The sequence below is a fragment of the Nicotiana tabacum genome, chromosome 22 (genome assembly GCF_000715075.1).
Source record: "Nicotiana tabacum cultivar K326 chromosome 22, ASM71507v2, whole genome shotgun sequence".
Classification (NCBI taxonomy): domain Eukaryota; kingdom Viridiplantae; phylum Streptophyta; class Magnoliopsida; order Solanales; family Solanaceae; genus Nicotiana; species Nicotiana tabacum.
This window is the reverse complement of record NC_134101.1, coordinates 27,256,615-27,328,703: the sequence shown is the minus strand read 5'-3', so window position 1 is coordinate 27,328,703 and position 72,089 is coordinate 27,256,615. Positions and strand designations below refer to the sequence as shown.

Below are 72,089 nucleotides of genomic sequence, written 5' to 3'. Positions count from 1 at the left end.
AATGTGAATATATTGTGAGAGCGGTTTGCACGCTGCAACTGAATTGATGGACTTGATAATTGGTTATGACTGCTGAGTTGGCTTCAATTATTCTAAATGAGTTGCTTGATTTATTTCTATTATTGTTATTGTATCTAATATTGCGTACAGGTAATGTAAGTGACCCGCCTTAGCCTCGTCACTACTTCGTCGAGGTTAGACTCAGCACTTACCAGTACATGGGGTTGGTTGTACTGATACTACACTCTGCACTTCTTGTGCAGATTTTGGAGTTGGTCCCAGCGGCGTACCATAATTTTGCTCGGATTTCAGCTACTCGGAGGAGACTTGAGGTATAACTGCATGGCGTCCGCAGTTTTGAAGTCCCCGTCTATTGTACTTTAGCTGTGTGTTTATTTTCAAACAGCTTTATATTATTCAGACCTTTATTTGTATTTATTCTAGAAGCTCGTGCACTTATGACACCAATTCTGGGATGGTATTTTGACACGTTATTATTACGGATTATTTCAAAATTTCTTCCGCATTTGCTTCCTTGTTATTGATAAATTTAAAAATTGTTTTAAAAATGGATAATGTTATTCTAACGTTGGCTTGCCTAGCAAGTGAAATGTTAGGCGCCATCACGGTCCGGAGGTGGGAATTTCGAGTCGTGACAGTTGGTATCAGAGCACTAGGTTACATAGGTCTCACGAGTCACGAGCAAGCTTAGTAGAGTCTGAAGGATCGGTACGGAGACGTTTGTACTTATCTCTCAGAGGCTATGAAGTTTAGGAACAATATCACTTCTTTCTTATTCTGTCGTGCGATTTTATTCTATCATCGATGATTGAACCATTATATTCTTATTCTCTCGCAGATGGTGAGAACACGTGATACTTCTACCGATGGACAGGGACCAGAACCCCCGATGGCAACTATGGCCAGGGGTATAGGTCGAGGCCGAGGTCGTGCTAGAGGCCGAGGCAGAGGCCGAGGTAGAGCTCAGTCCAGAGCTCGAGCAGCTGCAGCTGTTGAAGAACCTCAGGTAGACCTTCAGGAGGAGGTCCCAGTTCAGAATGTACCAGTTGGACTAGTTCAGGTCCCGGAAGGATTCATAGCCATTCTAGTGCTTCAGGATGCTCTAGTCCGATTGGTAAGTCTTATGGAGGGTGTGGCCCAGAATGGTACATTTCTAGTGGCACCAGCCGTCTTACAGGCTGGGGGAGGAGCACAAACTTCCACTACTCCCGCCCCAGAGCATATGGCTCCCTAGAATCAGGCTCCAGCAGCCCCGCCAGTTGGGGTAGTTCAGCCAGTTGTTGCAGCACAGACCGGCGATAGGCCCGCCATGTCTTTTGAGGCCTTATTGAGCCTGGATAAGTTCACTAAGCTCTTTCCAGTTCACTTCAGTGGTACACCTTCTGAAGACCCACAGGATTATCTTGAACACTGCCATGAGGTGTTGCGGAACATGGGTATAGTTGAGACCAATAGGGTTGATTTTGCTGTATTTCAGATGACGGGTTCCGCCAAGAGGTGGTGGAGAGATTATACATTGACCCGACCAGTCGGATCACCTACACTTACCTGGGAGCAGTTCTCTCAGCTATTTCTGGAGAAGTTCCTCCCTATCACACTGGGAGAGGAATTCCGTAAGCAATTTGAGCGTCTACAGCAGGGCAGTATGACCGTTACTCAGTATGAGTCCCGTTTTGTGGATTTGGCTCGTCATGCTATCCTTTTACTACCTACGGAGAGAGAGAGAGGGTGAGGAGTTTTATTGAGGGAATCACTCACCCTATCAGACTTCAGATGACCAAGGAGACCGAAAGTGAGATTTCTTTTCAGGCGGCTGCTAATGTCGCAAGGAGGATTGAGATGGTTCTTACACAGGAAAGAGGGCATAGGTGTGATAAGAGGCCTCGTCAGTTCGGTGGTTACAGTGGTGCCTCGTCTGGAGGCAGGGGTAATTTTGGTAGGGGTCATCCTCCCAGACCGTTTCATTCAGCACTTCATGTATCTCCTGGTGCTTCATGGAGTCACGGTCCTATTATGCCTTACTCTGGGCAGCCAGTATTTAGTGCACATTCAGCTCATATCAGTGCACCACCACTCCAGAGTTACTACAGTGGTTATCCGGCCTATCTAGGTCAGCTTCAGCTTCAGCAGCCACGATATCAGGATGGGTGTTATGAGTGTGGGAACATTGGTCACATCAGGAGGTATTGCCCTAGATTGGCAAGTAACAGATCTCGGCAAGATTCTCGTGCCATTATACCAGCACCGGTTGCTTCACCGCCTGCTCAGCCAGCTAGAGGTAGGGGTCAGGCAGTTAGAGGTGGTGGTCATGCCATTAGAGGTGGAGGTCAGGCCATTAAAGTTGGAGGTCAGACCGTTAGAGGTGGAGGCCAGCCAGTTAGAGGCCGTCCCAGAGATACAGTTCAGAGTGGTAGGGCCCAGCCTCGATTTTATGCTTTTTCAGCTAGGCCTGAGGTCGAGTAATTTGATGCTGTGATCACAGGTATTATTCCAGTTTGCCATAGGGATGCTTCAGTTCTATTTGATCCAGGATCTACTTATTCCTATATGTCCTCCTATCTCGCTTCATATTTGGTTATGCCTTGTGATTCTCTGAGTGCTTCTGTGTATGTATCTACACCGGTGGGAGACTCTGTGGTAGTAGATCATGTCTACCGTTCGTGTGTGGTTACTATTGGTAATCTTGAAACTATTGTGGATCTTCTACTTCTTGATATGGTAAATTTTGATGTCATCTTGGGTATGGATTGGCTGTCTCCTTATCATGCTATATTAGATTGTCATGCCAAGATAGTGACCCTAGTTATGCCGGGGTTACCTCGATTAGAGTGGAAATGAACTCCTGGCCATTCTGCCAGCAGGGTTATTTCTTATATGAAAGCTCGGCGTATGGTAGAGAAAGGGTGTCTAGCCTATTTGGCTTATATTCACGATACCAGTGCAGATGTCCCTTCTATGGACTCAGTACCAGTTGTTCGTGAATTTTCGGAAGTATTTCTTGCAGATTTGCCGGGGATGCCACCCGACAGAGATATTGACTTCTGTATTGATTTGGCTCCGGGTACTCAGCCCATTTCTATTCCACCATACCGTATGGCCCCGCCAGAGTTGAAAGAATTGAAAGAGCAGTTACAAGACTTGCTTGATCAGGGATTCATTAGACCTAGTGTCTCGCCCTGGGGTGATCCAGTATTATTTGTAAAGAAGAAATATGGCTCGATGCGGATGTGTATAGATTATCGGTAGTTGAACAAGGCCACTATCAAAAACAAATATCCGTTGCCAAGAATTGATGACTTATTTGTTCAGCTTCAGGGTGCCAAGGTATTTTCGAAAATAGATTTGAGATCTGGTTACCATTAATTGAAGATTAGGGCATCTGATGTCCCTAAGACAGCTTTTTGGACTCGGTATGGGCATTACGAGTTCCTAGTGATGTCATTTGGGTTGACAAATGCTTCAGCAGCATTTATGGATTTGATTAATTGGGTGTTCAAGCCTTATTTGGATTCTTTTGTAGTTGTATTCATTGATGATATCTTGTTTTACTCCAGCAGTCGAGAGGAGCATGAGCAGCATCTCCGAAGTGTGTTTCACACCTTGAAGAATAATCAGTTATATGCCAAATTTTCAAAATGTGAGTTTTGGTTAGACTCAGTTGCCTTTTTGGGACATGTTGTATCGGCAGAAGGCATAAAGGTGGATCCTAAGAAGATTGAGGCTGTTCAGAATTGGCCTAGACCTACTTCGGTTACAAAGATCCAAAATTTTCTGGGTTTGGAAGGTTATTATTGTCGGTTCGTGGAACGATTTTCATCTATAGCAAGCACATTGACCAGACTAACCCAGAAGGGTGTTCCATTCAGATGGTCAGACGAGTGTGAGTTGAGCTTTCAGAAGCTCAAGACCGCTTTGACTACGACGCCAGTATTGGTATTACCCACAGGCTCAGGATCGTATACGGTATATTGTGACGCATCTCACATTGGGCTTGGTGCAGTATTAATACAAAATGGCAAGGTAATTGCATATGCGTCGCGACAGTTGAAAGTTCACGAGAAGAATTATCTTATTCATGACCTAGAATTGGCAGCCATTGTTCATGCGCTAAAGATTTGGAGGCATTACCTCTACGGTGTCTCGTGTGAGGTATTTACTGATCATCGTAGCCTCCAATACGTGTTCAAACAAAAGGATCTTAATTTGAGGCAAAGAAGATGGATGGAGTTGTTGAAAGACTATGATATCACCATTTTGTATCACCCCGGAAAGGTCAATGTGGTGGCCGATGCTTTGTGTAGAAAGGTTGTGAGTATGGGCAGTCTTGCGTATATTCCGATTGGTGAGAGGCCATTAGCTACAGGTGTTCAGACTTTGGCTAATCAGTTCGTGAGGTTAGATGTTTCAGAACCCAGTCGGGTTCTAGCTTGTACAGTCGCTCGGTCTTCTTTATATGAGCGCATCAGAGAGAGGCAGTATGATGATCCTCACTTACTTGTCCTTAATGACATGGTGCGGCACGGTGATGCCAAACAGGTTGCTGTGGGGGAAGATGGAGTTCTGCGAATGCAGGGCCGTATTTGTGTGCCTAATGTGGATGGGCTTCGTGAATTAATTCTCGAAGAGGCACACAGTTCCAGGTATTCTATTCATCCAGGTACCGCTAAAATGTATCAAGATTTGCGGCAACATTATTGGTGGATAAGAATGAAAAGGATATAGTTGCACATGTAGCTCGGTGTCTGAATTATCAGCAAGTTAAGTACAAGCATCAGAGACCGGGTGGTTTGCTTCAGAAGTTAGAAATTCCTGAGTGGAAGTGGGAGTGTATCACTATGGATTTTGTTGTTGGTCTCTCACGGACTCAGAGAAAATTTGACGCAGTTTGGGTCATTGTGGACAGGTTGACCAAGTCAGCCCATTTCATTCCAGTGGCAGTTACCTATTCTTCAGAGAGATTAGCTGAAATTTACATTCGTGAGATTGTCCGCCTTCACGGTGTGCCCGTGTCTATTATTTCAGATCGAGGTATACAGTTTACCTCATATTTCTGGAGGGCTGTACAGCGTGAGTTAGGCATGCGGGTGGAGTTGAGTACATCATTTCATCCACAGACAGACGGACAGTCAGAGCGCACTATTTAGATATTGGAAGATATGCTTCGCGCTTGTGTTATAGACTTTGGAGGTTCTTGGGATCATTTCTTGCCACTTGCGGAGTTTGCTTATAATAATAGCTACCAGTCGAGCATTCAGATGGCTCCATATAAGGCATTATATGGAAGGCGATGCCGATCGCCAGTTGGTTGGTTTGAACCGGGAGAGGCTCGGTTGTTGGGTACCGATTTGGTACAGGATGCCTTGGATAAGGTCAAGATTATTCAGGATCGACTTCGCACAGCTCAGTCTAGGCAAAAGAGTTATGCCGACCGTAAAGTTCGTGATATTGCATTCATGGTTGGAGAACGAATATTGCTTCGGGTTTCACCTATGAAAGGTGTAATGAGGTTCGGAAAGAAGGGCAAGTTGAGCCCTAGGTATATCGGACCCTTTGAAATTCTTGAAAGGGTGGGTGAAGTAGCCTACATGCTTGCATTACCACCTAGTTTATCAGCGGTTCATCCGGTGTTCCATGTGTCTATGCTCCGGAAACATGGTGATCCGTCCCATGTGTTTAGATTTCAACTCAGTCCAATTGGACAAAGATTTGACTTACGAGGAGGAGCCGGTGGCTATTCTAGCCCGGCAGGTCCGACAGTTGAGGTCAAAGAGTTATCCTGCAGTAAGGGTGCAATGGAGAGGTCAGCCGGTAGAGGCATCTACCTGGGAGTCCGAGTCAGGCATGCGGAGTAAATATTCACACCTTTTCTCCAGCTCATGTACTTTTTCTAACTCCGTTCGAGGACGAACGTTTATTTTAGAGGTGGAGAATGTGATGACCCAAAATGTCATCTTTAAATTTAATAAGTAATTCTGTATTTTAAGACCTCGAAAAGCACCATTTATCATTTCTCGACTTGCGTGCGCAGTCCGTTAATTTTTTCGGAAAGTTTTCATGTGAAAAAATGGATTAAAATGGAAAATAGAGCTTTAAAACTTAACTAAGTTGACTGTGGTCAATATTTTGAGCAAACAGATCCGTATCAGTATTTTAAAAATTTCGGTAGCTCCGTATCATGATTTAGGACTTAGGCGTATGCCCGAAATTTAATTTGGAGGTCCCTAGCTCAAGTTATGACCATTTAACGGAACTAGCAATTTAAAGGCTAAATATTCCAAGTTTGACAACGGGGTTGACTTTTTGATATCGGAGCCGGAATCTAATTCTGGAAATTTGAATAGCTCTGTTATGTCATTTATGACTTGTGTGCCAAATTTGAAGTCATTCCGGATTCATTTAATATGTTTTGGCATGAGATTTATAAATTAAAAGTTTAAAACTCAAAGTTCGAATCGGGGTGTGAATTGTTATTTCAGTATTGTTTGATGTGATTTTAGACCTCGAGTCAGTCCGTATTATGTTACGGGACTTGTTGGTATATTCAAGCGGGGTTTCAAGTACCCCGAGAGTGAAACGAATTGAAATCGGAACAAGAATTGGACTTAAGCAAAAATCTGAAATTTAGGTTCTGGTATAATCGCACCTGCGGAATTTTGACCGCAGGTGCGAGCTCGCAGAAGCGAGACATCCATCGCAGACGCAGCCTTCGCAGGTGCGGCCCTTGTGCGCAGAAGCGGACGTCGCAGGTGCGACATTTTGTCCGCAGATGCGGAACCTCGCCTGGCAGCCCCTTTTCGCAGATGCGAGATTTTTCTCACAGATGCGAGCTCGCATGTGTGAGCCCAGGTACCGCAGATGCGAAAATACTGGGCAGAATACATAAAATCGGGTCTTAGCCATTTTTACTCATTTTTGAGTTTTTAGTCTCGGATTTGGGCGATTTCAAGGGGGATTTTCACGACTTTGAACTGGGTAACTGTTCTTTATCATAAAGTGATTGTATTTCACAAATCCATGTCTATATTCATCATTTATTTCGGATTTAGATGGAAGAAATTGGAATTTTTGTAAAACTTTCCAAAAACAAAAATTTAAGATTTGAAGGTCCATTTAATATCGGAATTGGACAAATTTGGTATGGTCGGAATGGGTGTTCGGATTTCGTGAGTTTTTCCGGGATTTGAGATGTGGGTCCCACTGCCGAATATTTTAATGAATTTTGGATTTTTATCCGGAAAATTTATAAATTCATATGGAATTAATTCCTATGATTAGTATTGAATATATTGAATTGTTTGTGAACAGATTTGAAGCTTTAGGAGACAAATTTAAAAGGAAAAGTTGTGGTTGAATAATTGATTGGAATTTGCAATGCGAGGTAAGTGTCGGGGTTAACCTTGACTTGAGGGAATAGAACTCTTAAATTGTTTATTATGTGAATTGCATGTAAATGACGTATAGGCGAGGTGACGAGTGTCTATACGTCATCAAATTAAATGTTTGCCTGCTTATTTGAAAAATCATAAATTATTTTTAATCATAAATTAATTATTATAATAATTATTTCTCTCTTATTCTTTGTCAAATATTAATTCTTGAATTCCTGCATTAATTGTTACATGTTATTTGAATTATGTGCCTTAATTGTTATTTGACATTTAGCATATTAAATTTTAAACTTCCTATTTGCTCCCTGACTTCCATAATAATTTGCTATTTGTCATTGTTTGCTTCATAATTAAATCATAATTATTGTATGCTTGTTGTCTTATGATTTTATATTAATTGTTACGTTTAGAATTACTTCTATAAGAATTGATTGGTAAATGAATATGTTGGAGGAGCGGGTTGCACGCCGCAACAGGATTGATTATAATGAATATATTGGAGGATCGGGTTGCACGACGCAACAGACTTATTAAAAAGTCCATATTGGAGGATCGGGTTGCACGCCGCAACAGACTTATTAAAAGTCAATATTGGAGGATCGGGTTACACGCCGCAACAGACTTATTAAAACTCAATATTGGAGGATCGGGTTGCACGCCGCAACAGACTTATTAAAAGTCAATATTAGAGGATCGGGTTGCACACCGCAACAGACTTATTAAAAAGTTAATATTGGAGGATCGGGTTGCTTGTCGCAACAGACTTATTAAAAGTCAATATTGGAGGATTGGGTTGCACGCCGTAACAGACTTGATTGAATGTGAATATATTGTGAGAGCGGATTTCACGCTGCAACAGAATTAAATGTGAATATATTGTGAGAGCGGATTGCATGCTGCAACTGAATTGATGGAAATGATAATTTGTTATGACTGCTGAGTTGGCTTCAATTATTATAAATGAGTTACTTGATTTATTTCTATTATTGTTGTTGTATCTAATATTGCGTACATGTAATGTAAGTGACCTGCCTTAGCCTCGTCACTACTTCGTCGAGGTTAGGCTCAGCACTTACCAGTACATGGGGTCGGTTGTATTGATACTATACTATGCACTTCTTGCGCAGATTTTGGAGTTGGTCCCAGCGGCGTGCCATAGTTTTGCTAGGATTTCAACTACTCGGAGGAGACTTAAGGTATAACTGCTTGGCGTCCGCAGTTTTGAAGTCCCCATTTATTGTACTTTAGCTGTGTGTTTATTTCCAGACAACTTTATATTATTCAGACCTTTATTTGTATTTATTCTAGAAGGTCGTGCACTTGTGACACCAATTCTGGGATGGTATTTAGACATCGTTATTATTATGGATTATTTCAAAATTGCTTCCGCATTTGCTTCCTTGTTATTGATAAATTTAAAAATTGTTTTAAAAATGGATAATGTTATTCTAACGTTGGCTTGCCTAGCAAGTGAAATGTTAGACGCCATTACGGTCCGGTGGTGGAAATTTCGGGTCGTGATAGTCCCTTAAATGGCGGGCCACTTCCGAAGACATAACACCAGAGCCCCCCTTCGGCTTTCGAGATCTCTTGGCCGATTTCTTCTTTTCCGAGCTTGGGGAGCCCGATACGTCTTTTTTTCCCTTTCTTTTACCTGCCTCAGGGCAGGAACTTCTTCACCACCAGATGGAGGCCTCGTGACTACATCTTTCTCGAGTCCTACAAAGGGGGAAAAGGGAGATTTACCATACAAACTGATAAAGAGACAAATCGATAAAAAGATTTACCATCACTGCGGGCCTCCCATCGACCCTTTGATAATTCGACCCAAGCACGCTCAGAGTACGGTCTCTGCAACACCAGACCTTCGACCCATTGTTTAAGATCCGGGATCGGTTCCGGCATCCGAGCTACGGCTGTGATAAGAAAAGATAAATTGATCAACAAAATAAAAGGTAATCACAAAATCAAAATGGGCAAAAGGAAACGTTTACTCACGACTCATATTCCATTTCTCGGGAAATGGTAAGTCATCGGCATGGATCAGGTCAGAGGTTTTGATTCAAACAAAATGGCTCATCCAAACCGGATCCCGAGTCTCATCTATGCTCGAGATTGGAGCTTTGGTTGCTCGGCGAGTAAGCTTGATCAACCCTCCTCGATAAAGTTGGGGATTGTAGAGGCGCATAAGATGATCGAGGGTGAAGATACGCCCCTCGACTTTGCTCGAGAAAAATCGAAGAAGAATCACTATCCTCCAAAAGGAATGGTGGATCTGGCCGAAGGTCATATCGTACCTCTTACAGAAGGCAACGATGGCAGGGTCTAGAGGGCCCAATGCAAAAGGATAAGTGTAAACACTTAAGAACCCTTCGACGTGGATAGTAATTGATTTATCATGCAATGGGATTACTACGAGTTTATTATCCCTGTTGCATTCTTGTATGACTTTATCGAAAACTTTCTCGGTAATTGAACATTTGTACCTCGACATCGGCTCACACCGACCCGATATCGGAGAAGGCTTTTCAATTTTAAAATCACCTACAGTCGAGCACCCTACCGGAACGAATTCCTCAGGGCGGGGCTCTTCTACATCCTCACCACCAGCAGGTCGAGATGAAGAAGCGGTCTCTTTTTGCGAAACTGTTTTAGATGTTTTGGCCATTTAAAATTTTGTGAACAAAGAACAAGAGTATTTGGTGTTTTAAGAAAGAATTTGCAATAAAACTCACAGATTTACAGGCAGAAAACTCAAAAAAGACGTAAGGAAACTTAGAAAATTTGGAAGATTGAAGACGCAAAAGTGATGAGTGGTGGAAGGAAGTGTTATTTATAGATTGAAGCAATGAAGATTCAATATCAGCGGTGGCTGACCACCGTCTGACACACATTAAATGCCTTGGTAAAACTGAACCGATGAGACATTTATCACGTACGTCATGGTCGGGATCGATGCACACGTCAGCATATATCTGATCGAGCTGTTGGGAAATCATATCATTTCTCACCACATCCTTTTTTGAGAAACGATGAGACTATCTGTGTACGGTTAAAACCGATTAAGTCAGTCATACGGACTGGTCGAAGTGATAATACTTCGATCTAAGGGTATCTGCATGACGACGGGTCGAGGTCCAAAGTAAGGGCATCGAGCTTCGAGCTCTAAGACCGATTAACGACAAGCTCGGTATCATTATCTAGCTCATATCTAAATCGAACTACGAGGAAAATAGGAGATTATCGAAGATGCATAGACCGACCAACACTCACTCCGAATATCGAGACTCCAAGTCAGATTAGAGCTCAAACCAAGGCCGAGGGCTCGATCCAATACTGAGCTCGAGCCGGTATCGAGCTCACAGACAAGAGCCGTTACAACCGCACTAGTGGAGACAATCTTGGTAGGAATCCAGGAAAAGACAATTCATCATGGGTTCTCCACTATATATTTTTTATAAATAAAGTAGGATCACTCTAATATAAAGGGAGGGAGGGAAATCCTTGTAAGCATAAGGGGGACATATGGTAAAAAAGACAACTTCGGAGAGATTAACATTTTTGGGCTCATTTACTTTGCCTTGTTCATCAATATTTTCTTTTTTTTCTGCTTTATATTTTATTCCATCTGTCAAAGAATATATATATTTTTATTTCACTCTGCAATTTGTATCAAGTTATATCATGTATCCTTAGAACCATATACAAATTTAACTCTATCTAATTTTTTGGGTAAACACACATATACTTGTTATAACCCGCATAATAAACTCCTTTGACCGTTCATCATGTGTATGTGTATATGGCAAAATATGTATGAATACCACAAATTAGAAGTTTGTGAATGTGTGAAAAAACTCTTATTCAAGTCTTCCTTCATCTCACCTTTCTAAGCCTTACACCATTGTTGATCTACGAACTGTGCGGATTCCATGCTGAATTAGTAAAAATATAGAACACAACAACAAAAAGATCTATACATACGATATCTATTAGTCAAGAATATATTTTAAACATGCTAACACTTTTATTGTAAGTCATGTGGTTTCTATAAGTGATTTAGCCTTTTAGCGGTCGTTTGGTATGGTATATTAGAATAATATCGAATAGGGTAATGTTGGAACTTGGAATTAGTAAAATTGAGATTAGTTTTGTGCGAAGATTAGTTATGCTGGAATTATATATTTCTTATCGACTGTTCGGTTTAGTATATTAAAGGTTTTTAAATGACAGTTAGGTCTTTATACATACTTATCCGTGTATTAAAATTATGAAATTGATAATGTAATGGTTTGCTATATATAGAAATATTACTAAATATGGTGTACAATTAATACAAGTATTAATTATACATACGTAAAACACTACCAAGCTAGGGGTTATAAGAATAAGAGTAAAACACAAAAGCTTATATGTTAATTGAATCAAAGCAGCCTTTAAATACAAGAGTGAAAAATCAATTCCCTAAAATAACTCCTCTGGTAGAGGAGGACTAAACTACTTGCCGAACAAACTCCTTGAATAAGGAGATTTACTTAAGAAAATAAAGGACTAACAAAATTCTAACTACTAGCTAAAGAAGTGGTCAAAGCAGTAAACTAGTAGGCACTTAACTTGTGCTCTAATACCCCTCCCCCCCAAAGGCAGGCAGTGTGTAACAATGCGTGGCTTGAATAAGTGTATGTCAAAGGTTGGCTTTGGAAGCACTTTGGCAAGACTATCCGTGAGTTGATCTGCAATATGAATTTGAAGAATGTCAACTTGATTATGCTGGAATTGCTTGCGAACAAAGTAAAAGTCCACCGCAATGTGTATCATACGGCTATGGAATACTGGATTTTCGCACATATAAGTTGCACCAATATTTGTCACAGTAAATGGTTAGTGCTTGTGGAAGTGAGGCATGTAGTTCTTTAGAATATTCAATTTGTTTCAGCAAGTACACTTACAACCGCTCGATACTCTGCTTTGGTTAATGAGCGCGTAACTGTTCTTTGTTTCCTGGATGATCAACTCACAGGATTTTGGCCAAAAAACAATATGTAACCAGTAGTGGAGGCTCGATCACTCGCATCTCCAGCCTTATCCACATCAGAATACATGTGTAGCTTGAAATCATTATCTCTTTGAATGTGAAGACCAAACTGAATTGTTCCTTGGAGATACCTGAGTAATCGTTTGAGTGCTTTCCAGTGTACTTCAGATGGGGATGGCATAAATCGAGACCATTTATTCACAAAGAAACTTATGTCTCGACGAGTGAACGATAAGTAATGGAGTTTTTCAAGAATTCCCCTATAGCGAGTGACATTAGTTGGTTTCGTTCCATCATTTTGTTGAAGCACTTCACTAGAACTCATTGGAGTTTTTGCAAAATTGCAGTCTTTCATATTTTCTTTAGAGAGGATTTCACTGATGTAATTGGACTGTGATAAAGTAATTTCATCTGCAACACGAAACACCTAAACTCCGAGAAAAAAGTTAAGGTTTATGAGATCCTTAATGGAAAAACGCCCATCAAGACAAAAGATAGCTTGATTTACATATGAGTTGTGGCTCCCGGTGATGATGACATCATCGACATAAACCAGCACATACAAAATGTTGTTTAACACTTTGCAAATGAAAAGTGATGCATATGTTTCTGACTTTACAAATCCCCCATATAGGAGGAACGTCTTAAGTTCATTGTACTAGGCCCGAGGAGCTTGCTTGAGTCTTTATATGGTTTTCTTTAGACGACATATATGTGAGGGAAACTGCTCGTCTTCAAAATCTAGAGATTAGACCATGTAGAATTTTTCTTCTAGGTGACCCAACAAGAACGCGTTGTTGACATCAAGCTGATGTATGGGCCAATTTTATTGGACAACAATCGAAAGCACCAAGAGCATAGTAGTTGGTTTGACAACATGACTAAATGTGGCGTGAACGTCAATTCCAGATCATTGTGTAAATCCCTTTGCAACAAGACAAGCCTTGTAGTGATTGATTGTCCCATCATCTTTTCTCTTTAACCTGTATAACCACTTGTAAGAAATAATATTTTGGTGGGGTCATGTGGTACCAATTCCCATGTCTAATTATTCAATAATGCATCAAATTCACTTTCTATTGCTCTCTATCGCTATGATATTTATTAGATTTTTTAAAACTGATAGGGGTGATGATGGGGGATAAGTGAGCCATGAAGTCAAGGATGGTTTTCGGTCTTTGAATATTGTTTTGTGACTGGAACTGATTAGGGGGAAGGTTGTGGGGGTTGCGCAGCTGAGGCAGTGGTACAAGCAACAAATATTTGACTAGTAGATGTCATTTTAGTCATTTTGTGAGTGTATATAATTGGAAAAGATGGTGATTGAGGTTATGGAATGAAGGTGAATAGTTGTTGAGAATATATAGATGTTGAGAAAGGGAGTGGTGATAATGCACGTATTGATTGCAGAAGAGAGGAGATATTTGAATTTCTTGGGATAACTGTTGGGGATGGCAATGAGGGATAAGATTGGGTATCATTAAGATTAGAAGGAACACTAGAATTTGTAGGAGGAGAAGTAGAAGACGTGCCTCTAATTGCAGATTCTGTTGGAGCACGGGCAGAGGAGACGATGTCTATGTGAGCGTTGATTTTATCTGTATTTAGGATAAGTATTTGGTTGGTTAATTCACTGATTATGGGAGGAGAAAAAATAGGAGATTTTATTGGGTTAGTTTCAGCTAGGTTTTCCCATGCAATGGTTTTAAAATTTAAGGAAATATTTGAAAAATATATTCTGATAAGAAAAAGTATTTTCAAAAAAGAAAATCACCTCGAGATAAATATATTTTGAAAGATTTTGGATCAAAACATTGATGACAATAATGATTTAAAGAATAACCTAAATAAACACAAGGTGTTGACCGCAACGCTAATTTATTTTTTGAATATGGTTTGAGCGAGGGATAACAGAGATACCCAAAATGTTTTAAAAAATTATAATTTGGAACGTTACCAAACAATATTTGAAAATGTGATTTATTTTGTAAAAGTGAGGTTGGCAAGTAATTTATAAGATAAACCACATGTTGACAAGTAAAAGACCAAAGAGTCGGTGGAAATGAAGTTTTATGAAGTAAATTTCTTACCATTTCAATAATATTTTTGTGACGTCTTTCGGCAAGAGCGACTCTTTGGATGGTGTATCACAAAAGACTCTCAACCAGTCACTGAATATTTGTAAAATATTCGATTCATGGTTGACGAACTCTCTACTATTGGTGCCCCGGTCACAAGCTTTGATACCGTATAAGAACAAGAGTAAAGCACAAAAGCTCATATGTTTATTGAATCAAAAAAGCCTTTAAATACAAGAGTGAAAAATCAATTCTCTAAACTGTAATATGGTCAATATTTTGGCTAGTGGAGTCCATCTCACATAAGCATAAGCCTATTTGCAAGTAGACTTTGCTGGCATTACTCTTTGGAGCCAAAGTATTGCATTGTGTGGTGGATATTATTTGCAAAAGTTGTATCTTTTCTTTTACAGCTTGGAGGCCAAGACTTTTTTGCCTATAAAAGGAAAGGTCATTCGTTCATTTTCAACACACCAACAAGATTTGAGTCTTCATTTCTTGTTTCTTCCTCTCCTCCTTTATTTATTAAGAGTTGTTTGTAAGAGAGTTGAGTGTTGGGAAACACTTGCGTGATCCCCTTTCGTTGGAGTGATCTTGTGAAGGTTATTTTTTCGGGGAATATTTGGGATTAATTAGAGTATTTACTTTAATTCTCTACTCTTATTGGTATAGTGAATTTGCTCCTCTTCGCTTGTGGATGTAAGTCACTTTGACTGAACCACGTTAAATTTGTATCTTCTTTATATGCTTTAATTGCCATTGTTATCAACTTTCATTGTCTTTGTTATTGTCATTATAGCATTATTTGGCTAAATTCTGCACTACCTGGATTTCCCATTCTAAAAAGTTGGCATCAGAGCCGGATCTAACCAGATTAGTTTTAGTAGTTAATATGACTCTATCAAAGATTTATGTTGAGAAATTTGATCGAAGTGCAAACTTTGGGATGTGGCAATTAAATATGGAAGCTATCCTAATTTAGGACGGCTTAGATTTGGCACTGCAAGAAAAGGAAAAGAAGCCAGATTAAACTACGGACGATGAGTTTGCCGTCATTGACAAAAAGGCAAAAGAATGTATTATTTTAAATCTCTCAATGAGGTTTTGCGTGAAGTTGCTACAAAAAGCTCAGCCAAAGGCATATGGAAAAAGCTGAAAGCCATGTATATAAAAAGAACAGTAGAAAACAGGCTTTACCTAAAGCAAAAACTCTACACTTTTCGTATGGCTGAAGGTACCTCTATACTTACACATCTTGATACGATTCTCTTGTTATTGATTTAAGTAACATAGATGTTGAAATAAAAAATTAGGATCAAGTTGTGTTATTGCTTGTTTCCTTACCCAGTCGTTTTTAACATATAAGAGATACTATACTTTATGGAAAGGATAATATCTTTTATAAAGATATCAAAGCTATTTTGAAATTAAAATAACAAATAGATAGATATATTAGTGGAGAAACTAGTGGGAGCCAAGAGGAAAACTTATTTATAAGAGGTAGATCCAATAAGAAAAATTTAAGTAATAAGAGGCCTAAATCAAGGTCAAAATTCATATACAGAAATGTCATGTGCAAATAATTTCATAATAAAGGTCATATTATTTTGAATGCTTTAAGTTGAAAAATAAAGAAAAGCATATAGAAAAGAAAAATGAGCACAAAAATATTGACACTGTCGAAGTAAGTGTAGTTGTTGATGAGACTAAGGGAACTATTTTTTTAGCAACTAATAATAGTTTTAAATCTAACAATGAATCGATTTTAGATTCGGGTTGTTCTTATCATATGTGTCTCAAACGGGATTTATTTACCACATATGATCCATTGGAGGTGGGGTTGTCTTGATGGGCAATAATGCTGCCTTTTTTAAGTTATTGGAAAAGGTATTGTCCGAATTAAAATGCACGATGGTGTGGTGAGAACTATCACCAATGTTAGACACGTTCCTGACTTAAAGAAAAGTCTCATCTTTTTAGGCACTCTAGAATCTCTTGGGTGCAAGTACACATGTGAAGGCGGAGTTCTGGAAGTTTCTCATAATGCTCTTGTGATCATGAAAGTATGCAGATCTGGTACATTGTATTTTGATCTACTGTTACAGGTGTTGCTGCAGTTTCAACATCAGATAAATCTGATTCTGACATCACCAAATTGTGGCATATGTGATTAGGGCATATGAGTAAGAAAAGTCTTTCCATCCTTAACAAAAGAGGTCTCTTATGTGGCCAAAGTACCGGAAATATAGAGTTATGTAAACACTGTGTGTTTGGGATGAAGAAAAGAGTCAGCTTCAAATTTCCAGCAATTCATAGAACAAAAGGTACTTTGGATCACATTCATTTAGATCTTTGGGGTCCTTCATGTACCCCATCAAAAGGTGGTTCCAGGTATATGTTAACTTTCATCGATGATTATTCTAGGAAAGTTTGCGTTTATTTCTTGAAAAATAAAAGTGATGTTTTCTTAACTTTCAAACAATAGAAAGTTTTTATTGCGAAGCAAACAGGTTAAGCGGCTTAGAACAAATAATGGTGTGAAATTATGTAATGATGAATTCAACGAATTTTGTAAGAATGAAGGAATTACTCGACACTGTACTGTGAGAATGACACCTCAACAAAATGGTGTGGTGGAAAGGATGAATATAACTCTTTTGGAAAGGGCTTGTTGCATGATTTCAAATGCTAGGTTGAGAAACGCCTTTTGGGCAGAAGCTATCTCTACAACTTGTTATATTGTCAACTGTGCTCGTTCTGCACCCTTGAACTTTAAGACTCCAAAGGAAATGTGGTCAGGTACTCTTGCTAATTATTCTGATTTAAAGATACTTGGTTGCCCTGCATATATGCATGTAAATTATGGAAAATTAGAGCCAAGGGATAAAAAGTGCATTTTTCTTGGTATGCATCTAGGGTAAAAGGATACCAACTATGGTATTCTGATCCCATGGCACCAAAATTTATAATTGGCACATATGTAACCTTTGATGAATCCTCTATGTTACATCCCAGAAAAGAGTCTTCTAGTTCTTGTAATAATAATAAAGGGAAGAGTACACAGAAGCAGGTGGAGTATGAGATTGACATTCCTTCTAGGCCAAGCTTACCAACTTTGGAGCAAAATACAGTTGAAACTCCTAAAGTTGATCCAGAAGCTTAAATTCCTGAAGTTGAGACACCTAAAGTGGAACCGGAAGAAGAGGAGTATTCTATAGCCAAACATAGACCAAGAAGAGAAAGTAAATAACCATAAAGGTTTGGATATTATGTTGTATTTGCTTTTTCAGTTGCATAGGAAACTGAAGAAATTGGAGAACCATCAAAATATTCAGAAGCAATTTCTGATACTGATTCAGCCAAGTGGCTGATTGCAATGAATGAAGTAATTGAGTCTCTCCACAAGAATGGTACTTGGTCTCTTGTGAAGCCGCCATCAGTAAGAAAATTGTTGGTTGCAAATGGGTTTTCAAGAAAAAAGGATGGCATTTAAGGGGTTGAAGGTGCGAGGTATAAGGCACGATTAATAGCAAAGGGCTATAGTCATGTACAATTACAAGGAGTTGATTTTAATGATATTTTCTCACCTGTTATTAGACATAGTTTTATTCGTGTCTTGCTTGCCTTAGTTGCCATGTATGATTTGGAATTAGAATAGGTTAATGTTAAGACAAATTTCTTACATGGCAAACTTGAGGAACAAATATACATGAATCACCTCGAAGGATTTGAAATTAAAGGAAAAGAAGATTATGTTTGCTTGTTGAAGAAATCCCTGTACGGATTAAAACAGTCTCCAAGACAATGGTGCAAAAGGTTTTATTCCTTTATGTTGGGTCATGGTTATTCGAAGAGCATGTATGATAGCTGTGTTTACTTCCGGAAGTTAAATGATAGTTCATTTGTGTATTACTATATGTTGATGACATGCTCATTGCTGCTAAGGATTTTACAGAAATTCACAATTTGAAAAGTCAGCTTAAAAGTGAATTTGATATGAAAGATTTGGGAGCAGCTAAAAAAATCTTTGGCATGGAGATCAAAAGAGACCGAAGAGCCAACAAGCTATTCCCCAGAAAAATACTTGGAGAAAGTCTTGGAGAGGTTTGGCATGAAAGATGCTAAACCAGTTAGTACTTCTTTTGCTGCTCATTTTAAGTTATCAGCTGCTCAGTCACCGCATTCAGATAAAGAAGAGAGGTATATGGAACATGTACCTTATTCCAGTGCAGTCGGCAGTATTATATATACAATGGTGTGCACACGTCCAGATATTTCCCAGGAAGTAAATGTAGTGAGCTGATATATGGCTTGCCCTGGTAAAGCACATTGGCAGACTGTGAAATAGATTCTCAGATACTTGCAAGATACTTCAAACACATGTTTGGAGTTTGGATGATATACTAACTATTTGGTTGGTTTTGTAGACTCAGATTATGCAGGTGGTCTTAATAAATGAAGATTACTAACATGCTATGTATTTTGCATTGGTAGTTGCACTATAAGCTAGAAAGCTACATTACAACATATAGTAGCTTTATCTACTACTGAAGCAAAATATATGGCAGTGACCGAGGCTATCAAAGAAGCATTATGGTTGAAGGGTCTATTTGCTGAACTGTTACATCCCGTACTTTTGTATGTTGGATTAGTCATAAGATAATTGACATACGTTCAAGGACAAGATTATTTTTGAGGTTATAAATATTTATGCTAGTTTTAACAAATGATAAGTGTAGTGAAGGCCAGAGGGTAAACAAATCAAAGAAAGCTAGTTTCATTGATGTTTTGTATTTTGGGATAAAATACGGTCCAAACTATAATACCCTATATTTATGGACTAGTGCTATATTATATGATCATGATAGTATGGTATATGAAGTATGTTAAAAGTTATTAGTATTTAAGTGAAATGCGATCTAGAAAGGAATTATGTGTAACTAATTAAATTGGAGATTATAGTAGGAAGATGAGAAATAAATCAAGATTATTGAATAATTATTATATGGGCATGATTCACATGGGTTAGGAATAGGTGGTAGCCAAGGGATGGAGACATGAATGCATAAGGTAGATGGGATACTTATTTTGTCTATAAAAGTTGTGACTTGCATAAGGTAGATGAATGCATGTGATTTAAAAGGTGTATTGCATCTTATTAAAAGGATGACTTGTGATTGACACGTGTATAGATAAAGTTATTACTTAATAAATTTAGATGACTTTCTTAACTTTTCATTTAAGCAAGATACTTGCTCAAAACGTGAATGGAGATACATACCTCATTAACGTAATATTTCAAGGGATTAAGGCCATTCATGAGATTATAGAGGATTTGTGACTATGTTATTGTAAGACCCTGTAAGTTTAACAACCTTGATATCGTTAGATACATTTTGATATGGTATTTATTTTGAGTGGAACATTTTTTTGAAAAATATAATTTTATATAATTATTAATATTACTACTTCTGAATATGCTTTAAATTATACACATAATATAAAAAAGTTTGTGAGATTTTTTTTATTGTAAAGATAGAAGTTATTTTCTCACAAGAAAAGAAGGTTATATTTTTACCATTTTAAGAATTAAATGTACGAAAAATTATACTCTTTATACGAGATTAGCAAAATTAGAAGTTGATAATATATATATTTTTTACATGGATATTTTAATAAAATAATAGTATATGTATTTATTTTATACGGTATCATGATTTATTAATATTTTACTATTTTAATAGTAGTACTTTAGGATGAGGACAAGATCTCTAAGTTTTCTTGATATTATCCATGCTAGCTCACGTGATAATTTCTATTCAATTAGACATCCATATATTAATAAAATTACTAGAGGAGTCAAATAACTATGTGAGTGGATATAAGAGGGGTTATCATCTTATATATATCATTATTTTATTTTATTAGATGACCATGTGTCATCAATTAAGGAAAGAGTGGGGGGTGGGGGGATCCCACGTGTAAGAAGGAGGAAGTGATATATATATACATATGTATCTTATTTCACTTTAGGAGATGGAGGGCTTAAGGGACGCATATGTAGTACTTGGTATTAGGTAGTGGAAATGTGAGTTTATAGAGGCATCACCATTTAATTTAATCTTCTTCTATTCAATTCAATATTTTATGATTTGAGATATAGTAGCAACATTGTTTCCTTTCCAACATAATAGTAGCATTCTCTTTCCATTTATAGCAACAACGTGAAGTCGTCCAAAGATTGATTTGAGGTATGTTAAGGCTATTCCTTATTTCCTTTTGGCATGATCCATATGATATAAACGAAGCGAGCAAACACACAACTTTTATAAATGACTCTATTCATAGAAGTACTAGGGGTCTCAGAAAAATATGTAGTTGATAAAGTTTATCCGAAGGTATAATGATCTTATGACATTCCGAGAGATCTTATTGACTTTCTTCTTATGCATTGCATTCATTTATACATGTACATTGACTCATGAACAGATGGAGTTATATACGCATATATTATATGTATATGGGGTACGGGGAAAGGTTATGGCATTATATATGCACCACCGCCTGATCAGTTGGTATACGTTGATGATTTCGCCCACAGAGGCCGAGATGATATAATGGGATGCCCTCAGAAGCTTGATGATGTTATGTACGCATATACATATGCATGATATGATATTTATACGCATATGCATGACATTATAAATATTTCATGATTTATAGAGCTATCCAGACTTATAGGTTGGGTCCTTTATTCCATGTTTCTTTCATGTCCTTTATATAGTAGTTTATATGCCTTACATACTCGGTACATTATTCGTACTGACGTCCTTTTATTGTGGATACTACATTCATGCCTGCATGTATAGATAATCAGTTTGACGAGTCCTTATAGTAGACGAGGTTAGCATTCAGCGAAGGATCGGTAAGGCTCCACTTCATTCGGAGTGCAGCCGAGTCTGTAAGTCATCATGTCACAGTTTTGCTACAGACTTATGGGTGGGCCAGGTCCCTGTCCCGACCATATTTTGATGTCAAATACTCTTAGAGGCTTTGTAGACACAGGTTCATTATGTACAGTATGTCAGAGGCCTTGAGGCCCATATGTATTCATATTTTAAGTACGATGGTTCATTGATACAACATTTGCCCACTTATAGTTACACATTTTTGAGTTGTGGCCATGTTGACCCATGATAATTACAAAAAAATGAGTTTATCCAACTCAACCTATGTATGCTCTAGTTTTGGTCTAACGATCATGAGTTACATAGTGATTCGCTAGGACCAGCACGGCCCGGGTTCCAGCCACGCCCCCCTAAGTTTGGGGCATGACATGAACTCAATTCACACCAAAGTGGTATTACTATTTTTGGTGATAGTCAAAGTGCCATTCATTTGACTAAAGACCAAATGTATCATGAGAGGACGAAGCATATTAACATCAAGTATCATTTTATCCGGAAAACCATTGTTGATGGAAAAGTTTCTGTTCAGAAGATCAACACCAAAGACAATCTGCTTGAACTTGATTGCTATTTATGAAGAATGATTTAGCCCATATGGTCTTTTGCGGAGAGTGTGGAGCAAATTTACTATATCAGCCAAAATTAGGCCAAGGTAGAGATTTGTAATATGGCCAATAGTCTAGCTAGTAGAGTCCATCTCACATAAGCATAAGCCTATTTGCAAGTAGACTTTGCTCGCAATATTCTTTAGGGCCAAAGTATTGCATTGTGTGTTGGATACCATTTGCAAAAGTTGTATCTTTTCTTTTACAGCTTGGAGGCCAAGGCTTTTTTGCCTATAAAAGGAAAGGCCATTCATTCATTTTCAACATACCAACAAGATTTGAGTATTCATTTCTTGATTCTTCCTCTCCTTCTTTATTTATTGAGAGTTGTTTGTAAGAGAGTTGAGTGTTGGAAAACACTTGTGTGATCCCCTTTCTCTGGAGTGATCTTGAGAAGTTATTCTTTTGGGAGTATTTGGGATTAATTAGAGTATTTACTCTAATTCTGTACTCTTATTGCTATAGTGAATTTGTTCCTTTTTGCTCGTGGACGTAGGTCACTTTGGCTGAACCACGTTAAATTTGTGTCTTCTCTATATACTTTAATTATCGTTGTTATCAACTTACATTGTCTTAGTTATTATCATTATAACATTGTTCGACTAAATTCCACACTACCCAGGTTCCCGATCCTAACATAAACTAACTTCTCTGGAAGAGGAGGATTAAACTACTTGCTGAACAAACTCCTTGAATAAGGATATTTATTTGAGAAAATAAAGGACTAACAAAATCCTAACTACTAGCTAAAGAAGTGGCCAAAAATAATAAATTAATAGGTAGTTAACTTGTGCTCTATAGGGATTACTAATACCAAAGCTAATATACATATATTATTTTCGTTATACACCCTACCAACTGACCCCTTAGAGGTTTATATGTTTGAGACAATATATATATATATATATATATATATATATATATATATATATATATTACTTCTTTGTTTTATTCTCGTAAATTTGGCATAAGATGAGTTTAGATATATAGAACAACATAATTAGTGAGGATTCATCTTGACCTCAAATTGTTTGGAGTGAAGCATAGTTATTGTCTTGTATTGTTGAGTTCCACGTTTATTTGCAATTTTCTTCCACAATTTTTCAGATCCCGATTCAACAAATTTTAATTTCTTATTTACTCGTTATATTGAATTGTGTTTCAGTCAGATACATGGAGGTAAGTTATACACCATTCTTCATGTCTCTCATATTTAGATATCCTTTCGATGTTACATTCTAAAAGACTACATTATTATTTGCTATCAAATAGTTATTGGTTAAATAGTACTATTCTTCATTTTAGTTATTTGTCTTACATTTAGTCTGTTTAAAAAAGCCATTTTCTATATTTAAAACCCTTTTATAACAACATTCTCATCTTATTCTCAATGCCACTCTTTTATAGCAATGATATGTCATGTTGGAGACAAATATTCAATAGGTATTTTAGTGTGTTATCCATACTTTTAATTTAAGATCACGAGATTTAACATTTTTTTTTATTCTTAAGGTTTGAACCCAATTATATGAAATCATATAAAATAAAACAGAATAAAAGAGTAACCTTTAGTAAAGATTCAAAATGTAGTTAGTGATAGAGGTGTTTTCAACATAGCCATCTTGATTTTCCTAACATGGACGACTTCAAGGCTATATTGTAATGGGCATAATAGTGCCATTGCTAAAGTTTTATGAGAATGATATGTTTCCAACATTAGTTTTAGAGAAAGAAGTTCAAAAGGAGAAGGATAAGATTTTAGAAGAAGTATGATAATCATAGAGAACAAGAATGGGAAAGAGAAATGTCATAGTTGCATGCTAAATATAACATGTAGAGTTTGTTAAATATTTGACATGCCAAACATACTGTCATACTTAGTGGGGTTTGGATATAAGAATTGTAAAATTTCAAAAAAACTAATATTTTTTTCAAGTGAAAATGATATTTGAAAATTAGAGTTGTGTTTGGATATGAATATAATTTTGGGTTGTTTTTGAATTTTTGTGAGTGGTATGAGTGAAAATTTTGAAAAATAACTTTTTAGAGTTTTTAAAATTTTCGAAAAATTTCAAAATTCATCTTCAAGTGAAACTTTGAAATTTTATGGCCAAACACTAATTTCGAAAAAAAGTAAGAAAAAAAATCAAAAAAGTGAGAAAATTCTTATGTCCAAACGAGCTCTTAATCTTTTGGTAAAATAAAGGACTAAAAATTATCACGACCCAAAATTTCACTAATTGTGATGGCACCTAACACAACCCGCTAGGTAAGCCAATTAAAAACTATCCAATTCAAATGATATAAGACATTTAAGTAAAGAAATTATCTGAATTTTATACATTTTTCAAGGACTAGTAGTATAAATCATGAGCTTCTAAGAATAGAATTTATAAAGTTGAAATGAAATAAATACATCGTATGTTTGAAAAGTACATAAACAAAGTTTTATAGATCTAAAGCTACCACGAACAAGGGGCAGCTACAACCGGGACGCAGGTACATCTTCAATCCAGCTCCCATCGAACACCGCAACACAACAACCAACATTAGCACGCAAGGTGCAGAAGTATAGTATGAGTACAACCAACCCCGTATACTCAGTAAGTAACAAACCTAACCTTAGGTTGAAAGTAGTGACGAGCTAACACAAGGTCGGGTCCAATACCAATATCCCACAATTGTTCATAACAACATAACACAAGTAATAAAAGATATATCTCAGAAGTAAAATGCCCATTTCGTTCACAGTTCCAAAAAAATAGGCATTTCTTTTCAAGTGTCTCAGTGAAAACACAAATCTTTTACCGAAAAATCCAAAATACGAGTAAATTTGAAAACTGTGATTTTTCCCAAATGTCCTTTCAACAATAAGTAAGATGTTTCTTTTTCCTTTCAGATAGCAAGTGTAAGATATCTCTCTATGCCCATATGTCAAAATGTATGAGAGGTCATAAATGACGTGATACTATACAACATGAGGAAAAATGTATCTTTATGCATGTATGTCAAGTGCGCATGCCAAATGCGATGTAAATCAGTGATAAAGATCATATGCATACTCTTAGAGTATCAATTCACTCTGTCCTCCTAGTCACTCGGCACTCGCACTCGGCACTCGACATTCGCACTCAGTAAGTACCTGCGCTCACTAAGGGTGTGCAGACTCCGGAGGGACTCCTACAACCCAAGCGCCATAATTCTCACGGACAACTCACATGCCATAATATCAATATCTGGAATCGCACGGATAACTCACGTACTGCACGGACAACTCACGTGCTATAGTAAGCCAATCTGACCTGCTACGGCGTGCAGCCCGATCCCATAATCATCCTCACCATCAGGCCATTGGCCTCACTCATTCATCAATCTCTCCAGTCTATCGAGCTCACAAATAAATAACAAAAGAGACTGGGATATGATATGCATGTGAATGCGTGTGACTGAGTATGTAATGCAATGAAAGCAGATTACTCAACAACAGAAATGACCTCAGTGGGTCCCAACAAGATAAGCAAGTAGCCTAGACATGGTTTCTAAAATAATCACAGCTCGATAACTCTAGTACGTAGAGATTTTATGATTTCAAACAAGTTCAGGTAACTACACAGTACCACAAAAATAACGACAATCACAGTTTACACGGTGCACGCCCACATACCCGTCACCTAGCATGTGCGTCATCTCAAAAGCAAACACATAACACGTATATTCGGGGTTCATACCCTCAACTCCAAGATTAGAAGAGTTACTTATCTCGAACAAGCCAATACCAATGCCGAGCAAGCCAAACGATGCTCCAAAGATGCTATCATGCGCGTTCCGACCTCTGAATGGCTCGAAACTAACTAAAAGTAACTCAAGTATATCAAACAATGCTAAATGAAGCAATCCTGATCGAAAAAGATTAAATCTTGAATCAAAAGTCCAAAATCGGCCAAAAGCCCAACCCAGGCCCGCACCTCAAAACCCGACAAAATTTACAAAATTCAATAACCCATTAAATTACGAGTCCAACCATACTAGTTTCACTCAAATCCGACTCCAATTCGATGCTCAAAACTCAAAAATTCGTATTATAAAACTTTAGGTCAAAACCCCTCATTTACTCTTTAAAATTTACAATCCAATTACTAAAAATGAAGATAGATTAAGGAAATATAACCAAAACCGAGTAAAGAACACTTACCCAGTCCACAAGATGAAAATTGCTCCAAGAATCGCCTCAATCTGAGCTCCATAGCTCCAAAAATGTAAAAATGGCTGAAACCCCCCAAATAGAGTTCTTATAATTTGCCCAGACGTCCCTTTTTCGTGAATTCGGAAAACCAATCGCGTTCGCGATGAACAAAATATCCTACCACCAAAATACTCTATGCGTTCGCGATACACCCCATGCGAACGCGCCGAACACTGCTGCCAAAGTTTCGCGAACGCGACTAACCTTACGTGATCGCATAGAAGAACGCTCAAATTCCTAGTTGCCAACCTCAACACTACGTATCCTCCATACGCGAACGCGAAGAGGACTTGCCCCAACTCTACGTGAACGCGGGACATACTTCGCGATCGCGAAGAACAATTTGCTACTGCCATCAAAATACACTACGCGTTCGTGACACTTGCCACGCGAACGCGATGAAGGACTGAGACACCAGAAACCAGCATGACAATACAGTGTAAACATGAAGGAAAATGATCCAAAATCAATCTGAAATACGCCCGAGCCCCTCGGGACCACGTCCAAACATACCAACAAGTCCCCTAACATAACACGGACCTACCCGAGGCCTCAAAACTCACGTAACAACATCGAAACGATGAATCACACCTCAATTCGAAATCAATGAACTTTGAAACTTCAAGCTTCCACAACCGATTTCGAAACCTATCAAATCACGTCCGATTGACCTCAAATTTTACACACAAGTCACATTTGACATTACGGACCTGTTCTAACTTCCGGAATCAAAATTCCACCCCGATATCAAAAAGTCCATTCCCGGCCAAACTTTCCAAAATTTCAACTTTCGCCATTTCGAGCCAAATTCAACCACGGACCTCCAAATCACAATTCGGACGCGCTCCTAAGTCCAAAATCACCCATGGAGCTAACAAAACCATCAAAATTCCAATTCGAGGTTAAATGCTAAAAAGTCAAACTTGGTCAACTCTTTCAAATTTAAAGCTCCCTAGTTGATAATCATTCTTCCAAATCATTCCCGAATAACCTGAAAACCAAAATCGACGATTCACACAAATCAAAATACATCATACAGAGCTACTCACGCCCGTAAACTATCGAGCGAAGTGCAAATGCTCAAAATGACCGTTTGGGTCATTCCATTCTCCCCCACTTGAACATACGTTCGTCCCCGAACGTGTCTAGAGTTGTTCTCAAAGCCGTCAAACCGTCATATAACCTTGCCATGCACATACCCGGGGGTGATCCCACGTCACCCTATCCCATACAGGTCCAATAACACAACATAACTGATATTTCTCAATTCAACCTAGCCGACAAGCCTTAGAATCTAACTTCTAACATCCGAAATTTCTTATAAGATCTGAATCTCGCAACATACACCTTGTATAAGTCTGAACAAGCTGTACCAAGCCGCAACTATAACCCAAGATACAATCGCATGATATATCACATAACACAGATACTCGAAGCTATGATTTCTAATCACAGTAGCTGCTCAAAACAACCCAATGTGCCAATAAACCTCATATCAAACAAGACTCCATTCTGAAACCTTCATACACTACCGATGATGAAAGGAACACGCAGAAACTCATAACCATTCATCAGATCAACTAGTCATGGAACTCCCTCTCCTTCGACAAGAACTATAGCAAATTTTTAAGCCGACTTTCGATATTATCCTTCTAACCATGCTGTAATTTATTCCGATAGTATCCATTCTAGGTCCAATGACCTCATCTCATCCAACCTCTGCAAGTCATAACTGATTCACTAGTATACCCCGAATCGAAACCAATACAACATATAACCGTGCAATCAACTCATCGATAGCAGACTCCCCCACTTGGCTCAAAGCCACATAACAAAAGACTCGATAACATCACGATACCCATACTCTATTACTACCAGAATCCCGCATAGAAATTCAACTAAATCCTTCGTAATCTCATGTAACACAAACCATATAATACCTCAAATCTCGCATTCATCCTCGTGATAGTCAGGTCAACTGTTACAACCGATCCAAACTCAAATCGCACAAATATACCCCACTGGTAGAAAAGAAAGCCCCCACACAATGTTATAAAAAACACACATCCGTAGATTACCTCGCAGGTTATAACCCATATGCTTAGCCTCAAACTGACATCTCTTTATACCCTTTCACAGCCACAACTACTAAGCAATCACTTAATCTCCCTAAGTCTGATCTCGACAATAAGACATGAGAACATATTTCGTTCTAGCATTAAGCAACAGAAAGGATCCTTCAATGCACTTATACTCGAGGTTGTACGTCACATCAAAACGAAAATCAAGCACCCAATGGCCCCTCATTTACATTTCAAGGAAACACTTCTCGTCGTATTCAAATCGTCTTAACACATCCCGCAGTCACATCATACTCTTCACAAGCCATTCCATCGCACATCGAGCCACAAATTCCATTCGTAGGTACATTACCGGACATATGAATCAAAATGTAAAAGTTACAACTGAAGCTACCGAGCTTAAGATGCGGTCTAACCATGGCCTCAAGTCCTCCAGACTGGCCCATCACCAAAACACAAAATACACATCTCGAACCTCGTTCATAGAATCACAAGCCGGCGATGCACAGCCGATACCGAGCACTCACATGCGCATACGAATGCGTGGAAGGAATTCAAAGAGTTACACTTCAAGCTGAATCAATGCCGCACGATAAAGAGAGAAAGATGGGAAGTATATCCTAAAAGTCCTGTAGCCTCTCGAAGTTAGGTATGGACATCATCATACCGATCCACAAGACTCTACTAGACACTTGCTCATGACTTGTAGAACTTATGAACCTAGAGCTCTGATACCACCTATCACGACTCAAAATCCCATTAGTCGTGATGACACCTAACTCAACCCGCTAGGTAAGCCAATTAACAACTATCCAATTCTAATGATATTTAATAAGACAATTAAGTAAAGAAATTATCTGAATTTTATACATTTCCCAAGGACTAGTAGTACAAATCATAAGCTTCTAAGAATAGAATTTACAAAACTGAAATAAAATAAATATATCGTTTGTTTGAAAAGTACACAAACAGAGTTTTATAGATCTAAAGCTACCACGAACAAGGGGCAGCTACAACCGGGACGCAGGTACATCTTCAATCCAGCTCCCATCGAACACCGCAACATCAACAACCAATATCAGCACGGAAGGTGCAAAAGTATAATATGAGTACAACCGACCCCATGTAGTTAGTAAGTAACAAACCTAACCTTAGGTTGAAAGTAGTGACGAGCTAACACAAAATCGGGTCCAATACCAATATCCCACAATAGTTCATAACAACATAATACAAGTAATAAAAGATATATCTCAGAAGTAAAATGCTCAGTCCGTTCACAGTTCCAGAAAAATAGGTATTTATTTTCAAGTGTCTCAGTAAAAACCTAAATCTTTTACCGAAAAAGCCAAAATACGAGTAAGTTTGAAAACTGTGAATTTTCCCAAAAGTCCTTTCAACAATAAGTAAGATGTTTCATTTTCCTTTCATATAGCAAGTGTAAGATGTCTCTCTATACCCATATGTCAAAATGTACGAGAGGTCATAAATGACGTGATACTATACAACATGAGAAAAAATGTATCTCTATGCTTGTATGTCAAGTGCGCATGCCAAATGCGATGTAAATCAGTGATAAAGATCATATGCATACTCTCAGAGTATATGTTCACTCCGTCCTCCTCGGCACTCAACACTCGGCACTCGCACTCGGTACTCGACACTCGCACTCGGTACTCGACACTCGCACTCGGTACTCAACACTCTCACTCAGTAAGTACCTGCGCTCACTGTGGGTGTGCAGACTCCGGAGGGGCTCCTACAACCCAAGCACCATAATCCTCACGGGCAACTCACATGCCATAATATCAATATCTGGAATCGCACGGATAACTCACGTACTGCACGGACAACTCACGTGCTATAGTAAGCCAATCTGACCCACTGCGGCGTGCAACCCGATCCCATAATCATCCTCACAATCAGGCCCTTGGCCTCACTCAGTCATCAATCTCTCCAGTCTATCGAGCTCACAATGTCATGATACTAGCCAGAAAACAATGATATAAAGCATCAATAAATAACAAAAGAGACTGGGATATGATATGCATGTGAATGCGTGTGATTGAGTATGTAATGCAATGAAAGCAGATTACTCAATAACAGAAATGACCTTAGTAGGTCCCGACATGATAAACATGTAGCCTAGACATGATTTCTAACATAATCACAGCTCGATAACTCTAGTACATAGAGATTTCATGATTTCAAACAAGTTCAGTTAACTACACAATACCACAAAAATAACGAAAATCACAGTTCACAAGGTGCACGCCCACACGCCCGTCACCTAGCATGTGCGTCACCTCAAAAGCAAACACATAACACGTATATTCGGGGTTCATACCCTCAGCTCCAAGATTAGAAGAGTTACTTACCTCGAACAAGCCAATACCAATGCCGAGCAAGCCAGACGATGCTCAAAAGATGCTATCACGTGCGCTTCGACCTCCGCACGACTCGAAACTAACTAAAAATAACTCAAGTACATCAAACAATGCTAAATGAAGCAATCCCGATCGAAAAAGATCAAATCTTGAATCAAAAGCCCAAAATCGGCCAAAATCCCAAACCAGGCCCGCACCTCGAAACCCGACAAAATTTACAAAATCCAACAACCCATTAAATTACGAGTCCAACCATACTAGTTTCACTCAAATCCGACTCCAATTCGATGTTCAAAACTCAAAAATTCATATTATGAAACTTTAGGCCAAACCCCCCAATTTACTCTTTAAAATTCACAATCCAATTACCAAAAACGAAGATAGATTAAGGAAATATAACCAAAAATCGAGTAAAGAACACTTACCCCAGTCCACAAGATAAAAATTGCTCCAAGAATCGCCTCAATCTGAGCTCCATAACTCAAAAAATGTAAAAATGACCAAAACCCTCGAAATAGAGTTCTTATAATTTGCCGAGACGCCTTTTTTCGCGAATGCGGAAAACCCATTTCGTTCGCGATGAACAAAATATCCTGCCACCAAAATACTCTATGCGTTCGCGATACACCCCACGCGAACGCGACGAACACTGCTGCCAAAGTTTTGCGAACGCGACAAACCTTACGCGATCGCATAGAAGAACGCTCAAATTCCTAGTTGCCAACCTCAACACTACGCGAACGCGATCCTCCATACGCGAACGCAAAGAGGACTTGCCCTAACTCTACGTGAACACGGGACATACTTTGCGATCGCGAAGAACAATTTGTTGCTGCCATCAAAATACACTACGCGTTCGCGACACTTGCCACGCGAACGCGATGAAGGACTGAGACACGAGAAATCAGCAGGACACAACAATGTAAACATGAAGGAAAATGATCCGAAATCAATCCGAAACACGCCCGAGCCTCTCGGGACCACGTCCAAACATACCAACAAGTCCCCTAACATAACACGGACCTACTCGAGGCCTCAAAACTCACATAACAACATCGAAACGTCGAATCACACCTCAATTCGAAATCAATGAACTTTGAAACTTCAAGCTTCCACAACCGATGCTGAAACCTATCAAATCACGTCCGATTGACCTCAAAGTTTACGCACAAAGTCACATTTAACATTACAGGCTTGTTCCAACTTCCGGAATCGGAATACGACCCCGATATAAAAAAATCTACTCCCGGTCAAACTTTCCAAAATTTCAACTTTCGCCATTTTGAGCTAAATTCAACCACGGCCTTCGAATCACAATCTGGACGCGCTCCTAAGTCCAAAATCATCCAACAAAGTTAATGGAACCATCAAAATTCCAATTCGAGGTCAAATGCTAAAAAGTCAAACTTGGTCAACTCTTTAAAATTTAAAGCTCCCTAGTTGAGAATCATTCTTCCAAATTAGTCTCGAATAACCTGAAAACCAAACCGACGATTCACACAAATCAAAATACATCTTACGGAGCTACTCACGCCGGTAAACTACCGAGCGAAGTGCATATGCTCAAAACGACTGGTTGGTCCTTACAAAAATGCTCTAAAAGTATATATTTGAATACTATCTTAAACCTTCCTCCAATCATAAGGGATCATTTTTGTCATTCTCTCAAAGTTCTAAAGTATTTCCATATTTAAATGTTAGTGTCTCGACTTAGCTTTCTTGAACACAGACCCACAACGACGACGTATTACTCCCTCCAGAAAACCCAAATCAAACCTCTTCATCTTACTTGTGAGCCTATAAACCCCAATTTGCTGCTTCACGAGTCCTTATATTTTTTCGCCATGGACGAAGAAGAAATAGAGAAAGCAGTGGTAGCGTATTTGAAGAAGAAGGGTTTCAAGCAAACTGAGCTTGCTTTTCAAGAAGAACAGCAACTTAATAAAAACACAAATTCCCAGGTTGACCCTGACGTTACCAAAAAAATCCTCTCTTTCTCTGAGTAAGTCTCTTCTTTTCCGTAAATGTTACTGTTTGACTGCCTGGATTAAGTTGTAAACTCAATATGCTTTATCATTTTAATCTGAGGTAAACAATAGGACAATGTAGACTCTAAATTATACGCTGTTTGTCTCTTATAGTGGTTAGAAGATTTGTCAAATAGTGCAATTCAGCTGTACTTTTTTCATATACCCGTAGGGTCCGGGCCAGCTTGCGCGTACCATGGGGTATCTGCTGCACGCCAAGGATCGGACAGATGGGAAGAAATCATCTCGTGTTTTTGCCTCTGAAACTGAGACCTCATGGTTCTCAACCCCAATTCATTTTAATAAACAATTTTAAATGCTGTTTATCAGGACCTTTTTACCAAACACATATGACTGCTTATTTTCAGCTTCAACATTTCTATCCTGACATATAATTGCTTATTCATGAAATCAACTCCAGCACTTAGTGCTTAAGAGTACTTTTATTCAATTAAGGCAAAACAGCTTCTTAGTTGGTTGATATATAAGGGGTCTGCTAGTTGTTTTTACTGGTAAGAAACTGCAACATTATGATCTAGAACCAATCCTCCAAGTAATGACGTATCCCTTTCATTTTGAACTTTTCTTGATACTGCTTCACAATTTTTCTGTTGACATGTATCATAATATGTTAGTGATAACATTGTACCATTTTCCTGATTCCTTTAGGAACTTTGGATTTTCAATCTAGTGATTGTGCTCGCTAAATGAAACGAACACATGGAAAGGGTTGTTTTACTATAAGACTTGCGAGAAGATTTTCGGTTTAACGCTCACCGACTCTAAGTGAAAGTCTTGGTTGTTGTAATAAAGCAAAGCTTTTCTGGAATTTTTCCTACACGTGTCTTTGATAGCATTCTGAATCTAATTTTCATGATTTCAGATTTGAAACTGGTCCTGAACGGTACCAAGAAGAATATAGCAAGCTTCGATCATGGGCTTATAGTTCACTGGATTTATATAAGGTTGGTCCCTTGAATTGTGCTGAACAGTATACATAGGAGGTATTTGATGTAGTATAATGATGGATGTTTCCTTGATCAAATCACATGTGATGCACTAATATAAGGTCTGTCACCAATTTAACCCCTATGTACACTCTTAAAGCTAGATGTTTAGTTAGTTTTTTTTGCTGGAACAATTTACCCTGTTAAATAGTCCTGATGAATTTTTGTACTTTATTAGCTCCCTGGTCATAGCATAGTTTTTTTGTCCTCATGTATTGGAGCTAACTTTTGCCTATCTTTTGTACTCATTTGCATCTGCTTGATGCCTATTTATGAAACACCTTTACTTCATAAAAAATAAAAATAAATAAAAGGCCTGTCAGCAGTAAAAAGCATAGGCAATAAACACATATGGAAAAGACCTATCAAAAAAATTAAAGTAAAATAAATAAAAAATGAACACATATGGAAAGTAGAGGCCCTCTGTTATTTAAGTATTTCTATTCCTCAATTTAATGTATTGGGGCGATTAAGTGAGCATCTTGACCTCTTAATTCTTCAGGTGCTATGCCTTTCTGGCAGTGAGGTCTTTGGAATTGAGTTCACATATTTCCGATTCTCATCTCTGGTTTATTGCCTGTGCTATAAGCGTAGCAGTGAGTCAATTTAGAGTTTAGGTTAAACATAAGCATTCCAAGGCACCCAAGGATACAGCTTGGTGGTTAATGAAGTAGATTGAGAACCATGAGGTCTTAGGTCAAGTCCCAGTGGAGGTAAAAACACAAGGTGTTTTCTTCCCATCTGTCCAAGTATTGGTGGATAGAGTTACTCGGTACCTTTGCTCCAGAGCTAGCAGGTACCCAGTGAATTAATCAAGGTGTACGCAAGCTGATCCGAACACCGCGGTTATCAATAAGAAAAAAAAAGCATGACAATTCTGCTGTTTTTGTACATGTTAGGCTGTGTGATTGTACAAGGATGATCCTTTCTGTTGAATTAATCTCTTTAGGCTTCACTATTCTGTGTTTTCCGGTAATCATTGAAGCTACCTTCAATTTATTGTCCATTTTTGTTTACCTTTTAGGGTTTGTTATCAGCTCTTTCTGTCATTCATCCATCTCTCTCCATAAAAGCCTTTCTGTTCAAATGGAAGGAATTTCATATCCTAAAGAACCATAGGAGCTATTAGAGATACACATGAAGCAATGTTAATGGCGAGTATTCTGTTTCCTTTTTTCCTTTTGGTCTTTTCTCTTCCTGCAGTGCGGTTACGGGTTACAATACCTTTCTGATTCGCAGAGTTGATATTTAACCTTTGTTAATTCTAACAGGTTGACCATTGTTTCCTATATCGGGATTGTCAGTCTTTATCTTTCAATATGTAGACTCAGTTTTTTAATGTGTAGGCTCATTTAAGATAACCTTATTTTTGTTGATTATTGTTATCCTCTTTCACTCGTTAATGAGGGATTCATCTGAACATTTATATTTCAATCTTGCAGCATGAGTTGCTTCGTGTTTTATATCCTGTGTTTATTCATTGTTTCATGGAACTTGTCGCTAGAGGTCATATTCAAGAAGGTATACTTTATCAGTTACGTTTTGGTTGTTTCTGGATCATTGGGAGAAAAATTAAAACACAGTTCTTCTATTACCAGCTCGAGCCTTTTTTGATAGTTACCGTGAAGACCATGAGATGATGCATTTGCGTGATCTGCAGAAGTTAGAAGGTGTTCTCTCACCGTCCCATCTAAAGGTACATCACTATTCTAGCACCTATACAGACGTCCTTTTGCATGCTTAAGTGTGTCATATGCTTACTGAATATCTTAAAATGCAGGAAATGGAATTTGCTCATTCTATACGGCTTAGCAAAGTGAACATAAAGATGTGTCAGGTACTCTCTAGATCCCTCTGCTTTTTCAGGCTGAAATTATCATATGCTGTTATTGTGCCTGCTAATGTCTCAACTGTGCAAGCCAAGCGTGTCTGGGGTTGTTAGCAATTGGTGACAAATGCATATTGTATTAAAAAGGAGGGAACAAAACGAACTTATGTGATATTTTAATTTAGATTGTGTTCTCTTTTGCTTCCTGATTTGGACCACCTTTATTCTGCTATGAAACAACTTGATTTAAAGATCTGTATCTTTTTTTTTTTTGGAACATTAAAGCATGAAATTCATAACAACTTGATTTAAAAAGAAAGAGCTTGAAATTGTAACATTTGCCATATTGTCCTTCTCCTTTAATTTTCTCACCATTTCTCCTTTCACATAAAATATTCCTGGTTGGTGCAGTAGCAAAACTCCTATTCATTAAGTTGATAACATAGTGAAGGCCACTACTTTGACTTAATGAGAAATAGGATGGGAGGGTTGGGGTGGGGGTGGGGGGGAGTGACTAGTTCATCTCAAGGTCATGTATGTTTGTGGAACTGAACTATGATATTTTATGTGCTATTCTCATGACCAAGTATAATTGTCATTATGCACATTAAAGGAGAAGTCATCTGCCTAATAGTTTGTCTAGTGTGGTGGTTTTACACGCAGCTTGATAACTGTTTCTTGGCGAATGAGACAGATCTAACACCATTTAATATTTAACTTTAACTTCTTGTCCAATTCAAAGAAAACTCTTAACTTCTTGTATGTAGTGTAACACCTTAAACATTTCTGCCTTTGCACCATGCACACATGTAGATTTTAACTTGATTAGCTTTTTGATTTGCTTTGCTACTCTGAACAGTACTCTTATGACCTTTTGCTGCAATACTTGCACAAGACAGAGTCTATTACAATGCTTGGAATCATCAATGAGCGCATAAATTTTCAAGGTGCAGTTCCCACTTCGTCTGACAAACAAAGTTCCCACCTTTTCTGCACAGCTGCATTCAGCCTTTCTATTTTCAGCTGTTTTAAATTGACCATTTTCATTTAGTTTAAATATTTATTTCACCATTAAATTTATAAAGAGGAGCAATAACATCTTTCCATCTTCTTTGTTAAGATAACCCAACCGGATGAGAAGGAAGAAGAGAAAAAAGTTGCGAGAGAAGCTGAAGCCTTCCACATATAACCCCTCTTTTCTCTGATCCCTTTCCCCTGATACAACAAATGCCCATTAGTGCATCCACTGAAGAAAGACAGGGAAAAGGAAACGTACCAATTCCAAGTCCCCTCCTTTCTTTCAAATCATTGTTTGTTTTGTCCCTCCAATGATCATTAACCATCTTTACCCTCGAAAACCACACATGTGACAGAATCCTGTACCTTGTTCCTCAATCATTATATAATCATCTGCTGTAGTTTGGAGTTATGTATTTATTAAATTAAGTACAATATTAAGCTCATTTCTGTCAAATGGCAGTTTCTCCTGGACAGCCTGGCTCCATATCTGATGATGCAGAAGTTGTAACTCTCGTTGGAAGTGGCCCTGATGCTAGCCTCTTAAATCAGAAAGAAATTCATTGGGGGGTAAGCAAATGATCGTACCAATAAAGCAAGCTTATGCTTTTCGATGGAGGATGTAGTACTATCAGCTTAGACTATTTTATCTGTCAATACCTCAAGCTATTTGATGAATATTCTTGTTTGTTGGTTAGCTGCCCATGAAACAATAGCTGAAAAATCTTCTCATGCTAATGTGGAAGATTGAAATACAAAAAACCAAAATAAAAAATAAAAAATAATCAAATTCCCTTACCAGCAGATAGTGGAGGGAGTGCATTGAGTTGTTGAGAGAGGAGGGTAATTAGTGGGAGAATAGCAAAACCAGCAGATAGTGGAGGGCTGAGTGCATTGAGTTGTTCTTCCAGGATTCGTTTGGAAAAAAAGGTGCCCTATAGTTCATCAAAGTAATCAGAGACCATTTGCATTCGGATCCGGACCCATTATCAAATTCTTTTTGGTAAAAACCGTGAGAGATTAAAGTATAAATCTGGACAGAGACAAAAATACTTGGTGATTCCATCACATCTGCCTAAGTATTGATGTATAGGGTTACATGAACATGTGCTAGTGGGGGGTAGTAGATACTCGGTGGAATAGTCGTGATGTGCGCAAGTTGGCCCAAATAACATCATTAGTGAAGGGGAAAAGGAGAGAAAAAGTAGAGGGTGGAGCACGTGATTTTTCTCATCTATTTAAGCTTTGGTAGATAGAGTTATCCAGTGCCGGTGGGAGGTAGCAGGTACCCCGTGGAACTAGGCGAGGTGCGCACAAGCTGGTCCGACACCTTTTTTATATATAAAAATGAGCTACTAGTTGTTGACATGTGATAAGCTTACTCCTTTGCGTATCAACTAATATTGGCTAATGAGAGAAGTCCTGGGTGATCATTGCTCCGATGCTTCGGGCGAAACCAATTCCCAAGGTGTGACAGGCGGGCGTGTAAAAGACCCTGGTGAATATGGCATGCTGATTGTAGCCATTCTAGTTTCGTGTTTTGTGATATTGAGGATTGCTTGGGTTATGCTTTTGAAAAGTGTTGGCTTAAATGAACTGTTAAGAGAAAGTGTTAGTATCTAGTGCTGCTATGTTACTTGGACTAAGCGTTTTGGCCAAATGGCTGGTGTTGACATGACACCTGGTGCGGGTGGAATTCATGTTGGATCTGGTCAAATAACGTGGACAGTTTGACTTTAATTTGGCAGATGAAGAGACTGGAGAGATGGGTTTTCCCCTTCTCTTTCTCATTCTCTTTTTGTTGTTATTACTTATTACAGAGTGAGAAGGAGGGGGGGGGGGCAATAGTAGCTTTTTCTTCCTATAAGATGGGCTTTTTACATAACTTTTGGCTCAAATATGTGATAGGCTGAATATGTAATGCGAAAGTATGGTAGCAGGCCTAATGTGATGATGATTCATAACATGACCTACCTTTGATATTCTATTGGTATCCACATATCCTAGACAGAACTTTTCGAGCCTGACACCTTGACATGAATCATATCTCACGCTCTTTCAAGAATCTGTGTACTGTAGGTCTTCTGTGTTTTAAATTTTTATTCCCAGGAGATGTGTTAACAATTTAACTTGTGGCAGCTGCTTGAAGACTCTTTAGAAGAACGGTTAGAAAAGACAGGAGGTATGGTTCCAGATTCGGAAAAGTTTGATGGAGATCCTAAGGAAGGAGAAGTGGAAGAAAACAAGGTATTGAGTTCCTGTCAGTTCATTTCCCACTTAAATTAATTGATAAGTATTTCCCACTTAAATTATTGTTTATCTTCTATTTCATTATTGGCGTAAATTTAATTTGGTGCACATCCTTCCACATTTTTTTTTCTGAAAAGATGACATCCTTCGTCATTTACTGTTTGTATCTGCTTTCTTTTCAGAAGAAGTCAGTTGAAGGTGGAAAACAAGGTGCATCTCTTAAAAAGCAAAAGAAGGACAAAGTTGGGGTTGCAACAGGGAAATCTTCTCGTACAGAGGGCAGCACAGTGACAACTGCACCACGTGTCAAACCGGAACTTGCTTTACCTGCTATGTATTCCTCACAATGTCCTCTTATTTTACTTACCAAAAGAAAAAAAGAGAATGCCCTATTATTTTTCTCACTTCTACATTCCCCTTCCCACACTTGGAAAAGACACTCTTTTGGAGGTGTAATTTTATTTCAAATACTGTTATGATCTGTTAGGGAAACATGCCAGTAAGGATTCATATAGTTGACTCCAACTTGTTATAATTGAGGCGTAGTTGTTGTTGTTGTTGTTGATCCGTTAGGGAAACATTTATACTGCTAAGGAGTTGTATCAAAAAGGAATATTGCATAGGATGAGAAAAATAGGATTGACCAGCAATCCGCTGCAGCATGTCATGCTCATAGTATATTTCCGTATGTTCACTCACATTCTCTTCCAATATATTGCGGTCTTTAAGCATGAAAAATATGGATGCAAGAGAACAGATAAATAAAGTATTTTCTTGTATGCTTGTACCAACAATATTATTTGTCATATCTTTGGGAAGGGGAGCATGTTTTCATGAAATGAAATTATATTTTACGTATGTTATCATTCTCTAAAAAATGAAATTATATATTAGATGGCTTTTGCTCTTGATTCTTTCTCTTTGTTTTCTTTTCCCAAAAATCCTACTTTAGTTAAAGCTTTCTCTGAGACTTTTCCTTGATTTGAAGTTGGTAAATCTTCGACAGTATTGATCTAAAACATATGCTGCTTCCTATTTCTAGGATCTTGGATCATTCTTATAACTGAGAAAATATTTGTCACAGTCCTGCAGAGGTAGAACATTCTATTCTGGAAGACTTGAGGAACCGTGTGCAGTTGAGTAATGCAGCATTGCCCTCTGTTAGCTTCTATACATTTGTTAATACACATAATGGGTAAGTTTCAGGATCTTGAATCTTGTAGGTGTGGAATTTCTTTCCAGTTATCCTGTTCTTAGTTGAGTTTACCTGTAAATCTTTGTAGACTAAACTGTGCATCAATATCACATGACGGATCACTGGTGGCTGGTGGATTCTCAGACTCGTCTTTGAAGGTGTTTGTAGCTTCTGAATAGCGTCGATATTTTGTTATCACAAACTAATGTATCTGTTGATCCTTGAACACCTTCTAATCTAAGTCCCACATTTTACAGGTTTGGGACATGGCAAAGCTTGGGCAACAAACTGGTCCATGTAAGTCCAACATGATAGTCCTTCCCAATGCTATTGCTATTTTCATGTTTCAAGATGTATATTAGTCAATGAGGTGGTATGGGTGCCTTGTAATACCTCGGCAAGTCAGAGTACAACTGGCAAACCAGACAGCAATTTTTCTTGTCCTTTTTTTTAGTTTCCTTTGATAAGTAGATAAAATATTATTTCACTGTAAAACTGCAGTAGGGTTGTGAAGTTAGTTACATCACAAAGACTGTTGGTGGGAGGGATAGGGGACAGTAAAGCTTAACTACCTCTAAGCTACTGGATTTGATAGCTCTTATTCACCTTGCAGAAGGGATATAGACAGATATCTCATAGTTCCCTACAAAATCCTGTGAAATCAGCTGATACACTATTCTTTATGTCATATCAGCAGTTGAGATTAATTCTTAAACTGATCTCCACTAGATAAGAAATTACGCTCTCCAGCCCATAGGGCTTTGGTCTAAGTGGTAAGAGTGTTGCGCGTCATGTGTCAGTTAGACGCACGTCACGAGTTCGAACCATAGCAGACAAAAGCCTGGTATTTAAGTCGAGAGGGGGAGAGGGATGGACCCATTATCTACCGAGTTTCGAACCGGGCTTCAGCTAGCCCTCAAGGATTTCTCGGTTAGCAGAAAAGCAAAAAGAAAAGAAAATACTATCTCCATGCTAATTGTTTTCTGAGGGCGAATCTAGGCCCCTTTAAAGGCTGCTAACTTTGAATAATTCATCCATCAAAACTAGAATCTACATATTCCGAGACTATATGAAAGGCTACTGTTTTTGATTGAGGGAGTAGTCGTCGTTGTTCTTGCCATCAAAACCATTTGAAAGATTACAAGTTGCTCTTCTTTCATTTCAAAGCTATGAAAATATATAAAAGTCTCAATCAAGGATCGATTTGTTCGACTCTCTAGTAGCAAAATAAGACAACTACTTTCGGGCCAAGGTAGTATTGTTCTAGGTGCCTTTGCGGCCCAACTTTTTCAAGAACAATTAAAAAGACTTGGTCACAAACTACCCATTGACCATTGTTCTCCACTTTGTCCCCTGCTTCCATGCGTAATGTCTAGCAACCTTCTGGAACGGGATTAATGTTAGATATCACATGCTCAACCCCAAAATATTAATTGAACAACCTTCTGGTCTAATAGATGTCCCACTCTGTCTTGCTGGTTCTATAACCAAAGACAGTCTTACTTCTTCCTTAGACAAGCATGCATACCTGTTTGCAGCTCTTACCTGCTTTGCCATGAGCATTATCATGTATAGTCATGGTAATGTAGGGTGGAACTCATTTTACACGTGCAAGCGCATGTATTAACTTGTGACACTCAAGTCTTGACCATGCTAACGCCATTACTTGGTGATGATTAAGATTTCTTTTTGAGCTGAAAATGTACTCATGCATAGTTGATTACGTAAAAGTAGTATTTAGATGCCAGGAAGGGATTCTTTTGTGGAGCTCTAGTTATGCTAGCTATAATCGAAACTTGGAAGTGTGTGTTATTCTCAACTCTATGATGTCCTAAATTAGAATAAGTAACCTTGTCTCTTAGCAGAGTGTAAACTTGTACGCATTTAATATCTTACAAAAGAAATCATTGTTAATGTCCCCCCCCCCCAAAAAAAAAATACACCCCCCCCCCCCCCCAAATGAAAAAGGAATAGTTGATGAACAGTACTAGAACCAGCTTTTTTGCAGGGGGAAACTGATTCACCTTCTAGTGAGCATGTGCTTGGCTCAAGTGGTGGAAGAAGATGTTATACATTATTTCAGGGCCATTCTGGGCCTGTTTATTCTGCGTCCTTTAGTCCGTACGGGGATTTTCTTCTATCTTCTTCATCAGATTCAACAAGTATGATATCATACGACTCTTCTTGCTATTTGCTCTATGTCATTTTTTATTCATTTAGATTCTGATAGTTACTGCAGTTTTGGTGTGCACACTCTAACCATGAGCTCGTATGACCCTTTTGCTAAATATTTCTATGCAGTTCGCTTATGGAGCACAAGGTTAAATGCTAATCTTGTTTGCTACAAAGGCCACAATTACCCAGTATGGGATGTTCAGGTTGGTGGCTAGTTTGTCATTTGTTAAGTTTGGTATGATGATTCCTTTTTTGACTGTAAATGTGGTAGTAATATATTTGCAATCACTTTGAGTAACTCACCTAAAAGACTATATTCTTCTGGGCATGTCTTATTCGACTTTGTTTTATTGGTCGTCAAATGAAATACAGCCCAAGTTTAATGGATTTTTTATGCATTATTGAAGCCATTTTCTAATGTCAAAAAATTATAAGTTTTCCCTTGGAGATAAATGACAGGGAACCCATGTTCTAATGTCAAAAAGAAGTTTCATAGTGTTATAGCTACCGCTTATTGCAGCTTGAGCTAGCTAGATTACCATATTTCTATTGTTGACATATTTTAGTTGTCTCCTCTCTTGAGCAGTTGGTGCTTGCTCATGGTGAGTATAGATAAGAGTCCTCAAGAGTCAAGATGGGCAAATAAATGTTATGGTTTTCACTTCACATTTTGTGTGCAGTTTAGTCCAGTTGGTCATTATTTTGCCAGTTGTTCACATGACCGCACTGCAAGAATCTGGTCTATGGACAGAATACAGCCTCTGAGAATAATGGCCGGACACTTATCAGATGTGGATGTGAGTACCTATTTTGTGCCCCATTCACTGGACGACTATTTTCTAATCTGATCTATGTAGGCATCGATATCACTCCATGTGGCTGGTATTATACATCTTAAGTTACTTGACCCACTTTCATATTTGTCCCCCATAATTACTTGGCTACTTCTATAAAATGGCAAGCTTTACATGTTCAAATATCCAAGCTAGTACTCCCTCACGTCCCAATTTATATGATATCTTTCCGTTTTGGGATGCCCCAAAATGTTCGACATCATACCAATGCTAATATTGCTTTATACAACTTTTACAAATTACAAGAATCCAAGTTTGTTTAACTATTCTTATTTTAATACTTTTTTTATGATGTTTTCTAATGGGACAGAGGTAGTATAATATTTCTTTTCGCGTTGATTTGGTATATTTTCAACAATAATTGACACTTCATCATGTGAACTGTTATTTCTAATGTATCTCTAACTCCAATATGATAATCCGTCGATCTTTATTTTTAGAATCTCTGCAAATGGAACGGGGAGAGTAACTTTTACCTTGGTATCAAGTAGCTTGCTAACTGGAATCTTTATAAACAAGAGCAACCTTTTTTTTTTTTAACTTGGATAACATTTGGGTAAGTGTTTACAACTCTTTTTCCTTCTCCGTTGGTGGAGACCACCACTATTATACTAGAAAAGGAATGAAGGTTGAATATTTTATTTGGAGAGATTGGGCACTAATAAAATGCTCTTACTATAACCATAACAGAATATTCTGAATTTGGATTTAAAACTATATTTTATTGGATTAAAAACTATATTTCATTAGCATAATGAATTTACAATTGATCATTAAAATGGTCTAAGAAGGTATAGTAAAATACCGTTAGGATAGAACTGTTCAGTTGCTCTGCGATGTTGCTTGGAAGCATTTTCAATTGGTAATTTCCTTTCAATGAACATAAATCTAAGAACATGTTGAATTCACCATGTAGTGTGTGCAATGGCATGCAAACTGCAATTACATTGCAACTGGATCAAGTGACAAAACTGTACGCTTGTGGGATGTCCAAAGTGGCGACTGTGTCAGGATTTTCATTGGTCATAGGAGTATGATCCTATCATTGGCAATGTCTCCTGATGGTCGATATATGGCATCAGGTGATGAAGATGGAACAGTCATGATGTGGGATCTCTCAAGTGGACGTTGTATTACTCCTTTGGTTGGACACTCCTCCTGTGTATGGTCACTTGCTTTTAGGTAGGGAAGGACTTTCAGTTATAGAACTAAACCTTTTCTCCGTGTACTTTCAGAGGTGCACTCAAGTATGAAGTTCATGAAAGATGGTTGATATTTCAAGCTTATTTGTCCTATTTCAGTGGTGAAGGTTCACTTCTTGCATCTGGCTCTGCTGATTGCACTGTGAAATTATGGGATGTAACCACAAGCACAAAAGCGCCACTGAAAGAAGAGAAGTAAGTTTGACTTAAGCAAACATATACTCTGGCATTTACTTTCTTTTAGATTGCTAATACCAAGTGCTCTCTCTCAAACAGCAAACCTGGAATTAACAATAGACTTCGATCATTGAAGACCCTGCCTACAAAAGCTACTCCAGTCTATGCTCTGCGCGTAAGAGTTATTATGATTCTCTCTCTATGGTTTTATTATGGGATCCTCTAAAAGTTGCATGTTATACTCTGTGAGCAGTTTTCTCGAAGAAATCTTCTATTTGCTGCTGGAGCTTTCTCGAAGGGTGCATGAATCCCTTGCTTTAGAGTTTCTTGATGTGAGATCACATCATGGCGGCCTTGCAAAATTTGGTATGTCATCAATGGCAAGCCATCCTTCTCACACCTCAGTTCTAATAAACTTCTGTTAGAGGAGCAACTCATATTGGTGATACCTGTATCTCACTTGCAATCTTGCGTCGCTTGGTGTATTTTAAGCATGCGGTGGGGAGTTAAAAAATTTTCTGTTTCTATGGTGGATAAACATTAGATATGTAAATGCAAGACATCTTTTATTTGTTGTGGTGGATAAACATAAGTAAACTCTAATCTAGTATATTGTTCTTAAAATGCTAATGGTCCTTTTCTATTGTAATTTCAGATATGGAATCTTGGAATCATGGCTAGTCAAGTCTTGCAATTGCCGATAATCATAGTTTCAATCTGCTAGAGCTCTCTTTGTGGTGTGACTGCTCAAGCATTTGTAGTCTAGTGTGTGTTCACCATGGTAGTTTACAGACCCTTTCCTAGTTTCTACTTTTGTGGATTATATTTAATTTTTTGCTGAACTAGAAAGTGTTTCGCGCATTATAGCTTGTGAACACTTCTTCGAAATTTTCTGTATTCAGGGGTTTTAATGAGTTTTACTGATTGCTTCTACTATTTGAATGAAGCAACTACAACTGCCAGGTTTCAGAGACTTGATCTTTTTCGGTTTAAGAGCACATTTCTCTCTACACGGGTCAAGGAATATTGAATTTAATTTGCAAAGATAGTAGTTTTTTAATTATAACAAGCGATTACAAACATAGCCACCATAAGAAGCTGGTTTTGTATTTTTAGGAAAACCAAAAATAAAACAGAAAATGAAGGGAGATTAGACCAAAACATTCATAAAAGACCAAATACATAGACAGCCCCTTATAGGCTTTTACCCATTTTCCTCGGCGACTTAGTCATGTGAAAAGGTATTAACATTTGATAGAAAATAGATATAAAGGAGTTGATTAACAGGAATTATTAGTGGTGATTCTGGACAACATCTTATCGCATGTTTCTTCTAGTAGTATATGGAGCTCAAAAATTTGGCGACTCCAAGATATGGAACTACATAGTACACAATCTTAGAGGAGTTTCTTTTTTGATTAACTTAGCTGCAAATATACGTTAGACATAAAAGGTAGCAGTACCAATTCAGAAGAACTTGAGAGGAAACAAAGTAGAGGAACTCGGAGAATATTGTATCTCCAACACCTCTTGTCATAGAAATTGAAAAGTCTTATTAGCAACAGATCCTTCACTTTCGTACTTTGACCAACCCTGTATAGCACTTGGTAAAAGGGGATAATTTCCAGATGCTACTCATGCAATCACACTTCTGCAAATATTACAACTCCCAGTGAATTCCTCCAACATTGATAGAACTAAATATTTTGTAGCTTTGAGCGTGCAAGACATACGTGCAGCAAGGAAGTGTGAGTAGACTTAAACCAATATATCAACTCTTTAGACTGGGAAAGATATACCTTCTGGCAAATAGTACAGACGTGTTATAAGACACATTTGCAAGCTGTGACTCCAGATTGTGCCAGACAGCAAATAGCATACAAGGCATACTTGGGCTCTATAGCCTCTTCAGTGAGCTGTAACAGGTCCAAGAATGTAGCATAGGCACTAACAAAGCAACTCCACTATTACAGATGTGCATCAACTAATCAGCTCTTTCCTCTCTTTGGCTCACTTTCTCGTTCCTTAGACGCACTAGAGAATTTTCCCTTAGAGCTGCTATCAGGGGTTTTTGCCAAATTCCCGCTTCCTTTAACCTTTGACGAACTAGATTTTAGCTTCTCCATGCCATTGGCACTGGGCTTGCCGCCACTTTGAGGTGTTTTATTTTTGGACTTGACGGCAGCTGTAACTGTTTCTTGCTTGGACTTGTTGGCAGTCGTTGACGGGGTATCTTGCTTGGACTTGGATTTGGGAGTACTACTGCTAACATCTTTAGACCGAGCAGATGGCTTTTCAGTATCATCAACAGATTTGCCACTGCTTTTTTTAGATTGGGCCCTAGATTTACTGCTGGTTGTACCGTCAGTTCTCCCGCCAGATTTTGAGGTGCCATCTTTTAAGTTGTGCTTAAGCTTACCATCATCCTTGGATTTCTGTCCAGATTTTGTTGCCGTGTCTTTTGACTTGGTGCAGAAAGAGACCCACCACTGAAACCGTTAGGCTTCCCAACAACATGTTAATACATCACACAAGCACACGGTTAAGGAGAGTATACAACCTTTTAGGTGAAGCCTCCACTCTTTCATGCTTCGCTGATGATTCAGCATTTCTAGGTTTTTTCTTCTTCTGCCTGGCATAGCGAAAGCAGAGTCAAAGAAACACAAAGAATTGTCGTACTGCTAGATTATGAAGAAAAGATCATTTTTATAGAGGATTAACACCAAAAGTTTGTGGTGGAGTGGTAAATACATCCCTATCCTTAGCCATGAGGTAAATACTTCCCCATCCTTAGCCATGAGGTCACAGGTTCGAGCCCCAAGTACGGAGTTTCCTTTGGTAGGGAGAGCTTTACGCCCCAAAGTGGGACTTCCCGGCACGAATCCAGATTAGTCGGGTCCCAACACGGGTAAAGGACACCAGGTGGAAACATTAAAAAAATATTTTTGTAATATATAGTGGTTGAGAAGAAAAAAAGCTAATTTTCATTTAATTATTTAGGTTTCAATTTCTTTTTAAGCATAGGTTATACATTCTGCTTCTCATATTGCCCCATCCGTGTAGCAAGATCAATATAGGCCAGAGAACCAGGGAAGGAAGCAGACAAAAGAATGAATATGACATTTCCCAAAACATAATCATTAACAAATACAATAACGCAATGAGTACAGACATCAAAATGAGTACGGTCTCACTTTGCTCATCCTACAGTAAAAAGAACAACTTCCATGGAAAAAAATCACAACCACCCCTATCATATACCTACCACTTTTTTCAGTTACCAAAAAAGCAGAATAGCTGCAAATAGAAGAAGGAAATCAAGAACTTGCATAAACCAGGCCAACAAAGCCAAACCATATAGACACAAGTTAAAATAAAACAATTTATACTAGCTAACCATGTGCTCAATAAGACTTGAAATCAACAACCTTTAACAGATTTCAAAGTTGGTCAACCAAGCAACTAAAAGGTTTCGAAAGAAAAGGTAGCCATCCCTCCTGTAGACAAACTATTATCGCTTCTCATCACATAGAATACAACAAAATTGGATTGTAAGCTAGCTTTGTATTCCATATGAAACAACTTCATTAAGAAACACATCATGAATCAGCAAAAGTTGAAGTGATAGACTTGGCCAAAGATCTCTAACCCTTTTAGCAACAAAGGTTCACAGAAATATGAAATAATAAAACAGCAATGAGAATCTCTTATTGTTTTCTTCAATTAAGATGTATTTGTAAGTAGTTATAGCGTAAAGAGACAGTTGAAGGACAATCTTAGATAGAAAATGCAGAAGGGTTCCAGAAAGGTGGACAATTAGGATGCTCCTAGCTCTACCATGGTCAGTAATTATAGCTTCAGGTGTGAATAAATGCCTTGAAAACCAAATAAGAATAAGGTGATAAACGGCTATGCTTACCTTTCGGAAGCTGCATCAGCACTTGCTATTTGTTCCTGTCAACAGAGGAACATACAAATGTATCAAAGAGAAACAAAATCATAACAATGCAAAATACAGCCAGTAACTAACCCCTTCTGACATTGGATCATCTTCTACTAACTTCCAGCGTTCCTCTGTGAGATTTATGTTTTCTACATCTCCATCAGTGTAGACAACCTAATAAGAAATTATCATTCAAATATAGAAGGCTTAGTGCAAACGAAACAATTCAGTTTTACGCAGCAAAAAACAAACTGCACTCACTCTGTACTTTTTGGCAGAATCAAACTTCTCAACAACACCTTCATAAAATCTGTGACAACAAAGGAATATCAGCATAAATTCTACTCCCTCCGTTTCAATTTATGTGAACCCATTTGACTGGGCACGGAGTTTAAGAAAAGAGAGAACTTTTGAACTTGTGGTGTAAAATGAGGCACATATATTTTGTGTAGCTATAAATCATTGCATAAAAGTAAATAGTTTCCAAATAAGGAAAGAGGTCATTCTTTATGGCACGGACTAAAAAGGAAATAGGTTCACATAAATTGAAATAGAGGGAGTAATACAATATCTTGAGGTATCCCAACACTCGCATCCTCATTTCCCAAGACGCAGGCATAACAATGGTTAGCACCCATATTGACGCTGAAATGGGAATATCATTTCTAAGATGTAACATATACTAATGCAGATAAAAAGGTTCAAGATAAAATAGAACTGGAAAAATTACTCAGCAATTTCAGCGAACTCAATATGATAGTAATTCCAAACTATCAGAGTCAGTTATGAGGGGAAAAACATGCTGGACAGAAAAACATATCGGGCAGCAGCATAATAAAGTAAGAAATACTTACACTTTATCCAATGCCCACCAAACTTTGATTTTTTTACAAACCAGGCTCTCGCCATGTTGCACAGTCTCGTTCACCTGACAAGTAGAAGCAGTACAGTGGGGCAGTGTGGTTAGGTATTAATCTCCCAGGCAAACAACTTGTTAATCACACAGGAGTACTGTAGAAGCTAAATGAATTTAATCTAGAATAAAGCAGTTTGTCAAGATAAAACATGACTAACGATAACCGTCATCCTAAGTGAATTCAAGTAAACATAAGCAATCAGAAATGAGTGCCAACAAATGTCAGTTACACAGAAGAGGGACGGTTGGAGAAAGAAGGGCAGTAGTCCCCTTCCCATAAGAGCAAAAAAAAAATGCGCATTCATCAAGATTAAGGTGACATTTGCATTTGGCTTTTGTTGTTTCCTAACACAAATGTTAGGTTATGAAACAAACAGCTATTTTAAAGAACAGGCAAAATATGTGTGTGTGTGTGTGTGTGTGTATACAAGCACTTAACAGGTGACATTTGCATTTGGCTTTTGTTGTTTCCTAACACAAATGTTAGGTTATGAAACAAACAGCTATTTTAAAGAACAAGCAAAATATGTGTGTGTGTGTGTGTGTGTGTGTGTGTGTATACAAGCACTTAACAGGTGGCAACAAATGGTAAGTCTATACTACTTGCTAACCACTATCGACTTTTATAACAAGAATCAGTTGGAAGAATTGCAGCATAAAGACACAATTTACATTTGCAAAATAGAACAAGAATAGCACAGAGCATTAGTATGATAGAAACACACAGAATACGAAAGGATTAAACAACATGAACAACGATTTAAAATGCTTACCTTGTCCTTGCCTGAAGAATGCTGCTTTCTCTTTGCACTTGTCCTGGGTGTTTCCTCTTCATTACTTTCATGTTTAGCAGAGTTATCAGGAGACTCTGGCGAAGGTACTATTTCCTGCACAACAAAATGATAACATGAGACAGGCATGGAGGGTCATGGCAAGTCTAACAGGCTCGGTTGTAATAACTGCACAAACACAGGACAAAATCCATATTTGTAAACCCCAGCTCTCATGCTAATGGACTTGGAAGATACATATAGGATACCATATAGCACAACTGCATGAGTAAACAAAAGCATGAATGACATGACCCAAAACAATTGGATATTAACACAACTGCATGGGTAAACAAAAGCATGAATGACATGCCCCAAAAACAATTGAAGCATGACAAAAACAAACAGCTCAAAAATAGCTGCTGTACACAGTTCTCAACATATATAAACAGAAAACAAAATCAGAAAAATGTTGAAGAAACAGAAGAAGATCATTTAGGCCTGAGGTTGATGAAATATGGAAGTTACATCACCCAGTGAGGATTTAAAAAAAAAAGGCGAGTTGTAGTTCTGGAGAGAATAAAGCTGTACCGATATACTGACAGATTGCTATCTATTTAACTCCTAAAAGAACAAAATGGACCCTTCCATGTCATTTGACTGATGTGCTAAAAGATCGCCTACACAATAAGGAGAACAAATGATGAGAGATCGCCTATAAGAGAAACATTTAATCCTATTCAGAACTATTATTCCTAAGACAAAGCGGCTAAGTATAGCAAAGTCAACCTTCACTTCTACAACTTCAACATCAGAACCCTCAATTGCCATGAATCCAATAGATTAGTGATGTTTCATACGGAAAGATCTAGATTCTTGCAAAAGTAAGACAAACCACCACAAGTTTTCGTATGCTTTATCACTCATGTAGTAAATAAATATTGCAATAAGTGAATCTCTTCATGAAACTAATTTCTAGAGTTCCTTCTCGAACAACAATAGAAGGAATTCACTGGTTTTGTTGTTGTTGTTATTGTTGTTGTCTTCTCGAACAACAGATTTTACTGAGCTGAATCTCTACTTCTGTCCCCAGACCTGTAGCACTGAGACCTAAACCGGAGTTTGTATCTCGTTACAGTTCCAGCTAGTTAAGGACAGAGAGGATCTGTGAATCCTTCCTTCCTGCATATCTGGTTTCAATTTCAGCTAGTTAAGGACAGAGCAGAAATTTGGGATCATTGTGACAGCAAGTTAAGTATCAGCATTGGACTGTCAAACACTACTGTACTAAATAAGCACTTTATTAACTTTAATTGTTACATTTGCTGGCATAATTCCTTCACTATCTTGAAGCTAACTTATGGCTCAAGAATAGCTACAAAATACAGCAGGGAGAAATGTGCAAGCCCAGTAGCTGGTCAAGCAAAGAAAACACTGAGCAGTGTAGAGGGGAAAAAGAAAAGAAAAAAGAAGTAGCAAAACAATTACCGCAAATATAGAAAGGATTAAGTTGCAGAAGTGGAGCAGAAAAAAATAGAAGAAGGGGAGAAGGAAAAGTGGTGCACCAGTGGAAATACCATTCAGTTTTCATAGAAACCCACCTTTCACAATGGATCAAGACAACACAATCAAGTAAAACATAGTGCCATTCATAATTTGCTCAAGAGGCTGGATAAAGTGCAGGACTTACAAGTAGAACGACATAGTTGAATGATCACCTGAAGGCCAATTATAATAAGCTGGAAATAATTACTCACTTGGCAAAATGACTGAGTATACTCATTGAAATTTATTAGACTTCAGACTAGCTGTTCTGATCAATTGGAAAAATTCGATGAAAATAGATTGTTCTAGGAGAGTTTTTCCTGTACCCAAAAATTGAACTGCTCCGTTCTTAGTTACGGTTCTTGCTTAATGAGGAGTTCCTTCTTTGATCTTGGATAAGGAATTAAAGACACACTTAGACCACATGAGCTTCTGATAGACACTTAGACTAAAAATAAGCTAACAGTTTACTAGAATTAAAACAGACAAATAAATTTACAAAATTAGAATAGACATAAATTAACTTAAACACAGCTCCTGAGGCATGGAGAAGTTTTGCTGATCGTCGCGAACCCATAACCTCACTATAGACCTCCAACAGCTACTCTCTATCAGCTACTAGCTTCTGCCTCACGTGGGGATGCAGAAATATCAGTTTACACCTTAAAAACATTAAGAAGGCCTAGAATATGAGAACCCGATTTGTGCTTGCACATTCTACTTTCTAATTAAAACAATATCTGACCAATAATCAGGAAAAATGGGCAGAAGAACGACAACTGATGGGGAATCAAAAGATTGTGTCACGTGTCTAAAGAAAACTTTTAAACCTGTATCATTACTCGTATGGCCACGATATAATATGCCAGAAAGTCCACTTTAGGATCAAAGAAATACATTAAGATCTGATCCTACCTGGACAAAAAACTAATTGTTCAGACAAGCTTCTTTCCTTCTTTTTCCTTCTTACATTTCTGTCTAAAGCAAAAGAAATTCATAGAAGGGATAATTGTGCTTTTATTATGGCAAATTCTAGTTTTGATTTCTGGCATACTTGACACTAGAAACATTTAGATCCTTTTATTAATAATACCGTCAGCTATTGGTCCCCTCCATTACCAAATTTCTGCAAATGCAAAAGATATTATCATAAAACAAAAGGTACTAAAAGTTCTCCAAGGCATAAAATGAGTAATCTCATGATATAATAATTAAAAACATTGAATCTTGAAACATTTATCTGTAGTAGGACTAATAATTGAGGGACCAAAACAGCAACCTTGCACCACAGGAGCTTTTAGATACTATACATAAATTTAACTTAAAAAAAATTTGGGAACAAATTCAAAATCTAGAACAGTAAGAAAAAGTTAAGAGAAGAATGATTGTACATCCTACCTCCTTGCACTTCTGCTGAATGAAATGAACAGGTTGGGGTCAGCCCAAACCTCCCCCACCAACACTTGGTAGCTTCGACCCAAAAAACAAATTACACAGAGGAAAGTGAATTGTGCAAAGCTCTAACTCTATCGAACCCTAATAACTCCATCACACACCCAAGTTAATAGCAGAGACTAGACCGTCAGATACTGAAGCAGCCAGCAGAGATTGAATTGAATTGCAATGGCTCTGCTGCAGCACCTTAATATTCATATCATACTGAGCAGGAAGTCTATTTCTTCTCTTTTGACATTAGCTCGAGTAAGAGCTCCTAACAAGAAAGAGGAGAAAGAAGAAGACAACATGGTTTGGGGTTTTTTTTTTTTTTTTTTTTTTGGGGGGGGGGGGGTGAGGATACGGAGGTTTAAACTCTAATCTTTCGCAAATCTTCTATCTTTACACCTTAATAGCTTGTCTTTGATCTTTCACTATAAAGTAATGGACATATAGAGGTCAACTCTTAGAGCAAGGGGTTCATTTTTCAATTCAATTCATTAATCTTTCTCTAAGTCTAAGGAGCAGCTGTCCTAATTGAAGAATGGAATTTTCTCGACAGCCTCTGATGCATTCCTTAGTTTCTCTCTTTTTGTTTTCTTTTTTACCAGTACAAGCCCGCATGCATCAACTATTCACAGATAATAAGCACCCTTCTTCTCTGGTTTGCATCAGATAAGACTTAAAAGGAGTTAGGTAACTCCTTTGCATTCAATCATCATTATTTCTAAATCAACCCGCCTTTAGCCTCCACAGAATAAAACAGATTAGTGGCCGATCAAAATAAATCTATGAAACAATTATAATATGGCTGAACACTAAGTGTTGATAGGAAAATCTAAGTTAGGATTAACATTTATATAATTAAATAGATATTGAACATGTAGTGCTTCTATATAAAGAAATTCACGAATAAATACAATATGAAATCTATGTAAAAAATTTGAAGGGCTGCTATCTGAGCCAGAAAGACTGACACTCACGTCTCTCTCATTTCTAGTGATTTTGCCAAATGCCAATGTAGGACGAAGGAAACTTACAACTTAAAATCTCACTAAAGAAGCAGTAAAATGCCACTAGGGAGAAAAGAAGCACTTCATCTTCTCATGACTTGCTGCAGCACAATGAAAGATCCCAGTGCAGAAAGGTACGTGAAGCCTACACATTACTTGGAGTTGCTTTCGTACTGAGAAATTCAAGAACTTAAGATGCTTATCGGCTCTTTAACTTTTGCAGGTCCAACAGCTGCTCAAGTGACACCAAAGACCACCTGTCCTCTACTTGTGCAAATACCTTCTGATTGAGAGAATCTATAATAATGCTGATTTTACCAAAACCATATATCTGATGACCATCTTGCATTCGCCCGGGCTTAAGCTGGAACAACAAATCATTCTGTTGTGCATAAACTTCAATAACTCTTTTCAAGTTCATCTCATCCCCGCCACCTGTACCGTCCATTTGGATTCCACTGTTCGAGCCCACAGAAGGACGGGATTGAGATTGCGCTGCTGCTTTTTTCTGAGTCTCAAACTGCCTTTGTTCAAGAACCCTAAGATAACTTATGTTCTCCCTCAGACCAGGTTCAACCACCTCTGAACCTTCAACAGCCTGGTTCATCATGTCTAGACCGACATTAAGTCGATAGCGAACGTGTTCATTTGCCAGAAGTTCAGGTGGAATGAGTACCTTCCAACCCAAATACCATTTTGTCACTTCTTCAAAGTTCGGGTTTTTTGAGCATAACCAGTGATACAAAACTACTTCCCACTTGTTGAAGAATATATCCAGTATTGGAAGCATGTGATGGATGGGAATAGCAGTAGCCCAAGTACGGACCCAATAGAACTGATCAAGGTTCTGATTTGCTGGATTTATTTGGAATTCATGCATTACATTTAACAACTTTGGAACAATAAATCTGACCATCAGTTTTTCCCAGTTAATTGCATCAAACACGGTCTTCCAAGGAGACAATATGTAGTATGCAGACATATCACTTGGGTGCCAAGCATGCAGTACACTTTCCAATCTGTTACGTATAGTGTGATAGCAGCTTTCCAACCTTTGACCCAATAAGGGCAGCCATGGATGAACCCAGGAATGGATTGGAATTGTTTCTCGACGTGGATCCCAGGAGTCCACAGCAGCTGATAACTTGGGCAAGACAATGTTTTCCAATATTGTCTGAAGGACTGCAGGAGGCAACAGCTTCTCCCAGGACTCCAAAAAACGAAGCATTGGTTCAGGGTCCCTTGCCTGCCAGGTATTGGTGCCAGATATTCTAATGGCAGGGAAAACAACTTCCATGAATATTTGAGTATAAGGAGATGCAGCATCAGAGATAGTAAAAATGTCATCGCCTTGCAAAAGATACTTCCACCTGGAAACCACCTCCATTCCATGTGTTGGAGTTTGAAGTGGATCCCATCCTTGAAAAACACGTATAAATAAAGGCTGAGCATATGAGCATGCTATGCTTGACAAGTTGCAGAGTTTGTATTCCTCAGAATACTGCTGCTGCAAGTCTGCAAATGCTGCTGCAAGGGAGTCTAAGGTCAGAGTACCGGATGTGCTCTCTTGCCCAATCCGGTCCAATACACTGACAATCTCTTCCATATTATCAAGCTGCCTTTTCTGGCGAGCTGCCTCAGCTTGAAACTTCTCATTCTCCTTCTGCAAAGCAACAACTGTTTCTCTCTCATTTCTTAAATCACTGTCAATTTTCTGTATGTCAAGTTCCGCCAAATCCACAATCAACCTAATATTATGCTGAAGTTCAGGCATTGGAACATCATTTTCCCTTGCTTTATCTTCCGCGTTCAAGTTCTCCAGATTCGCCAAGACTCGAACCTGTGGACCCCTCATATCAAAGACCTTCTGAACAACTTCCAGGCCCTGCTCCTGCTTTTTGGCTAACAACTCTTCAGCTGTAATGTAAACCTTCTTCAGTTTTTTAGCTTGCTTTGACCAAAGCTTCTCTTTTGAGTGGCCTTCCACAGGTTGAGCAGGACGAGCAACAGGCTTTCCCTCTGATTCTTGAAGAGTTGGTGCACTAGTCTCCTTATAGTCGTTGAAGCCCATTCCCATATTCTTGGGCCTAAGCTTTGCCTCGACCGGAGCCAAAATTCCTTGCTCATTTTTTCCCAACCCACCTCCCTTATAACCCATCTTCTCAAGCAACTTCATCCCAATCCCCTTGGTATGCTTCTCAAAGCCACCAACATCACCACCAGGTTCCCTTCTCCCTGATTCAGAAGATTTCTTGGCCAACATAGACTTCTCCTTTTCCCTTTCCTTCTCACGTCTTAGGGCACCTTCTTTAATCTTCCTCCCAAAAGCAGTGGGCAGAAAGTTTTCCTCTTCAATTTCAACCTGGGCCTGTGTTTTGGTGTATTCATCAGCAGCAATATTCTTCGAGGAACTAGTACCAAATCCAAGGCCAACAGATGCTCCAGATCCCAAACCTTTGCTCTCTTCGGACATTTTCTGGTTCTTCTCCTCTTTGAAATTGCGATCTATTTCTTGGTCGGGCATGACAGTTCCAGTTGAAACAAAGTTGACAGGTTTGGTGAGGTCAGCCTTCGTGGAAAGGCCTTTTTTCCGCTTCTTGGAGGATCCCTCGTAGTCAGAGTCACTATCGTCGGAAGCAAAAACACCATAGAGGACATCATCTTTGGTTTGAACATGCTTCTTTTCTTTGCGCTTCCGGTAGTAGAACTCGCCACCGATCCACTGACCATCTTCAAAATCGTTCTCCATCCCAAACCTTTCCATTTCCTGATGATCATCCATGTGGTGGAACTGCAGAAAATATGATTATCATACAGTGTCAGACCACCTACAAAACAATGATCTCTATACTGGAAATTCCTTTATGGAAGCCCTGAATGAGGAAAAAACTAAGTTGACCAAAATTTTGGGGAAATTTTGAGAATTGATTTCCCTGGCAAACGAATTACCTTCAATTTCACTGCTATGTACTAATTTATATTAGTCCTTTTGCCTCCTTTGAAGCTTTTTATTTGGTCAATCTTCTTGTTCATGCTGCAAGTAGAAGCTGAAGATGGGTTGTGGACTACTGGACTGACTCTTATTGGTAAGTTGTCGAATGGGTCGTGTTGTACTGGGAAAAAACACGGGAGTTTTTCACATGAACTTATTAATTTATTTTCTGTTTTGCAGTTTTCAAAAAGTATATATATTTTTCTTATAAATTTTATACATTTCTCTTAAAAAAAACTCTTACTCTAGTCCTCTCATTAATAACTTCAATTAAAGAATTCAATTATATCATTTCCTCTTTTCACACTTCTCCTCATTTCATGTGTCCTAATTTTTTTAATGCGCAAATCTCCTCTTCTCTCTCTTCGATAGTTGCATGTCTTCAACAAGAAGCTAGTAATTTTACTTCAGTTGTTAAATGATTTTGGTTGGAACCTTCAAATACTGGATATAATGCCATACTACATATTCTATGTTCCTATTATCCATATAATGTTAGGAAAGTGATACTTAATCTAACAAGTTATACTTAGAAATCTATACACACGGCATAGAATATCATGAGATGACAAAAAAAAAAACAGTTGCTAAAAGTTTCTTTAACAATTCAAAAATTGTTAAACTCTAGCAAAATTATTACTAATAGGATAATGACTCATACACAATCCAAATGTGAAATTGGTCACAAACTTACAATTGCTCATCACCATATACAATTATCATACATTTATAATATAATTTCTGCAACAATTATGATACAATCGTGATACAATTCTGATCTTCATCTTTTTACTGATCTTCATCTTTTTCAAGTTTCAATCACAACTCTAAACTTAAATTCTGATACAATATTGTAATATAATTGTATTAGTATTGTATTAGGTATTAATTTAGATACTGATATATCAGATACAAGTCAAATACAACTTTGATACAATTGTGATACAACTAGAAATAATTATGATACAATTATCATACAATCATGATACAATTCAGAAACTTTTCTTCTTCGAGTTTCAATATGAAATTTTACCTAAAAATAACTCTAAACTTAACCAATCTCCCTCAAAATTGAGATATAAACTCCAAGTTATATTCTCAATCGTTTGCAAGAGTACCTAATCCAAACAAATCACAAATTCGTAAAATCCAAATGTTGAATTCAAAGATTCAAAGTTTTTTAATAGTTGTCAGTGGAGAACTCTTTGCTACTGCAATTTTAGAGATAATGTCGATGAATTTGTGTGAAGAGGATGAGAACAAATCACAAATTCGTAAAACCCAAATGTTGAATTCAAAACTTCGAATTTTTTTAATGGTTGTCAATGTAGAACTCTTTGCTACTGCAATTTTAGAGATAATGTCGATGAATTTATGTGAAGAGGATGGGATTTGGATTAATTTGAATGAAAGAGAGAAATATTTCAAATTTTTTTTGAAAATGGGATGAAAGCATTATTTAGGGTCTTTGTATAACTCATATACATGAGAGTGAGAGGGAGGGGGCTGACGTGGGGGAGAGGAGAGGGAAGGGATGTATTAGTTATCCTAGTTTTAAGGATGCTCTCTTTATTAAGGTTTTGTATATAAATAGTAAATATAGATAGAGAATATAATTTTTAAGAAACCTAAAGAAAAGTGGTAAATAAGTTTCTATTATAGTATAACTAGGTAAATTTTCCAAAAAACACATACATGGAAATTTTATTATTTAACCTAATTATACTATTTAATTTAGAAATTTTTACTTAATTACCATTCCTAATCAAGTTTTAACTTAGTTACGTGGTCATATACAATTTACCAATTATATACAAATTAGTTTTAAACGAGTATCCCTTGATTGTAGCCTTTTAATTTAGTAAATCCCTAAAAATCCTCACAATTTCTTAATTATCCACATAAACCCCAATCTTTCTAAAGGATTTTCTTCTTTCTCTCCTTGAAATCAACCCTCTTTCTACACCGATTTCTACAAGGTTTTTTCTTCTAAAGCTCATTGGTAAGGTCTCGAATGAGTCGTGTTGTGCTGGAAAAAAATAGAGACATGGAAATCTTATTAATTAACCTATTTATACTATTTATAAATATATTTTTCTCGTAGAAAAGAAGGATAATTTCTAAATTAATTATTAGCATGTAAATTATGATCGTGCCCAAGCAAATTTATAAATTGTATATAATAAAACTGACCCTTTTGTTCTCCATTATATGTTATGTTGTGACACATTGTTTACCATCAAAATCGGATAACAATTAAATTTGTAAGTGGTTTTAAGGATACGCGGATTAACTTGACACAAAATGATAAATTAGATTGCAATTGAAATAAATAATGATAAAGTAAATGCAAGCCACACGAATTGAACAGTCTCAACCTTGGAAGGTTAATCGCCCTTGAGCCGGACGTACTTCGATCGGTATCAAGACACAAAAAAATAAGAGATTAAAGAGAATAATAATGTATTTATTTGGAATACGTGTTACCATCCCTTTTACAAGTAACTAGACCCCTTTTATATAGTAGGGGAGTCCTACATTAGTTACAACTCTATAAAAGGTAAAAAAATCTCTTGATTTATTGTTTGTCGGTTCCTTATTGATACATGCCGAGATTCCCGCCGTAATATCCGACCGGTCACAGATATTTCGGTCATCTGTTATGCTAATAATGTTTCTTCGAGGTCGTTTGAACAAGGAACGATTACGGAGTCACGGCCTCAGTGTTATCAAAGGCAGGTGTTTGATCCCGGTTGCTAACCCGGTGTGGCTTGGGGCCGATCTTCAGTCCTTTATTTCCATGTCTCGAGTCCGACCTATTACTTTTCATAAAATGGAAAAAGATAAAATCAAAAAAAAAATGAAAGCAAAAATGGAACGTTGCATCTCCTTCTTGGGATTCTTATCCCAACTAACTTGTCCCCACACATGCACACAAGCACATAGCAAAAGATTTTTTTGATTTTTTTTTTATCATGGGGGACAACACTTTGAAGGGAAGGAAGGATTTTTGGGAAGAAATAGAGGGAGTGGGGGTGTAACGACCCGACCGGTCGTTTTGAGTATCACATCCCCGTTCCCTCATTTACTGCTCCATTTATGCCATACAGTTGATTTATGACTTATCTGGTTAGTTGGTTTGGGTCCGAAGAAAATTCGAAGTGAACTGAGACACTTAGTCTCTAAAGTAGAAACTTAAGTTGGAAAAGTCAACCGGATGTTGACTTATATGCAAACGATCTCAAATTTGAATTTTTGATAATTTCGTTAGCTCCGTTAGGTGATTTTGGACTTAGGAGCGCGTCCAGAATGTGTTTTGAGATCCGTAGTGGAATTAGGCTTGAATTGGCAAAAGTTGGAAATTTGACAATTTTGGTCGCCAGTGGAAAATTTGATATAGGGTTCGGAATAGAATTTTGGAAATTGGAGTAGGTTTGTAGTGTCATTTTATGACGTGTGTGTAAAATTTGAGGTCATTCGGACGTGGTTTGGTTGGTTTCGGCATCAGTTGTCGATTTTGAAAATTTATAAGTTTTTAGGCTTGAATCTGAGGGTAAATTGGTGTTTTGATGTTGTTTTGAGTGATTCGAAGGTTCGACTAAGTTCGTATGGTGTTTTAGGATTGGTTGGTATGTTTGGTTGAGGTCCCGGGGGCCTCGGGTGAGTTTTGAGCGAGTCCGGGCATTTCCGAAACTCAGGTATGGTTCTGGTGCTTGGAATTTCGCGGACCGCGGCAGAATTTCGCGGACCGTGGCAGAATTTCGCGGCTGCATTTGGATGTTCTGCAGACCCGCTGGTCCGACTTCGGAAGCCTATATCTTTTGATCTACAAGGAATTTCCCTTCGTGTCTAGTTTCCAGAAAGGTAAAGAAGTCATCATTTGGAAATCTATAGAGAAAGTTATGGCCAAAATACTAAAGCATGGCAGTGCAGCCCCAAGAATTTCGCGGACCGCACCAGGACCCGGGGCGCCGTCGCGCTCAAAATTTTGCGGACCGTGAAGTGGGATATCAGAGGTGCACTATATAAACGGGTTTTAGGGTATTATTTCACATTTTGGATCTAGGGAGCTCGATTTGAGGCGATTGTTCGTGGGTTTTTCAAGAAATTCATCGGGGTCAGTGATTCTAACCCGAATTTGATTAATATACATGAATATATCAATGACTTCATCATCTGATTAGTACTTTGAGGTGGAAATTTGGGAAAAATTGTAGAAACTTCATAAAATGAATTTTGGGGATTTGAATGTCGATTCGAAGTCGGATTTGTGTAAAACTAGCATGGTTGGACTCGTGAGTGAATGGGTATTCGTAATTTGTGACTTTTACCCGATTACGAGTTTGGGTCCGGGGGCCGGGTTTGAGCCAATTTCGGGTTTTTGGTCTAAATTAGTAGTTTTTCTTGTGAAATTCATTCCATTAGCGTATATTGATGGTATTGTACTGATTGTGAATAGATTCGGAGCATTTGAAGGCCGAGTCGAGAGGCAAGAGCATCGCGGGGTAGAGATTTGACCGGTTTGAGGTAAGTAACGATTATAAATCTAGTCCCGAGGGTATGAAATCCCGGATTTCGTATCATTCTACTATTTTGAGGTGACGCACATTCTAGGTGACAGGCATGTGGGCGTGCACTGTTGGTGATTGTGACTTGGTCCGTCCCGTAGCAACTGTAAAGTTGCATATTTTGTTGAAACTATGTGATACTTATATGTTTTAGAAAGAGTTTATGTAAATTGGGTTGAATGCCATGTTTTGGGCCTTGTGCCAGTGCTGTGTGGAACCTTAGGGGTCTTTTCTTACTATCCTCTCACTATTTTCGATTTGAAATCTATACTCGGTCATGGTTATACCTGTTTACTGCATAACTCATTTTTTATTACTCGATTTTGATGCATATAAATGTTGTTTTGGGTTGAATACCCCGTTTTCACTGAAATGCCCGAGTGGCTTGAGAGGTTTATGACTGAATGAGGCCGAGAGCCTGATTTGTGAGGATATTTATGGGATTGGGATGCACGTCGCAGCATGTTTGATATTGGCCGAGGGCCTAAGTTATTTATGTCATGATTTGGCTTGATATAGCGCTTGGGCTGAAGGAGCCCCTCCGGAGTCTGTACACACCTCCAGTAAGCGCAGGTACCTACTGAGTGTGAGTGCTGAGTGCCGAGTGCCGAGTGTTGATTGACTGGGAGGCATGAATGATTGTGAGGTATGCCCGAGTGGCATGAGTGATTTTGAGGTATGCCCGAGAGGCATGAGTGATTGTGAGGTTTGCCCGAGGGGCTGTATACGAGTGATTGTGAGGTATGCCCGAGGGCTGTTTATGATTTCATCATTTTTGTTCACCTTTGCATTGAGCCTCTGTTTGAAAACTGTTGAAAAAATATCTGTAAATGATTTTACTGGAACTGGGTTTAAACGAGATGATTTGATTCAAACACTGATTTATTTTTTGTTGCATGTTGTATTTTACTGAGATTTCATGATATGAACTTTATATGCTTTATTGCTCATCACTACTGCTCAGCCTTTATTTATTGTTGTTACTTACTGAGTTGGCATACTCACGTTACTCCCTGCACTTTGTGTGCAGATCCAGGTGTAGCTGGACATGGTAGCGGTTGTTGACTATTCATGTTGTAGATTTTCTCGGAGATAGCAAGGTAGCTGCCTGGAGATCGCATCCCTGCTTTTCTCTCTCTAATCTTCCTTTAGTTGTATTTAGCTATTTTCAGACTATATTAGTCTTGATATTGTCAGACAAATGGTAGTAGATGCTCATGACTAGTGACACCCCGATGTCGGGCTTTTCTTTTCTGCACTTTTGTTTTAATTTGAACTCCTTTACAAATGCTTTTATATTAAATGGCCTTGAAATTATCTTTGAAATGAAAATATCGGTTTGTTTTGGAAATGGGTCGGCTTGCCTAGTTCCACGATAAGCGCCATTATGACAGGGTTAGTTTGGGTCATGACAAATTAGTATCAGAGCTCGAGGTTACATAGGTCTCACGAGTCATGAGCAAGATTAGTAGAGTCTTGCGGATCTGTACGGAGACGTCTGTATTTATATACGAGAGGCTGCCGAACCCTTAGGAAAATTTCACATTCTTGTATTCTATCGTGCGAAATTGATTCAGCTTGAAATATAACTCTTTGAATTCCTTCCACACATTCGTATGCGCACATGAGCGCTCGATATCAGTTGTGCATCGCCAGCTTGTGATTCAATGAACGAGGTTCGAGATGTGTATTATGTGTTTTGGGGATGGGCCAGTCTGGAGGACTTGAGGCCAGGTTTAAAATCGTAGCTTTGGCTTGGTAGCTTCAGTTGTAACCTGTACATTTAGACTCATATGTCCGGTAATACCCCTAAGAGTGGAATTTGTGGCTCGATGAGCGGTAGAATGGATTTGTGATGAGTATGATGTAACTATAGGATGTGTTAAGATGATTTAAATGTGACGAGAGATGTTTCCTTGAAATGTAAAGGAAGGCCATTGGGCGCTTGATTTTCGTTTTGATGTGACGGTACGATCTCGAGTGTGAATGTTTTGAAAGATCTTTAACGCTGTTAAATTTTGGGAGAAATTAAATTCTCATGTCTTGACAATCAGTTTGGACTCAAGAAGAGTAAGTGATTGTGTAGTAATTGTGGTTGCGAATGGATATTTCTGATGTTGATGGCTCGAGAAAGATGATCTTCGAAGAGACTTAAAGTCGGTAACATTTTATTGGTTCAGGTGCGACAGAGATGCATTTCGATTTGATGCAGCAGTTGGGTAGCAAAGTATGAGGGAAGACATGACGGGAAGTGTTTTGTGGTGGTTGAAGTACTAGCAGGTCAAGTAGGAGAAGTAGAGTTTGAGAAGTTTTTTAAAGGAGATGATTTAACCGAAGTAAGAGTGGCAGAGTAGCATATGAATTCACTAGTAGGGTAGTCGTGCGCCTTGAGAAAGTGTAGAATGGTTTGGAATCATGTTAGTATGTGATTTGGCCTGCAGACTCTAGTTGGAGTGATGGTTACTGTACAAAGGAAGATTGAATATGGCATAAAAGAGTGTATTTGAAATGAAGAGAGGCATGAAGATCTGATTATCGTGTCAGGTGCAATATGACTTGAGTTCAGAAGGTATTGTTGAACGTACAATTGATGTCAATAGGGAAAGTGCAGACTTGTACAAATGGTGGGCGAGCATGAGCTCAGGAGAATTTACTGATCACGTAGTCGTTGCACCCAGTGCAGCGTCGTTGGAAAATGTCGGTAAGAAATTCCACAAGCGGGTTATCTCCTGTGAGCAGTTAACGGTGGTGTGATGTTGATGAAGCTTTTGCGAGGAATATTACTTTCTATCCGGTTAGAGATCGAGTGTGTGATTATGGCTGGTGATTCAAAATGTTCATGAAAAGCTTAACAAAAGACTTCGAGAAGTCTGGCGGGTTAACTGTACGAGATCTTGGTAATTAAGAAGGAGAAGTCCTTGTGGGGTTCTAATTTTATATAATTGTAGCTTAAAGCTAAGTGGGGGAGCTTGCTATTGAAAATTTGATTTAATGGTTATGTGTTAAATTTTATTCTTGGTATGAGGCATACTGGTGAATCAGTTATGACTTACAGAGGTCGAGATCGAGGATGACTCGGGTAAAGGAAATTCTGGACACAAGTTGTATTACACTCTATGGTTATAGGAGGACCGTACAATAATTGAGTGGTTATTCACGAAGAATGTAGTATACATGGAGCGGGAATTTGTTCGATTGCGTAGGAGTGTGGGTTACTCTTTATTTCCCTTGGGTGTTGTTGTGCTAATGGGATACATGTCTTTTCGGTCCATTTGGTCGGTTTATTCGAGATTTGAGTAGAGTGGATGACTCTCAAGAATGGTTCCAATAGATTCAAGATTTATATATATGTCTAGAAAATTGGAGTTGCATTGAACGGTGTCGAGAGTCGTGGCATTTTATATCATTGTGAATTATGCGTTTCAGTATCAAGAAGGTGAAGGAAACAATTTTAGGTTCACATAAAGTCTCTTCGGAGTAAGCATTTTTAGTTGTGGAACCTTTGGGATACATAAAAAGGGAATTCAACGGCTTATAAACCTTTGGGCGGTGTGATTCTATGCTAGAGATCGTGGGGCAAGTTTTAGTTAAGGATAATAGTGTCCTAACAAGGAAAAAGTAGCAATTTGAAGGCAATTTGGAAAGGACTTGGAGAAATAGGACAACTTGGTAGTAGGTTGGGTTAGCACAGTAATGGGTATGATCGGTTCTTTGGGTACTTATGACGTGGCTAGTATCTATAGGTGTTTTTTGGCAATGCTCTCGGATTTGGCAACCCGTGTGGCTGGTTTGAGTTAGAGAGATTCAGTTCTAATAGCGTGGTGGTGTGCAAATGGGTTTCGAAGAGTTCTTAATGGTTTTTACCACGGTTCGAGGAGTATATTTCCTGTCGGCGTGAGGAATATGTTGCGTATTGGGATTTTCTCCGGGAGGAGATCAAATGGAAGGTTTCTGATTGATCGGGTATGTATTCTGCTTGTGACTCAGAGTGAATATGAGATTCTTTTACTCTTCACAGGATAGCATGGTAGACGCGGTGTATTATGTGGGATTGAGATTTACATATGCAAGGTCACAATTCAGTTTTGAAGGGAAGGACATAAATTCGTAGGCAACATGGACGATTTCAGATGACTAGGTAAATGATTTTACTAATCGGTATGGCGTAATGAGAATATACATTTCAGAAGGGGCAATGTGTTTTGATTTATGGATACTTCATTGATATTGTGACACTCCCCTGGTTGATCGACTGTGTATATTCAAATATTGCTATATGGCACGGGAGAATTTTAGAAGTATTGCTCGTGGGATGATCGTGTATGAGAGATGTGTTAGACATTCGGCAGTGGAGTTAGGATCAGATATGGTGATTCGTGTGTGATATGGATTTGGAGACTGGTAGTTCTCAGGAGCAGATTGTTTCATGGTTGTGGACTATGAAGTCATTGACAAAGCTAGCCAAATGATGGTATGTGTTATGATTCAGTCATTGTTGACCTTCAAGGGATTATTTATCTATTTGTGGGTAACCAGAATTGATTTGGGGTCCAATGGTAGGCCAATTAGGATGTGTATTCTACACAAAGTCTGACTGGTTAGATCCATACTGCTATTGTTGAGTAATGTGCCATTCGGTTGATGTTGAACTTATTCGTGGTCTGAAATGACCTGTGAGTTACTCTTCTATGCTATGAGAAGTTGTGTTTCATTGGTTATATGCACACATGATGCGGTTCTGTTGGGGGCCTTATGGCAGAATTTGAGCGAGATGAATATTTAGGTATTGCATGATCGATTGCATATTGGTTATGTTCTTTCAGGTTTTGTGTGCATTTTCATCATTTGTATCTCTGTCGTTATTGATTTTGAGCAGGGTGGCTCGAGGTAGATAATATGGACCAGCTTTTGGATGGGGTCACGCATTGCAGCAGAGTTATGTTAAGGTATGAACCTTGCGATTAGAATTGTGTGATGGTTCTTCGGTGTGTGATGGATTTTCAGCACTTCTTTGTGGCGGTACTTGTTAATCTAGCGGGGCAGTTCTCTCATTTGAGTCATTTTCCATAACTGAATACATTTGAATTGTTGCGTAATGGCACACGGATGGCACGGTTTGTGGCTCTGAGTTATATTGGTATGGCATGTCTATGGGATAGTTGTATTTAGTAATATAAGGTCATTGGAACCAGAATGAGTACTGTCAGATTTGATTACAGTATAATTGGGAAGATGACACTGAAAGTCGGCTAAGAAAGGGATTATGGTTCTAGTTAGGACAAGAGAGATCCGTGACTTGTTGATCTGATAAGGGGTCATGAGATTTCCGCGTGTTTCTTTTATTATTAACAGCGTACGAAGGTGTTGGGATGAGGTTTTGTTCGATATGGGGTTTAATGCTAGTACTTGGTTGGTTTGGAGTAGTTACTGTGATCAGGAATGGTGTTAGGAGTGGGCGAGTGTGTAATATGCTGGGTGATTATATCTATGATTATAGTTATAGCTCGATGCAGCTTGTTCAGACTTATACAGTGTGTAGATGTGAGATTCGAGTCTTGAAAAAAATTCTGGATGTTAGAAATTTGGCTCCAAGATTTTTGGGCTAAGGCTAAATTAACGATTTTCAGTTATGTGGTGTGGCCAGGCCTATATAGAATAGGGTGATGTGAAATCACCCTGAGGTATGTGCATGGTAAGGTGGAATAGATATTTGAAGGTTAAGAACAACTCTTGGCACGTTCGAGGACGAACGTATGTTTAAGTAGGGGAGAATGTAACGACCCGACCGATCGTTTTGAGTATCACAGCCTCGTTCCCACATTTACTGCTCAATTTATGCCTTACAGTTGATTTATGACTTATCTGGTTTGTTGGTTTGGGTCCGGAGGGAATTCAGAGTGAACTGAGACACTTAGTCTCTAAAGTAGAAGCTTAAGTTAGAAAAGTCGACCGGATGTTGACTTATGTGTAAACGATCTCAGATTTGAATTTTTTATGGTTCCGTTAGCTCCGTTAGGTGATTTTGGACTTAGGAGCGCGTCCAGAATGTGATTTGAGGTCCGTAGTAGAATTAGGCTTGAATTGGCAAAAGTTAAAAATTTGACTATTTTGGTCGGCAGTGGAAAATTTGATATCGAGGTCGGAATAGAATTTCGGAAGTTGGAGTAGATTCGTAGTTTTATTTGTGACGTGTGTGCAAAATTTGAGGTCATTTGGACGTGGTTTGATTGGTTTCGGCATCGGTTGTCGAATATGAAAATTTAGAAGTTCTTAGGCTTGAATCCGAGGGTAAATTGGTGTTTTGATATTATTTTGAGTGATTCGAAGATTCGACTAAGTTCGTATGGTATTTTAGGATTGGTTGGTATGTTTGGTTGAGGTCCCGGGGGCCTCAGGTGAGTTTCGGGTGAGTTTTGAGCGAGTCCGGGCTTTTCCGGAACTTAGGTATGGTTCTAGTGCTTGGAATTTCGCGGACCGCGGCAGAATTTCGCGCCCGCGCTTGGAAGTTGTGCAGATCCGCTGGTCCGACTTCGGAAGCCTATATCCTTTGATCTACAAGGAATTTTGAGATGATTCAAAAATGCAAGTTGTAGCTCTTTGTGCCTAATTTCCAGAAAGGTAAAGAAGTCATCATTTGGACATCTGTAGAGAGAGTTATGGCCAAATTACTAAAGCCTGGCAGTGCAGCCCCAAGAATTTCGCAGACCGCACCAGTTTTTCGTGACCGCGGGACACAGGGCGCGGCCGCTCTCAAAATTTCGCGGACTGTGAAGTGGGATATCAGAGGTGCACTATATAAACGGGGTTTAGGATATTATTTCATATTTTGGACTTAGGGAGCTCGGTTTGAGGTGATTTTTCGTGAGTTTTTCAAAAAATTTATCGGGGTAAGTGATTCTAACCCGAATTTGGTTAATATACATGAATATATCAATGACTTCATCATTTGATTAGTACTTTGAGGTGGAAATTTGGGTAAAATTGTAGAAACTCATAAAATAAGTTTTGGGGATTTGAATGTCGATTCGAAGTCGGATTTGAGTAAAACTAGTATGGTTGGACTCGTGAGAGAATGAGTGTTCGTAATTTATGATTTTTACCCGATTCCGAGTCGTGGGCCCGAGGGCCGGGTTTGAGCCAATTTCGAATTTTTGGTCTAATTTGGTAGTTTTTCTAGTGGAATTCATTCCATTAGCGTATTTATGTTAAATGGCCTTCAAATTATCTTTGAAATAAAAATATCGATTTATTTTGGAAATGAGTCGGTTTACCTAGTTCCACGATAGGCGCCATCACGACGGGGTTAGTTTGGGTCGTGACAGGGGGACAATTAAAAAAAAGGAACTTCTTTTAGGAAGTTTCTGGACAGAATTTTGGGGGAGAATTTTGGAGATAAAGGCAACAACCAGGATTTTGAGTTTGGGATGTTCCCTCTTCCGATTTTCCATGCTAGTTTTTCCAAAAATTAATTAGTTCTTTCAACTCTTACTTCAAATCCGAAAATAAAAAAATATATATTTTAATGTTTGTTTGATCTTCACTCATGGAGTTTGACTGAGATGTTGTTGAATTGAAGTTGCCAGTTGAGGTTTATTCGAAGATCTTGTTCGCGGTTATGGGTTCAATATGCTATTGCTTTATTGGTCGAATTTTTGGAGTTAAATTTCGGATTTGTTGATTACTTCTATTGTTATTAAGGAAATCTTTCCTTCAACAAGTTTATTTCTCCTCTTTAACGTAATCTGACTTATTATGAGTTAAGTTAATAGATACCATTGGGGTTTACTGATTTTTTCTTAGTCAATTATCTTATTTTGGCTGTTGATTTGAGTGTTCGAGTGAACTTGAATTTGGTTGGATTTGTGGCTACTATAGCACTATATGATGAATTTATGCTTCACTGTTTGATACACTCCATAAAAAATGAAATAGTACTCTGCTTATATTTCTTCGTCTAGTTTCAGTAGGAAATAAGTTTAAAGTTGTTTCATTAGTCCTATAAAAGCTTTCCAAGTAAAATGAGTTCATCATATTTGCCGCAAGTTAATTTATCACTATTTGGCTTTCCTCTTCTATTAAAGTTGACGTGAAGTTGGTTTTAGCCTACTATTGGAGTTGAAATATTGAATTCTCTCTATTTTTTTAAAAATCTTAAAGGGATAGAATTTAGAGTTCCTATCAACAACTTTGGATGTTTGGCATGTTTGTTAAAAATAAGTTTCTTTATTAAATTTACAGATTTTATTGTAGTACCCGTAAGAATGTGAACTTTTCCATTCCCTTTGATGGATTCCAGAAATCATGTTTCTATTTCAAAGAAAATATGAAACTAGGTGCAGAATATGAAATGTAGATGAGTTAAGTTGTATGTTGGAAATTCTAGCTTCTATGTTGCTAAAATGAAAGTTGAAAGTTGTTTTCTCCTTGAATTGGAATCATAGTCTACTTTACTGTCTACATGTTTTAGGAGTTTAGGAGGGGATTTAAAACTAGTAGGTATTTGCTTTTGAGTGAAATTCATGTGCATAGAAGTTAAATTAGGTAAAAGTAAACTGATTAGCTTACGTAATTAATTTGTGAACTCTTTAGGACTTAAACATGAGTAGATATGTTCACCTAAATTTAAGTGTAACGTGATGGAATTACATTAGCCTTGTTTGAAGAAATTAGTTCATGGTTATATTTTAGGTATCGTGGGTCATTGTTGAATTAAGGGATTATCATTTTAAGGTTGGGCATGAGTGTTTTATAAGGGTAGAATTGGTTGATGGGTTTAATAACATGCTCTTATGATACTTGGATCCACCATTTAGTTCTTTTACTTTATTTGTTTCTTTCTTCGGCTCATACACTCTGGACGCCTACTTTTCGTTATTTGAATGGTTGGGCGACTTAGCCCATTAGTGATTAATTTGTTCACATGATTTAGAATTGGGCTTGGTCTAAATATATAAAAATGAAATATTAAAAAAGAAATGAGCATGCCATGAGTTGTTATATTTAGTTTTCCTTTACTTATTTTGCTACTTACCCGCTAGGAGAATGTTTACGCCGATAACACTTGGGTAGGAAATTTAGGGTGTTATTTCCCTTAGTCTATTTTGAGGCAAGAGGTCGTCCCCCTAGTCATTATAGTTTTATCCGGGGAATGCCCCGAAATACATGTAAATGGAGGCCGAGGCGACATCGTGGAGGAAGTGGTGTAGGATAAATTAGAACTTTTAGTATATTTTTTTTAGTACTTTCTTTTCTTTTCTCTTATTTTATTTTATTAGGTGGGGACGAACTCGAGCCTTTTCGTATTTATTTTCGCTTTTGTGTGTTTTCACCTCAACCTGAGTATTCTTTAAAGCCAACTAGATCAAGTATACAACCGTACTAGTTACGGGACTTAGGGAGTGTCTAACACTTTCTCCCCGAGTCAATGAACCCCCTTTCTCTGAATCTTTGGTGCAAATCAGTTTTTGGGGTCAAATATGTTTTAAGGAAAAATTGCTTTAAAATGATGACTTGGCACACCTGGATTATATGTCAAGTGGCGACTCTGAGAAAATCCGTTTTAAATAATATTTTGTCACCTTCAATTTGAAAACCCTTTTGAGTTTTGAAATCACTTTATATCTTTTAAAAAAAATGGTTAGTGAGGTAAAAAAAAAAGGGTGTGACACTACGGTATACTACAAGCTCTATTTTACCCGTATACAGGTAGTCCCCTCGTTTTTTGGAGAGTAGATGACGAGAAACGATATGAGCTCATGATTCTCACTTCGATATATCGTGACAGAAACGACAAAATAGTTTAAACGTTCCGTCGGTCTAGTCTTAATGGCATTAAATGCTTGTCATTTGCCGATCGACCACTCCTAGATGTGAAGCATCGTTGGGAAACTATAAATACCCATCCCTTTGTTCATTCAAACTTTATATCCAAGCCTTTTGCCCTCGTGTCTAAGAAATTTCAGTACTTCCAATCACTCATATTCTGGTTACTTTGAGATCTTTTATAAGAACTCTCATTCGTCTTCATCTCGAACCATCAAGTGAAGTCTTTTAACTTCTCCTTTTCCCTCGTTTTTTCTCCATCTTTCAAAGAAATGGCGAAGACTTCAAAATTCGTTCCCCAAAATGAAACTCCATCTACCTCGCGGCCGACTACCGAGAAAATTGTCTCGAGTACTATTGTCGAGGAACCGGTACCAGAATCTTCTCTGAAAATGTTCCTCCTCGGGGGGGTGCCCGGTCAATGTTGATTTTAAGGTCAAAAAGACCTCCTCCGTAATAGGCCGGTGCGAGAAGGTCTCGAGGTACATCCGCTCGATCACCGAGTATATTCTCTCCGAAGTTAAAAGGGATTGCAACTGGGTTGACAAACA

The 72,089-nt window shown here is 38.2% G+C and overlaps 3 protein-coding genes across 5 annotated transcripts; 2 read left to right on the top strand and 1 right to left on the bottom strand.

Moving 5' to 3' along the window:
- The first annotated feature begins 17,131 nt into the window (after nucleotides 1–17,131).
- Nucleotides 17,132–17,685, top strand: LOC142175760 (putative mitochondrial protein AtMg00710). Its single transcript, XM_075242749.1, has 2 exons — nucleotides 17,132–17,426; nucleotides 17,573–17,685. The coding sequence occupies exons 1-2, from the start codon at nucleotides 17,132–17,134 to the stop codon at nucleotides 17,683–17,685; spliced, it is 408 nt and encodes a 135-aa protein (XP_075098850.1).
- A 14,844-nt stretch (nucleotides 17,686–32,529) lies between these two features.
- LOC107830809 (transcription initiation factor TFIID subunit 5) lies at nucleotides 32,530–45,491 on the top strand. 2 transcript variants are annotated; one of them, XM_075244586.1, is made up of 20 exons: nucleotides 32,530–32,805; nucleotides 33,714–33,795; nucleotides 35,280–35,358; nucleotides 35,436–35,533; nucleotides 35,618–35,674; nucleotides 36,525–36,612; nucleotides 37,146–37,252; nucleotides 38,822–38,929; nucleotides 39,118–39,266; nucleotides 40,017–40,127; nucleotides 40,216–40,285; nucleotides 40,385–40,424; nucleotides 42,125–42,289; nucleotides 42,429–42,505; nucleotides 42,983–43,099; nucleotides 44,073–44,338; nucleotides 44,458–44,553; nucleotides 44,635–44,710; nucleotides 44,789–44,901; nucleotides 45,191–45,491. In XM_075244586.1, the coding sequence occupies exons 1-19, from the start codon at nucleotides 32,648–32,650 to the stop codon at nucleotides 44,840–44,842; spliced, it is 1,998 nt and encodes a 665-aa protein (XP_075100687.1). In that variant the 5' UTR covers nucleotides 32,530–32,647; the 3' UTR covers nucleotides 44,843–44,901; nucleotides 45,191–45,491. The 2 variants fall into 2 exon arrangements, with proteins under 2 accessions (XP_075100687.1, XP_075100686.1); XM_075244585.1 differs by having other exon boundaries at nucleotides 39,115–39,266.
- A 3,073-nt stretch (nucleotides 45,492–48,564) lies between these two features.
- Nucleotides 48,565–57,278, bottom strand: LOC107830808 (septin and tuftelin-interacting protein 1 homolog 1-like). 2 transcript variants are annotated; one of them, XR_012705273.1, is made up of 5 exons: nucleotides 54,184–57,276; nucleotides 50,168–50,281; nucleotides 49,333–49,406; nucleotides 48,740–48,788; nucleotides 48,565–48,652 (listed from the first exon to the last, which is right to left on the bottom strand). XR_012705273.1 is itself a non-coding variant. In XM_075244584.1 (2 exons), exon 2 carries the CDS (start codon nucleotides 56,936–56,938, stop codon nucleotides 54,356–54,358), a length of 2,583 nt encoding a protein of 860 aa, XP_075100685.1. In that variant the 5' UTR covers nucleotides 56,939–56,947; nucleotides 57,106–57,278; the 3' UTR covers nucleotides 53,987–54,355. The 2 variants fall into 2 exon arrangements, 1 of the variants encoding a protein (XP_075100685.1); XM_075244584.1 differs by lacking the exons at nucleotides 48,565–48,652; nucleotides 48,740–48,788; nucleotides 49,333–49,406; nucleotides 50,168–50,281 and having other exon boundaries at nucleotides 53,987–56,947; nucleotides 57,106–57,278.
- Between the last annotated feature and the right edge of the window lie 14,811 nt (nucleotides 57,279–72,089).

What these genes read in the sequence shown, in the direction of transcription:
- LOC107830808 (XM_075244584.1), bottom strand. Translation starts at nt 56,938, where the DNA reads ATGGATGATCATCAGGAAATGGAAAGGTTTGGGATGGAGAACGATTTT.
- LOC107830809 (XM_075244585.1), top strand. Translation starts at nt 32,648, where the DNA reads ATGGACGAAGAAGAAATAGAGAAAGCAGTGGTAGCGTATTTGAAGAAG. An exon ending in GTTCACTGGATTTATATAAG is followed by an intron (nt 33,796 to 35,279) that starts GTTGGTCCCTTG and finishes TCAATCTTGCAG; the next exon opens with CATGAGTTGCTTCGTGTTTT. An exon ending in GCGCCACTGAAAGAAGAGAA is followed by an intron (nt 44,554 to 44,634) that starts GTAAGTTTGACT and finishes TCTCTCAAACAG; the next exon opens with CAAACCTGGAATTAACAATA.
- LOC142175760 (XM_075242749.1), top strand. Translation starts at nt 17,132, where the DNA reads ATGACACCTCAACAAAATGGTGTGGTGGAAAGGATGAATATAACTCTT. An exon ending in TAAAAAGTGCATTTTTCTTG is followed by an intron (nt 17,427 to 17,572) that starts GTATGCATCTAG and finishes ATAATAATAAAG; the next exon opens with GGAAGAGTACACAGAAGCAG.